Source organism: Dipteris shenzhenensis, chromosome 19 (genome assembly GCF_047967505.1).
Source record: "Dipteris shenzhenensis isolate YYH24624 ecotype China chromosome 19, Dip_SZ_1.0, whole genome shotgun sequence".
In the NCBI taxonomy this organism is placed as follows: domain Eukaryota; kingdom Viridiplantae; phylum Streptophyta; class Polypodiopsida; order Gleicheniales; family Dipteridaceae; genus Dipteris; species Dipteris shenzhenensis.
This window is the reverse complement of record NC_141614.1, coordinates 11752236-11824324: the sequence shown is the minus strand read 5'-3', so window position 1 is coordinate 11824324 and position 72089 is coordinate 11752236. Positions and strand designations below refer to the sequence as shown.

Sequence of the window (72089 nt, the reverse complement as noted above, 5' to 3'; positions counted from 1 at the left end):
AATGCTAATACATGCTCCTGCAACACCATTAACACAGCCAATGGGAGAAATCTGTTCCCTGCAACCCAAGGTGGAGCGAACTTTTTTGTGTGAACATGATAAGCTGAAGCAATTCAACGAAGTAGGGCAATGCATGACCATGCTCTTAGATTAAAGCACTTTTGAGGCAAGCAGCATAGTGTGATCAATGGGAAATTCACGCTCTCATTGAGCCACGTGTCCTATTTTTAAAGCTCAATTTGCTTTTCGATTCATTAAAAATAAGGACTCAATTTCATCAGTTTGTTTTGTTTTGAGAGCCAGTTTTTCCTCTGTGAGGCACCAGACATCTCATGGAGAACGCTTTCTCACCACCTTATGTATTCGGCGCCACCTCAAGTGTGGACTCCTTACTCCGTAATTAATCAAAGAGCAGAGAAGATACCAGGACCCTGAAGGACCTAGGCATGCAGGACTTGCCTTAGGCCCCTAGGCCCTTAGCTCACCACACAAACTCCATTAACTAGTGGGTGCTCAATTTAGCTAAGAGCTGCTATACCCATACTAAGTAGCATACCCATACTAGGCCTCGACTCAATGGTGGTGTTCACCAAGCATTCAGAGTCTCATCCAACTCCTCATGCCATGCAATCAACGTGGTGTGGCCTACTAGCATGGCACGTTTGTGTGGCATTTCTAGCATCACATGGCTTGTTGTCCCACCTTGTAATAATTGCTACCAAGGTGGCATACAAAGGAAGCCTCCTGGTAGTATGGCACTAAAGGGGGGGGGCGGGGAGTCGCTAGTTGTGGTAACACATAAAGAGGTAATATAGGATGGGAGGAGTGTTCTTTACTGTGGGGACCTACATACCCTTTATATACATGAGAGGACGAGGGGACTTATGTGCCCTTTACATACATGCAAGAGGGGGTTAATAAAATTTTAAGATTAAAAATTTTATACGTGCAAGAGGGGGCTAATAAATTACATGAGAAAATATAAAAAGGCAATAATAGGGATATTTTTTATACATGCTTGCTCACACGTGCTATTTGGTGTTTATGAAGAGCGACCCCCCCCCTCTCCCCCCCCAATGTGGCATGCTAAGAGGTAACAACACCTTTCATCATCCCTACACAAGAGGATGCTAGGACGGAGATCGGACCAACATTTATCTCTTCTTCTAGTTGCTTTTAATTCCCTTCAAAGGCTTAGAGGGTTTGAGAGCCTTCACATTAACTGCATAGATTTCATCAATGTATCATTTTTGTGGCACTAGTATAGAGCTATAATGCTTAAAACTCCTAAAATGGAAGGCTAATGTAGAACACCTACAACCTTTTGCTTAGGGCACTAGTAGTGCTCACGAGTGTTGCTATTGCACATGGGGATGTCTCTTATATGGCATCTCCAAGTTTCTCTAAAAAAAAGATCAAACCCAAGCCCCCTCACACTCAGCTGATTTAAAAGAAGCAATGGACTGCTAAGAAACCGAAGGATCAAGAACAACCCCCTCAAAGAGACAAACCCTAGTAAGGGGACTATAATAACAAGAAAAGATATAGTCTTTACCCACAAGTCTACTACTTTGGAGAAATGGACAAGATGGTCTCACCTTTGATATCCTTAAAAGTGTTGATCAAGAGAGAGAACAGTGGATGCAAGAAGCTACGAACAACGAAGAGGACATTGTATTGAGCCAGGGGTGGTGAAAGTAGTTTAAAGAGGACATTAATAAAGAACATGATATGTATTCTGAGGACAAAGATTCTCGAAAAAACTTATCTAGATACTTCCTAGATGCTAAAGGCTTTCTGTTGTTATCCAAAGCAGAAGTTATCCTTCAGAATAAGAGAAGGCAATTAAAGATGGGGACTCTAGTTCGACGGCCAAGTCTTGAAACGAAAAGAATAAAAATAATGATAAATAAACCTATTGACCCAAAATGTTTGTGGTTTAATAGATCCTAGTAGAAACATGGAACTACTCAACTAGCTAAAAGAAAATGCACTCCTCCCCACTTTCTTAGCCCTTCAAGAAGTTAAAGTTAAGAATAGGTGTCGAGCAAAGACTAAGAAGTGTGAATAGAAGAAGGAACTGCTTTTGTACTGGTCCTAAGGAAGGAAAGGGAAGAATAGCAATAGTGAGAAAGTGTGATTTCATGTTCTGTACCCCTTGGGTATGCGGGTGATGCTCAAGTGTGACCTAGAGGGTATGTAGTTTAAAATGGTATTTGGTATGCTCCCACTAGTTGTATCGCAAGGAAGCAAGTTTGGGACACTTTGGCTAGTTTAGATGGTATGATTATGCTCAAAGTAGATTTTAATATGCTAGAGCCAGCTTGAGATAGATGGGACACCAAAGGATTAGTGATCAAAGGCAATGAAATTGTAGGGTGGAATGCACTCAAAGAATTACACCAAATAGTTGAGATTGGTACTCCTAGAATGTTTATTTGGCCCAATAAATAAGTTGGAGATAACAAGAGGGAGTCTAGGTTGCGGATAGGTTTTTAACACAAGGACTCCAATTAGATTTGACCCTGATTTTGACACTTAGACCTTCTCCTCTTTAGCTCTTTATGATCATAAGCCTATGTCACTAGGATGTGACTTTGGGCAAGTGGCTTTGACACAAGATGTGACTTCGGGCAAGGGAAAGCCACTCCCTCTTGATTTAAAGGAGACTAAATGTTTGGAGGCTAGCCTTCAATATTACTAGACTTGTTGCTATTTCCTATTATTTCTCGCCCATTGGTATCGCTATTTCAATGCTCCGAATACAAGTGAATTGGAAGGAACATTTCAACCCATCAACAGCTCTGATCAATAGGCAATCCAAGATACTCAGAGGGTGCTCAAGAGGGCCATAAAAAATGCATTAATGATCAAAGGGCATGCATTTACTAGAAGTTATAGTAAACCCTATGGGAGGCTGCAAACATGCTGAAGACACTCACCATTTTCTTCTTGAAAGTGGATCTCAATAAAGCATACGATTGGCTAGATTGAGGCTTCCTAGTCCAATCCCTTCAAGACATGGGACTTGGCCCTATTTATGTGTCCTTTGATTAATTCCCTCAAGACAACAGCAAGTTCTCCTTTGATCATACGACGTAGAATGGTGCAACTCTTTGTGCTCACATAGGTAATTTTGGACCTTGTTGTATATCTTTACCATATGTTAATACAAAATCATATATATATATATATATATATATATATACATACATGTATGTATGTATGTATGTATGTATGTATGAATGTATGTAGTCAAATCATATTGGGCCGTCACTAGTGGGTTGTCTAATATTGCACTTGCTTCAGCTCAAATCTATAAGTGCTTGGTTGGTGAAAATATTAATCCAAAATTTGGGTCTCTACAAAACTCTAACCTTGTGGGAGTGTGGAAGCATGCATAATTTGGAGACAACCTACTTATCCTATATTGTTTATCTTCTAGAGGAAGGTGATGCGTTAGCTCTTACAATAAGAAAGAGGTTAGAAAGGTTGGATCCTCAGTGCCCATTTTGAAAGAATAAGTATCACAATCCTTTCTTTTTTTTGTGCGGCAAAAATGATATTTTTCAATTAATTATGCTTTATGATAGTACATGTATAATCTCCACAAATCACCTCTAACCTTGGGAGTGTGGAAGCATGCATAATTTGGAGACAACCTACTTATCCTATGTTGTCTATCTTCTAGTGGAAGGTGATTTTTAGCTCTTAAAATAAGAAAGAGGTTAGAAAGGTTGGATCCTCACTGCCCATTTTGAAAGAATAAGTATCACAATCCTTTCTTTTTTTTGTGAGGTTAAAATTATATTTTTCAATTGATTATGCTTTATGATAGTACATGTATAATCTCCACAAATCACTTCCATACAATTTTGTTGCCTTTCATCGTAAAGGTTAAAAATGTGTTGAGAATAATTTTTCTACATGTCATTAATGGTAAGGTCAAGTCTAGTCAATGCCAAAGATGTGTAGTGGATGAAAGGCCAAAAGTGGTAGACGAGATCGCATGTGATAAGTAATAGATGAAGATCCCCATCTTGTGTGATACAAGGATATAAACCTCTCTCTAAGTTCAAGCTCCCTTTGTTGGAATCAAGGTAGCTGCCTTGAGTGGGTGGCCCCTAAGAGAATGAGCTTTTGCCATTAGGAGATAGATGAGATTTTTACATTTATTAGGAAATAAATTGGGAAGTACCTAAGGGTTGCATTCCTTGGAAGCATACGAATGGAATTACAAAAGTGACATGATGGCTTGAAAGCTACATACATACATACATGCATGCACACACGTGCACGCGCAGGGACACATACATACATGTAGGTATTGAGAGAGAGAGAGAGAGAGAGAGAGAGAGAGAGAGAGAGAGAGAAGGGGGGGGGCTCCTAGACAAATTTCTCCTTCTATCGCTTATTATTGCATTCATGGCACTGCGATGTAGATTGCCAACACGTGTTGGTGTCGTGAGGTAGAGGGATTCATCCAATAGGGATACCTATGTGGAAGGGCCCTAAAAGCATGTGCAGAGTAATAAAAGCAATTCAAATGAGTGAGGGGGAAAGGTAGATTCATCCAATGGTGTCCCCTATGTGGAAGGGCCCTAAAAGCATGTGCTTAGTGATAAAAGCAATTCAATTGAGTAAGGGGGAAAGATGGATTGTAACCTCCCAATCGCCTTTGTTTAGATTGAATTATAGAATCACAAGAGGGAGTAGAGGACTAATCTCTTTTGAGATCAAAATTTGCCCATGGTAGAGGATTAATCTTTGCCCTCCATCTTTAATTTGCCAAAAAATAAATTTCTATTGTGGCTGCACTTTTCTAATAAGTTTATCTTAAATGCTTTCCTCCCATCTTCCTTTGAACTTCCATGTTAGGGAAAGATGTTGTGGTTGCACTTTTCTAATTTAACGGTAAAAAGCTATTCTCAGTCAAGTCACAACTTTCCAACATTGAGTGTTCATTCCAAGCCATCATTTGCAAGGATTCTTAGCCCAAGTCTCCCTCAATGTATTCTCTAATTAATGTCTCAAAACTCTATTGCCACCTAGAACCTATAGCCTAAAAATCCACAACCTCAAGTCATTAGAGCTTGAAAACCAACTACCTCAACCTTGATGCCTAGGAATAATAATCCATGCCCCCTTGGTTCAAGTTGGATGGGAAATGGACTCTCAACTTGCAAGCCAATCACATGTCACGACAGGCTCTGCCTCCTCTTGGGTTGGATCTTGCCGAAAAATGGGCTCACAACCTGCAAGCCAGTTAAGTGTGAGGTTTCTTGTGTGAGAACCCTTGTGAGGACAAGAGCCAAGTTCGCTCATTTTTGCAAGTCCTTAGGTCAGATGTGTTCAGCGCACTAGGTCACTTTTGACTTGCAAACCTAAAAATTTCTAAGAACCTGCAATAGACTATGGTGCATAAATTCCAAAATACCCTCCAATTTTGCTTAAGTGTCTACTCCTAAGACCCTCCATGTGAGGGAACAAATGTGGGTCCCTAGGTCACCCTCAAATGGCCACCAATGATGTGCTATCGTAGGTCTCGCCCCGTCTCGCCATTTGAGGGTGACTTGGTTTCCAAGTCCCATCCTTATGTCATACGAGTAGGTCTTATGGAGCAAAAATTCTCGAATGTCCTGATAACTGATTCGAGTAAGAGCCTTTGCTTTTAGTTCAGTTTTGTTTGCATGGCTAAGAGTGCGGCAACCAACCCCATGCATGAGTAAACTAATTTATAGTGGGAGGAGTGTAAAAGAATTTTCCAATTGTGAGAGGCTCTGTAAATATTGGCAAATTGGCCATGGAGAGTGAGGGTCTTTACACACTGGCTACTCAAAGTTGGGTAGTAGGGACGTGAAAGAGGTGGAAGCCATGTTGCAAAATATCATTGGATGTGTAAAAGCAACATGGACAAAACCTTGGGCAGCCAAACTCACTTGTGTAACCCCACCAAAGCCTTGAACCATGGACCCCATGAGCAAAAGACCTATAGGGTCCGGTTCACATGAGCTTGATAGCCAATTTGGTGGTTGCTGGGTTGGTGGTGAGACGAGCTTGATTGCTAGCTCAATGAGAAGCCCTTCTGACATGAAGGGGGAAAACTAGCTTGATGGGTTGAGTGATTGGTCTTGAATCCTATGCACCTGGGTGATGTCCCACCTTGCCAGTGGTGGCAATGTGGCAGTCTTGGCATTGGCCTAAAAAGGGGACAACCATGTCTCATTTCTGGCCTCTCGAGGCCGGAATTGATTTGTGAAACCCTTGCGTGATGTGGATCTTAGGTCCAATATCTTTTTTCCACCTCACTTTTTTGGAGGCAGGGCCTACATCTTTGTGAATTTTGCTTTAAGGTTATAACAAATGTACAGATAGATGTAGGACCCTTTTTCGTCATCCAATCTATACTCTATACTAACCTTTAAGGAAAGGATCCACGCGGTGATCCAAGGGCTATGCCATTGTGGCACCTTTTCCTTCCTTCCTCTCTTGCCACATGGCGCCTTCTCCCTCCTTCCTCTCCTTCCTTCGTGTGCCTCTCCTTCGCATGCCTCTCCTTTCATTACAAGAGACCACAGCTCAAAATCTTTGATCTTAAAGGAAACCATGCACCTCGAAATCTTTCATCTTGGAGGGGCTCTCTTGGATAGGCGATTGCGTTGCACATTCTTTGAGAGCCTGTTGTAAGAGAGTGTGAGGGTTGTCCCAAGAGAGCCTGCTTCAAGAGTGTGGTGTTTGAAGTGCTCTAGGAAGAGAGTTTGCTGCAAGAGATTGTGGTGTTGTTGGGAAGAGATAAGTCTGGAAGAGAGTCTCCTACAAGGGATTTTTGACGCTCTAGGTACCTCTTTGTCTCTGTCTCTCTGCATGTTCGCTCTCTAATGCAACTGGATTGAGGATGTGTTGATTCCTAGGAGTCCCCGACGTCGGGTATATAAATTGCATCGAGGCATTAGTAGCAAGTATGGGAGGCATTTTAAGTGCATATATGTTTCAGTAGCTCTAAATAGAATGCGTTGTTTCATAGCGTGTACCCAAGAGTTTCCCAGTGACTAGTGCATCTTGGATTCCGATAGCGACCTCACAGACGACAACGATATTTGGTTGCCCTCATAGATGCGCAGTAAGAGGACGCACAAGGTCAAAGAGCAATTGAAGGAGGTGAGGTTGGCGAGGTAAGCCAGGGAAGAAGCTATTCTAATTTGAGATGTCCAGAGATGTGAGGCCGGTGAGATTCCCCAGCTGCTCGGGAAGGGAAAATGCGAAGTGATTGCTGCTCGGAAAGAGCTGCAGGATGCAGCCAACGAAAGAGGTCCAGTGAGGTTGTTGGTCCTGAGAGAGCAGTGATAGCATGGTACCGCAACAAGACGCGATAAGCACAACAATTGTAAGATTAAGCACGAAAAGCATGAAGACCAGCGCGACCAATTGCCAGCCCATGAAGACAATGAAGACACATGCGCTTGGGTGAGAAGGCATTGCGAGAAGCTTGCCACGAGAAGAGCATACTACATAGCTAGCTGGTTGCTACGCAGAGGTTTGGAGGAATGTGAGAATAGGGAAAGAGAGAATTGGTAAGCTTCTACTTGCCCAACTTGAGAGCTGTTGCAAATGGGTGAGCTAGCTAGCTGGTTGCAGCTTCTCAGAGGTTTGGAGGAATGTGAGAACAAGGAAAGAGCGCATTGGCAAAGCTTGGGTGGAGTACAGCTTCGATCTCGGAGATGACTGGTATGAGATACCCACCCACGCATTCATAATGGCCACAAAATGAAGACAATCACGACTAAAGACTAAGGCGAGCAAAAGCGCTTTCACTTTTTGAACATATGGAGCATCACGAATGAGGAGCTTTAGCAGGGGTCGTTGGGGGGCGAATGGGTCGGGTAGCAAGGCAAGTGAAGGTGAAGGTGAGGTTTATGGTGGTGATAAAAGCAGGAGTTCAACAAGTTCCACAGCCAGGCAGTGCTCCTCCATCCTCCTACATGGGAGCTCATCCAATCGCACAGATGTTGAGTCCAGCCTTTCTACAGGTTGGTGCGCCAGCTCCCGGTTTAGTTATGGGGATGGCTGAGAAGTTTCAAACGATGAGAACTCAAGGTGCGCCTGAAGGTGGAAAAGTGGTGTGGGAAGCTGAGCAAGGAAGGTGAAGGAAAAGGACCAAGCAACCAAGTGACAGACCGTGTGTCCATTTCAATGCAATCAAGATGAAGAAGCAAAGAAGGCAGAGAGAATTTTGAAGGTGACGGAGACACAGAGTCACAAAGCTAATAAGATGTCTTTTTTGAACTTATATTGTGTACCAGAGAAGGAGACTCAGGAAGGACTCAAGACTGTACATGGACCCAGCTGCCCAGTCGCGAGTTGCAAAATTTAGCGAACGGGGACATAGCTTCCTTCTTTCGCCTCCAATCGTATCGCAATTGCAAGATGGCACATCCTCCATCACCCACGGATCTCCTAAAGTCGATTGGGAGGGGAAAGTCCGCTTCTGCTTCCACTTCCAAGGAGCCTCATGCAGAGCGTATAAACAATCGCTTCCAAGCAAAACGTATTGCTCATAAGCTAGGGAGAGAGGAGGCAAATCCCAAGTCTGGAACTCTCTCTGTCACATCAAAGAGAGAACATTTATCAATATCTATATATTTGGACTGCAATATATACAAGAAGCAACTCCACGCTCACCGACCCAGTCAGGCAAGAGTAGAGAGGGCTATATATTCGTTGGAATTTTAGGGATGTCATTGCCTTCCTCTGTCTTTTTGATTTCACGCTCGCTGCAAGTAGAGTTCATAGGAGAGCTTTGGTGCTGGGTAGGGATCGGGCCAAGAGCTCAATTCTCTCTCAAATGACACATCTATATCTATATCTATATCTATACTATTTTTTAAGGAGAGGTTTCAACATGGCGAGATTTGGAGGCTTGGAAAGTGGAAAATGGAGGTTCGTGGGAGCTTCGGAGGAGCGTGGAGGATGTTCGGGGATGGCCAGTGCGAGAAGAGCAACATTGATATTCCATGTGGTGCTCTGAATGGTCCTGGACTGCGAACTGCAGCAGAATGCGGACGTGGCGTGAGTCTCGTCCGTGGCCACTACGGATTTAGATATAGAGGACAGACAGAGGGCCCGCCGCCATTGAACTACAGACTCTGCAGAGGAAGAGAGAGGGAGATGGACACTAGATAGCATGGCGTGACACAGCCCTCTGCCATGACGGCTGGTGGCACATACTACGTGGCAATTAAGGGGCGAATCACACGGCGCATGAGGTGGCCCTGCTCTTCTACAGTTGTCAGGCGTAGGGACGGAGTGCACATGGCGTGAGGCGAAGAGTGCCACAGGCGCAGAGTGCCATAGAGGTAGTCTATCGCCATGTGGCACTCCGTCCTCGCGCCTCACAAATATAAACAAATATATATATTTGTTTGTTTATAATCTTCGTCTCTCTCTCTTCTCCCCCCTTCTCCTGTGAGAGAGAGAGATCTCAGAGGAGAGAGAGAGAGAGAGAGAGAGGAAGATTATAAACACACACACACACAAACACAAAAACACACACACCACAGTGTGTGTGCATGTTGGGGGTCACATGGTGCAAGATAGTTAAAATGCATGTATTTGAGTTCCTATGTGTGTTTCGTTCACACACAAAGTATGTGTGCCATGCATGATCCCTGCATGATCCCAATCTTTATTGCTTCAAGGAGAGGTTTGCATGTGGCACTCAAAGGGGTCCTCTTCTTAGCAAAGAGGGCTCCATGGGGCAGTAGAGGAGAACTGTAAGCTAGCACTGAGAATTGCCAATGAAGGCTAATGATCTGTGTCGCTACTGCATTTAGGTCCAGGCTACAGGAGCAGATGCCACAAGGGCCTAGCAGAGCAGCAATGCAAGCGACAGTAGCACTACAACGGCAGAAGAACAGATGCGTGGAAACAGATGCGTAGATTTTGAGACCTGAGACAACAGATGCACAGAGACAGTCCAGACTCTCATAATGACGACGAGCGTTAACAAATGCAAAGATGGCTGCTAATGTGGGCGACGAAGCAGCACTTGGAGTCTTGAAAATTGAAATTTCATTTCTTGAAATTAAAGCCAACGGGACCTCTACTGAGTCCATTCCATCGGACCGACAGGCCACTGTTTCAACAACACCAAGCTCCATGTGGCGATGGCTATGGCTGCTGCTCCTCCTTCTTCACTTGATCTCATGTTCTGCTCTGCCTCTCATCAGCATTCCCCTCCATCGCCATCTCCGACCTCATCCTTTTCTCAGAAGCAGAGCTCGAGCAGCTTCCTTGGCTCGCCTCAGCTCCTTCCAGAGCCCCCTCTCCATCGACCCTTCCTCTTCTGGTGAGTATCTCATGAGCTTCACCCTTGGCACCCCCCCCCGCTCCTTCCTTGCCTTCGCTGACACTGGTAGCACCCTCGCTTGGCTTCAGTGCTCCCCTTGCTCCCCCTGCTCCCCCCCCTCTTCCCCCACCTTCCTCCCCAACCTCTCCTCTTCCTTCTCCCCCCTTCCCTGTCTCAATCCCTTTTGCTCCCAGATCTCTGCCCTCAATTTTACCTCCAGCTTTCCGCCTCTTCCCCCTTGCTCCACATCCTGCCGGTTTGAGTATGCCTATGGAGGAAACTCCACAGCCGTCGGAGATCTCGCCACCGAGACTGTCACTCTTAACCGAGTGGGTGGTGGCACTGTTGCTTTCCCTGGTTTCGCATTTGGGTGCGCCCATCACACCAGCGGCAACTTTGACACGTCGGGCTTGGTAGGGCTCGACCGCGGACCTTATTCGTTCATATCACAGCTGGGGAATCACTTCGGCAACGCCTTCTCTTACTGCTTGGTAAGTCAGACGCAGACTACGACGAATGCCAGTATTCTCTACCTTGGCAAGTCTTCATTTCACTTAGAAAGTGGCATAAAGTATACACGTCTCGTGGTAAACAACATCAGGAAAGCTAATTCTTTCTATTATGTGCACCTTCTCGGTATCACTTTGGGAAGCACGAGGCTGAATGTATCCAGGAAAGTATTCGAAATAACGCCAGACGGAAGAGGTGGGGTGATCTTCGACACTAGCACGACAGCTTTAATCCTTGCAGAGCCAGCATTCAAATCTCTCCATGAAGTTCTCAAAGCGCTAGTTTCCTACTCAGAGGTTCGCTTGGGTGGGGATTTAGAAGGATTGATATGCTACAACACCTCAGGATCAAAGAACCCTCAGTTTCCACGCTTCACTCTAAATCTCGAGAACGCAGACCTGAATGTCCCGGCACAGAACATTTTCGTGCAGGTAGATTCGTCTTCCACCTGTGTGGCAATTCTGTCAGGAGGGTTCATCAATCCTGATCTGGGCATGCTGACCATCATTGGGAATTTGGTGCAACAGAATTTTCATTTCATGTATGATCTGCAGCACAACCAGCTGGGCTTTGTGCAGAGGGACTGTGGAAGCTTTGGAAGATAAGGTGCAATCTGCCTACCGGCTTTAAGCTTGGGAATTTGGTGCAATCTACCCACGTCAGTGTTTTCTGCAGCAGCTTAAGCTTTGTTCAAGAGAGCCATTTGTGGGCAAGATGAAGTGCCATCTACAAATCATCAGTCTGAAGTTCAAGTGGGATTCTGAACTCATTGTAATCGGAAGTATGTTGCAGCAGAGTTCTCATTTTATGCCATTTTATGCATGATGAACCAGCTTGGCTTTGTGCACATAGATCTTGAAGGCTTGGCAAGATAGCCCTCCAGAATGCTATTTTGTTGTGACTGGCCAAGGTCATTTAGTTTCCCAGCCTATATGCTGCTGCTTAGGTTTAAATCCGTAAGGGACCTTGTGAACCTTTGGACACCACACCTTATTGAGGGTTGCATGTAGTGCCCATGTGGCACATGCATGGGCCCCCAACTAAACCTAAGTTGGATACCAAGCGTCAAGCCCCTTTCCTCTCATTTGGTGGCTCACTGTGGAGCATTGACCCTTAACTTTCTGACGCAACTATCCCAAAACCATGCCCCCCCGCCCTCCCCCCCTTCTCTCTCTCTCTCTCTCTCTCTTTCTCTCTCTCTCTCTATATATATATATATATATAGATATAATGGACTATTGTAGGGTTATAAGACTCCTCAAATGAGACTATTGGATTATATAAGTATTGAGTCACCCCTCATTCAAGACTTCCAATTCTAGTGGTTCTTTTTCCTATTAAAATGCAATCGCATTAGTGTAGGGTCCCTAAGACATAGCATGAAGAGTGAAAGCACTAGGTTTGTCATTAGGTGATAAGGGCCGCCATTTCGACAAGGCCATGTCGGTAGCAAACTTAGCTAAGCTTAGCCCTGGAGGGCCTAGAGTGTAATGCATTTATAGGGGAAGTTTGGCCTGCCAAGGCCTAATTAGGATCTAAGAGGGTCTCCCCACATCACGGTTGAGGTTGGGGAGGTTGGCCATTTGTGTCCCCCGTGTGTCAGTTGTGGGATGATGATGGAAGAAACCACTGGGTGGAACCTATTTTGTGCGTCTCCACCACATGGCAAAGGTCCGCTCCCCCCCCCCTCTTTTTTTTCCTTTTTTTCATGAAATGAGAAAACTAAAGTGAAATGTTATGGCCAATTGCAAAGTTCCAAGGAAGTTCTAATGCAAATGAATGCTCATCATATTTATCAATGAGAATAGGGAGGGCCCCTCGGTTGAATTTGCACCCATAAATTAATTTGTTTTTGTAAGGGCAACGCGTAATATTTGATTAAGGTAAGGTGGATCCCATGTTTGATTAATTAAGGTGAATTTCACATGAGGGGGTTATATTGGTGGCGCAACCTTCTTCCACAAGCCTCATTGCAATTGGTGCAATGGCACAGGCTTCTTCCAAAAGCCTTTGCATCTAGAAGCTTTTGAGGTACATAAAAGGAGGAGGGGGGAGGTAGTTTGCAATTTGTAGGTAGAGGAGAGGGGCTGTGAAAGCCTCCCAATAACAACGAGGAAGGGGTAGAGATGGAAGGTAGGGGGAAGGGAGAGGAGTGGAAGCAGTGAGAGACAAGAGGGAGAGGGTAGAGGGGTAAGGAGAGGAGGAGAGGGAGAGGGCAGAGGGGTAAGGAGAGGAGTAGAGGGAGAGGGTGCAAAGGAGAATGAGGGTGGAGAGGGGAGAGGAGGCAGTAGTGAAGGGTGGAGAGAGCGGAGGGAGTAGCAAAGAGCAGAGAGACAAGAGCAAGGGGAGGGCAAAGTGTAGTGTGAATAATTAGACAACCTTATAACTTATGTTAATCGAGAATAGGGGGGGGGGGGTGATAGACTAATTAATAGGAATGTGCCTCAATAAGGTATTGTTTCTGAATGACTGGGCCTAGGTATTCACTTTGACCTTCAAGGATTGGAGGTTTTCTTTTAATCAACACTCCCCTAGTATCATCCCTCCCTTTAGGTAGCTAGTTGAAATGGTTTATGATCGAGATATTATGGCTAGAAGAGGACGAGGTAGATAGAGTAGTTGTGTCCTCATCAGGTTGGCTTTGAATAATCACCTTTTTAGGTCCCTTTCCAATTCTAACTTCACCCTTGCAGTTTGCCTCGTTAGGTTGGGATGGATTGGCTTTATCCCTTTGGCCTACTTGTAGAGTTCTTTGATAACGGCTCTAGCTTGGGGCCTAGTTATAATGTTTAAGGACACCAAAGATACTTGGCCGTTTTCAATACTCAGTACATTAATGCTGGTCTTAGGATGTGCGGCCATCCTAGAGGTCCTTTGCATCGGATAATCCTTATAGAGATGATCCAGTCGGAGCTAGAACATGATGGTGCACCCAAATTGGTGGTAGTTTCCACTGGCAGGGTTTGGTCAACCTTATAGGGGCAATACTTTAGAAAGTGAGGTCCTTGGCACTTATAGTAGGCCATCGGTTGATTGGCTAGCATCTTGTGTGGACACTCACCAGCCCTTTGGGGACCTTGACATGTATAGCAATGGATCAGGGGCTTCCAAGTCAAGGTGTCCATATCTCTAGCCTTATGAGAGATGGGGGTAGTTTGATAGACCGAGATATCCTATTTGTCCTGCATAACATAGTGGTTTATATAGCCAGACTGGTGTGGAGGACTTTCTTATTGTAAATAATCACCTATCAAAAGGGTGTGTTCTAGCTCTTCCCTATCACTGGGCGGCTCCTCTATTAACACCTAATTCATAGGAGTGACCCCGCGATGCAAATGATTGAGAACCCAGGAGGTGGGGGTAATGGAAATTTTTGAGCCCTATATTGTCCTTGGTTGGTAGGAGTCGAATAGTCAATTGCCCCTGGTCGGCTGAATTAGATGGTGCAGGCACAGCCAAGGGCACCCTTCGTTGATACATCGACTGGGGAATACCTTCCGATAGCAGCATTGTGAGGTCTCATGGTTTCCCCATCATGCGCAATGAGCACAATAGAGTGTTGGCCTTGCCTTAAGATAGGGGCACTTGTTTTGGTGGGATGGTTTCCCGTGCAAATGCCACACCACACATTGTTGCACCTCAGGAATAGGTGAGGATTACTAGGGTCTTCCCTTGCCAATCATCCCTTGGTCTATTGGCTCAGTTGATTCAGCAGATTGGTAGGTAGCTCTCTCATGTTTATGCCCTTGGCGGGTGGGGTGGCAAGGGGAATTTGTAGCCCCATGAAGGAAAAACACTGGCTTAGGTATGCGCTTTGGCAGTCCAATGCCAAACTAGCTTAAGCTATAATTTGGATTGTAGCCCATCATTCCACTGTTAGACTGGTATATCCAATTGTGATTTTGTCAAAAAGCCTTCAGTTCCTCTCTCTCCCGCCAATTCGTTTGCTAACTAGTCATCTTGCCAATTCTTTTTCTATAGAACCTGTCCATTTTTTTGAGGTTTCCATTCCTTGCTGCTTCCTTCTTCATCCCCCACTTCCTTCTTTTCCCTTGCGTTGGATCACTTGTCATGTGTATAGTTAGTGTGGGTTGTGTGTTGAGGCACGTTTGCCTTGACGATCCCTTGCATTGCCTTCATCGTCATCCACCTTCATGTTCCTCTTCTAGATTTTTTTTCTTAGTCATTCTAGTCGATTTGTGAACGCCACAACGAATAAAGTAAAGAGGTTGTGAATCAAGAGAAGGTTGTCCTTCCCCGTTTTGCTATTGTCTGTCATCTTTACAGCTGGTGTATGATTGCCAAGAAAATTTTGAGCAAACAACAGCTAAGAACCAGCAAGGGGCCAGATACCATCCATCCTTACTATCAGACCTTCGATAGAGCCCTAAAGCCTCTCATGTACTCGAAAGAGTGGATGAGGAAGGGCTGTGTGGTTCATCAGTAGGATGCTCACTCCTAAGGCATAAGATGTTCGAGGAGGACCCTTCTTGGCATCAAGCCATAGAAGGGGACCAAATGTCCTTTTATGGCTTTGAAGAGCCATAGTTGGTGGGCCATGAGATTACATAGCCCCAAGATGTGGGTAGACTAGTTGCATTCCTATCTACTGAGGTCAAAATTTCCATTGCAACCTTGCTACGGGGAAACCCAACTTTTTGGAGGGATCTCTATGATTGGATGATCGAGGAGATGGTGACCCACGAAGATGTGACCCCTGAGGTAGTAGACCCCCAACAGAGGAGCAGAACAGGCTCAAATTTCCAATCAACAAATTGGGTCAGTACTTTGAAAGTGATGACACCAACACAGGGCTTCCCATCTCCTACCAAGACAAGAGAAGGTTCCCTTCATCCAAAGGTCAATATTCTTTTTTTCTTGCAAACAAAGATTGCCGACCACATGGTAGAGGCGTCAAGCTCTTCAAATTGAGCCCACCTTGGATGGAGGAGCCAATATGAGTATAGTCACCAAACAGTGCTAGACCAAGTGGGAATGACCCAAGATGGAGAGTACAAACCTTATGGTCAAGCTAGCTGATGGAGCTATAGCCCAACCGGTGGGAGTACTTAGGGACATCAAAATTAAGACTTTGATCTTAGCTACCAAGTGTGGTTCATGGTGATGGATTTCCATGACTAGCTGAATGGCTACGATATTATACCATTCATGCGCGGTTCATGGTGATGGATTTCCATGACTAGCTGAATGGCTACGATATTATACCATTCATGCGCACTATAGGATTAGTTCATGACTGGAGCTCGAATAGAATATACTTGCATAAAGACAAGGAGGTCATGAGGGTTGACCTCACACTTGGAAATCCTATCTTATGTCTCGTAATTTTTTCACTGCCAAGTTCGACGCTACCTAGCGGAACACTTCAGTGAATGTGTGTTCCAAGAATGAACTAAAGAGGATGCAGGTGAGGACCGGCATGAACATTGGTATGCTCCATTGCTAGAGCTAGATTTTTGACACAATTGGATGCATATCCTTGCTATCTTATGTCCCGTAATTTTTTCACTGCCAAGTTCGACGCTACCTAGCAGAACACTTCAGTGAATGTGTGTTCCAAGAATGAAATGAAAAGGATGCAGGTGAGGACCGGCGTGAACATTGGTATGCTCCATTGCTAGAGCTAGATTTTTTACACAATTGGATGCATATCCTTGCAACTATAGATGTGCATGAAAAGAGAGGGACAGAAATGGCCACTCACAACTCCAAGGTGCCCAAGACTATAGTCCCCTTAAACATGATCAATATATTGAAGGAACCTAAGTAAGGAAAGGGGTAATGAAGGTAAACCTGACCTTCATTGGCTCAGGTACGTCGGTCTTGTCGCTGCCCACCACGAGTTTTCCTCCAATTGGGGAGCTAGATTGAACAGGCTAAAGGTCCTAATAGGGTCTTTGAAAATAGAAGGAGAGTTCCCACAAAAGGCTAAGCCTTCATCAAAAGCTAAGCCCCCATGAGAGCATAAAAGGACTAAACTAAAAGAGTTGCTTCTAAAGAGAAGCAACCTATACAAAAGGACTTGAAGGATGATGAAGAGGACATCAAGTCCCAAAGCATTTTAATTCCTACACGTTCCAAGACCATAATATACTTCTAGAGCAAGCTAAAAGAATGGCAGAAGAAGGAAACCAGCAAGGTTTCGATGATTTGGCCAAGGTTAAAAGGTAGACCTAGCGTTATTGGATGAAGACCCTGACAGTCTACATCACTGATGATCTCACGTCAAGATAAGAAGCCGCCTTGATTTTACTTCTACGAGAGTAGAGTACTGATTTGCTTAGAAATACACAGATATGAAGGGTGTGCCTGCTGAGGTCATGTAGCAAACCATTCGTGTGATGGATGACGTCTAACTAATTAGGCAATGACCCTACCCCATGAATGCCAAATATGCGATGATTATGACAGAAGAATCCAAAAGCTCATTGATGTGGGATTCATATACGAGATTGAGCATATGGACTAGATATCGCCCATGGTCATCATGCTAAAAAATAACGGCAAGATTAGGGTATGTGTTGATCTAAAGAAAGTAAATGCTATCATATGAAAAGAGCACTATCCGACGCCACCATTTACGAAGCATGTACTAGAGAGAGTGGAAGGAAAGGAAGCTTGGAACTTTCTTGATGAATTCCCTAGTTACAACCACATATCCATAGCCATGGCTGATCAACACAAAATAGCATTTGCCATGGAATGGGGAGTCTTGATGGATTCTCTAGTTACAACCATGTATCCATAGCCCCGTCTAACCAACACAAAAGGGCAGTTGCCACAAAATGGGAAGTCTATGCTGTTGGACTCACGAATGCTCTCGCAATATTCCAAAGGTTGATGATCATAGCTTTTAAAGAATATCCAAGGGACTTCTTAGAAGTATTCCTCGATAATCTGTGTACATTTGGCATGGGATGACCACCTCATATATTTATGGCTAGTCTTTGAGAGGTGTCACCTATACAACATCTCCCTCAACCCCCTCAAATGCCAATTTTGGGTTAATCCTAGGGCATGGTGTGTGCAAAAATGGAATCTCTACAGACACACCAAGATCAAGCTCATTTTGTAGCTATAGCGCCCCACAAACGCCAAGGTTGGACAATTATTTACTAGGTATACGTGCTATTATAGAAGATTTATCTATAGCCATGTCAAGATTGCTTGCTCTTTATATAAGCTTCTAATTATGTTTAAGTGGACGGAGGCATGCCAAGCCTCATTTGAGACCCTTAAAATTGTACTAGCTTTAGCTCCTATATTGAGGGCACCAAACTGGGATTTAATATTCCATGTGCATATTGAAGCCTCAAAGTTTGCAAGAGGATGCATATCAGTGCGAGTATAATTGTATTACCTCATATAGTTTGCAAGTCACCAACTTTAATGATGCCGAGATGAATAATACAACCATGGAGAGGGAAGGCCTCGCAATGGTTTGTACTGTGAAGAAGTTTCGCCACTATTTGCTAGCAAACACGTTTGTATTCTTTGTAGACCAGGAGGCACTTCTCTACTTAGTAAATAAACCTTATATGATTGGACGCATACTCAGTGGATTCTTATATTATTGGAGTTTGCTTTCACCATTGTGATTCGCAAGGAAAGAACACATTTTATGGCGGACCATATGTCTCAAATTCCCAACGGAGAGCCAACAAGTGGCATTGATGATGATGTCCTTGATGCACCCCGCTATTCCTCATTGACTTAATACAAGAAAGGGCTGAGGAGGTTGGCCACCTTTTGGACAATGGGTTTCGGCAAGACAAGGCCCTTAACAAGGGTAGGCCCTGATCAAGGATGCAGTTAATAGCCAGACAATTATAAGGACGGCATAATGCACCATTGTGTCCGTGAAGAAGAGTTTATTAAGGTGTTGGAAGAAGCCCATTGGGGCATAGCAGGAGGCCATTTTGTAGGAGAGCACATGGCCCATAAGTTATCGCAAGCTGGGCAATGGTGGTCTAACCTCTTTGCCGATGTGGCCAAATTCGATAAACCATGCGACCCCTGCCACCAAAGAGGTTCCATCCCTCAAAAAAAGGACCATCTGACCCTCACAAGAATTCTTACTAACCAAACCTTTGAGAAGTGGGGCATCAATTTTATCAAGCCTATAAGTGCAACAGTCGAACAGACACAAACCCGATATATAATGGTGGTGATTGACTACTTTACTAAGTGGCTAGAAGCCAAGGCAACCAGAAAAGTTAACATTAGGGCAACAGGTAAGTTCCTATATAAAATCATCATATCATGCTTTAGACTCCCCTTGGAAATAATCAGCGACCTAGGGACTCACTTCGTTAATGAAATTTTACATATCCTTATGATTTTTAATTATTTATAGGAAATAAAATCCCCACTACCCCAGAGAAAATGGCAAGCCATGAGTTCCAATAAAACCCTATACAACACCATGATGCACATGGTAGAGGCCAGTTGTTGTTGACGTGACTGGGAGCATAAGCTCACCGCACCATGGGCATATCGCACCGCATATAAGGTTGCAACTAATTGCACCCTTTTCAATCTTTCTTTCGGGGTAGAAGTGGTAATACCCATGGAGTTCATAATACCTAGCTTAAGGATGGAAGTTCGAGAAAGATTATCTGAAGAGGCCATTCCAAAGAGGCTAATAGAGCTTAAAAAGCTTAACATGACTAGACTTAGAGCTGCATACAGCATGAAGGTTGAGAATTTACGAGGAAACAGTGGTTTGACCACAACCTAAAAAATAAGGAACACCAAATAGAAATTGAAGTATTGTGGTATGGGTTCATACTAGGTTGTGGAAATCACACCACAAGGGACATGTTGAATTGCGACCCTTGATGGAGTCGAGATGGATGGCTAAGTAAAGCTTAAATGCTACTATGGCCCTTTGACCCATCAAATGCTTCAAGCTATTCATAGGGAGAAAGAGCTTAAAAAGAAAGTTTCTTGCATGAAAAGACAAGCTATCAAAGAGGCCCGAGCCCATGATGTTAAACTTAAACAAAAGGGCCTAATGAAAATTTCAAGGCAAGTTTAGAATAGGCAAAGGACTTTGGCAATCTAACAATTGACCCTGCTAAGTTGCCAATTAAGTTTAGGGTAGCAGATGAACAACACATTCCAAAGTAGCCTTGGTGGATTCTAGAGCAAGCCACTTCATCTCACAAAAGGTATGGTAACAATTATAAGACGTACTCCTTAAACCTAGTCTTGGCAGAGCTATTAATGGTCAAGTCATGACCACAATTGGTTACATGGATATTGAAGCAACTTGGAATAACCATAGAATAGGGAGCCATGTTTATGTAATGCCCATAAGCATAATAGAAAAACAGGTCATTTTAGGCAGAGAATGAAGCTTATGCATCAATTGCTTAGATAGACTAGCGAGGGAAAACATGACAACCTTGACAAGTGGTGGAAAAACATCAGTGGTGCCTCTATGGCACAAAGATCAGGATGAGAATCGTATCCCGATAGTTGTAGCAACTCCCTTGATACCTAAGAATGATGCTACTCCTTCTTCATCAAAAGCCCCACTCTAGCCAAAACAACTGCGAGTAAAAAAACTATGGAAGAGGAAGGAATACTAACACCCCCTGCCAACATCACTAAAGGCCAACACCTTGCCGGCTTCCCAAGGATATGCATCGCAAAACACTCATATCTAGGAAAGGAAAAGAACATGCCACGCATGACCCAAGTGGCAACATGCATGTCCCGCTAGGTTCTAAAGGCATTAATTCAGGCCCAAGGATACTACAAGGGCAACCAATGAATATGGCCACCAAAGTGGCACCATACAACAGACTGTTGTTCAAGAAATAGATCAAAATTCCACATGGGCACATGGGAGTCAACTGTATGTCCAATACAAGCAAGGCCATAGCACAAGGCCATAGCACAATCCAGATCATACAACATCAGAGCGAACAGTTACAACAATGGTCTTCATTATTTGCTACCATGGCATCAGATGAGCAGGAAAGAGGAATGGAAAGACAGATGCTCCCATCACTCCAAACCAAGTTGCAAAGTGCCGAGACTGAAATTATTAAGCTCAAAGAAAGCATGGTAGAACAAATGCAACAATAGCTCCTTGCAAAAAATGCTCTAGTAGAAAGTAGAAAGGATGCCCTACATGCCATGGTTTCTCTCCAAAAAAAACAACTATAGCTATCTGATGCCTTGAACCACAAGGAAAAGGTCAAGTTATCCCTCTCCCAAATGCAAGCCACTTGTGATGATATCAAGAAGGAAATGGTGCACTTAAATGAAAGATTACTACATAAAGAGGATCAACTCCATGCCACATTAGACACAAACAATGAGTTGCGGAACAAGGTAAACGTCAAATTCAAGCACTAGAGAAGGAATGCATATCATCAAGAGAGATACTTGTGCACACCAAAGCAGAACTGGATGCTCAAGAGCAAGAGATACTCCAATTCCACGTGCTTAATGATCAATTTCCAAGGCATCCAAAAGCAACTCAACAATTCAATAGTCTAAAGCTTGCATACACCTCCACATTGGGTAAGTATAAAGACAAGTGCATGGAGTGGAAAAATCAAAAGGCAATAATTTCCAAGTTGGAAATTCAACCACTAGGTCAAGCCGATGATGTGGAGGGGTCAACACATGATCTTTTGCTACAAGGCATCACTACATTATACCAAGAGCTTGTTGTAGTCCTCTAGCAAGAGAACCACCTTGAAGGAAGAATACACATACTCTGGAAACACTTGTAGCTCAAAATGTTACATGCACTATTTGGTCTTGATTGGACCAGACTAGTAAGCACAAAGACTCTCCGATATCTATGCCAGCATATGGATTAAGACGAGAAGAATGTGTTCTGTCTCTTAGTGCATGCAAATCTCATACATCTAAAGGCTGATGGGAATACAAATGTCAAGAATAGCCTATCAAAAACATAATTTTTGGAATGCAAAAATGTTTTTCGGAAATACAAATGTTAGGAATATCCTATCAAAAAGTTGGAGGGATGGTGATCAATAGGAAGGATGGATCTCTAGGTTTCATCTACTTTTTATAAACTTGCAGAAGGTAGGGCAAATTTGGTCAATCAAAGCTATAGAATCAAGTAATGACATCAAATCTTTGAATGCAGATATCAAGCATGTAATCCTTGGAGAGTTATAGGAAGGCTAGAAGTGAAATGGGAATGTGTAAATGACCTAACATGAGGTGCTATAAAAAGGGGTGAGACCTAAAAATCCTTAAGATCTTACTTTATATTTTTTCAAAATTAACCTTAAAATTTGCATTCATCTCCTCTATATACTACAATTCTTCAATGAATCCCCTCCATCACATGACTCTCCTATGCATACTCCAATTCTTCAATTTAAGGCCTATATTTCTAGTTGAATACACTTTTCAAGTATGGCCAAATTACACAATGAAATGATATTTTTGGACTAGAACAACAAACTTGATGATAACAATTCTGGGAATTGAAAGTTTCAACGTGTGAACATTTTCCAAATGAAAAAGTGGTAGAATACAATTACAAAGCAAGAAAATAAACTAGAACCTCTTTCATCAACTTTAATACCATTAATACCATATCAACTTCAAGAACTTGCTAAACAATATAACAAATGTGATGAGAAAGCACACTTGTCATTTAATCTCATCAACTTCAATGCTAAAGACATCATAATTCTTATGATCATCAAAGACAAAAAGCCAGTAGTACATACATGGAAAGCTCATGAGAATTGTTTTATTCAAAGAACATGTCCATAACCACTATGCTTGAAAATCAATCGAATTATACAATCAAGCTACTGCAAACAGAGTGTTGGGACAAATTGATGTGATGGGTTAATACCAAGGATTACAAGTTCTATGGTCGTGAGTGTGATCACATGAGTGAGTGTGAACACGTGTGTGTGTGTGTGTGTGTGTGTGTGTGTGTGTGCGTAGATGTGATTGATGATGTGTTAGTTAGTAGGTGTGAATGAGTGAATCTAGGAGTGTGGTGTGTGATTGAGAGATAATTGTGGATCTAGAGATGCTCTCTTGAGCTCATATATGATGTCACTCTTGCAAGTAACTTGTGCCTATATATGGGCATATCTCTCATGAATAAATTCTCTCTGTCATCATCTTGGTATCTCCTTCTTGACTCCATGCTACTCCAACATATGGTATCAGAGCTTGCACGTCCTCTTGAACCTCCTTGAGCCATGTCATCATCTTCCTCTTCATCCTCCATCTCCTTCTTCCATTCTTCCCTCTTCTACCCGTTTTTGATTAAGCTCATTCTCCACCGCTGAAGCATCATTCCTTGAGCCCTCTCATCCAAAAGTCCACCTCACTAGGGCACACATTCTTAGTGAAGGGATTTCTAGAATTCTACTTCTATTGGTCGCACCGTAAGGAATACTTCTCGATGCATCGACTATAAATTCTCCTGCTCTGCATCAAATTTCTCTAATTCTTCTTAGGAGCAGTTGGGCAACATCTCAAGCTACTTGTTGTTCAATTTTAAGCTCAAATGGTTTAGGATTCAAGGAGAATTCGATAAAAGAACAGTTGAAATTATTAATGCAATGCCTGGACAAGCTGACACAAATGCGTGCAATTCCCCTTTAGTAATAAAGCTTCATTTGTATGCTACAAGCCCTTTGAAAGCCGACTCCATCGGTGCAAATTTTGGGCTCCAAGTTTTGTTTGTCTCTGGTTGCAGATTTTGATAGTTTGGTGGTCTTAATGGTTGACCAAGACAACTAAAAATTGGGGATTTTGACCTTGACTAAAAAGTTTTCAGTATATTGACTCTACTTGAGCATTAGAACTCAGTTATGGAACTCATGGGTGTCAATGTTCTTTGCATTTATGAAGATGACTTAGTGGTGTATGCAGCATATCTTATGATGTATGCAACTTCTTTGCATCTATATGGGGATGACATAATGATTGTGTCTGAAAGAATATGTTCTCAAGTTCCACTTGTTTGAGTCTATTTGTCAAACCTTGTAAGGCATTATACACTACCCATGTGGTAAGACCTTGCCTAGAATTGGATACTTTGCTTCACATTGACAAAAAGATTATGCTTTGGTATACCAAGAAGATACACAAAGAAGGAAAGCTTTGCTTCATCAACACCAAGCACAATGAAATGGACAAGCAACTTTATGAGTCTGATACATGAGTCTGATACAATGGTGGCTTGGAAACGATGCCTGAAAAAGACTTCCATTGAGGGGGGGGGGGGTTTTCCCCACATCTTCAACTTAGACTTTTCTATGTTTGAGTCAATAAGGGTTCTCTTCCCCGGGATGTCCCCCTTAAATGATTGTTAGTCTTGTGTGTGAGATTTACCTTGTCAGACCTATGGGAACTTCCCATGCATAGTCATTGTTCAATCGCCCAATTGTAAACCCAGAGACCAAATTTAGAATGAGATCATGTTGGGGTGAGGATGCCCAAATGAGTCTACTGCTAATGCAACTAGAGTGAGTTCCAGGTTGGGATCATGAGTGTTTTCACTAGAGGTGGGCAAGCCATGAAGTTTCCCATGGACTACTGCTAGGGTTGAGGTCATCAATTTGTGGGGGGTTACGTTGGGACAAATTGATGTAATGGGTCAATACCAATGATTAGAATGTCTATGGTTGTGAGTGTGATCACATGAGTGAGTGTGTGAACACACACACAAGTGTGACTAATGACGTGTCACACACACACAAGTGTGACTAATGACGTGTCAGTTATAGCAGGTGTGAATGAGTGAATCTAGGAGTGTGGTGTGTGATTGAGAGATAATTGGGGATCTAGAGATGCCCTCTTGAGCTCACATACGATGTCACTCTTGGATGTAACTTGTGCCTATAAATTGGGCATATCTCTCCTGAATAAATTCTCTCTTTCATCATCTTGGTATCTCCATCGTGACTCCATGCTACTCCAACACAGAGATAAGTCCGGATTACCTAGTCAGACTAAAGGACATAGGAGATCAACTAGCATCCATTGGTCAAAAGATCAAGGCCAAAAGATTAGTACAGATTGCCCTCCCAGTTTTAGTCAAATACTATGATTAGTTTATGACAACAATGGTGACTAGCTATGCATTGCCACCCTTTGAGATCATGTCAAACATGCTTATAGAAGAGGAAGTAAGAAGGGGTGCAATTATTGATACTTAAATCCATGATCAAGCATTTTCCACCAGAGGAAAATGATATCGTCAAGGAAAAGCAAGAGATTTTGGTAGATTCAAAAATCAATCCAAATTAGACTTTTTTTACACGACCTTGCGATTCCCATGTTTATCAATCTTTATAATCTTCATCGGGTTATCATAATGAACATCAAGGTCCTTCATCTCAGATGGGGACATGGAATCCTAGAGGTAGGAAGTAATAAAAGTAATAGTCCTAGAAAAATAGGCAATTGCATTATTCTGGTATCCTACATCATTAGCTTTATGAATTCTAAAAGAAACAAATAGATACAGCTAGGGGTTAGTATAGCAAAGCTAGAAATCATCCTCAAATTCGAGGCATTCAGCATAGATAATCTACGCATTATGCCAATGACAATTATTGGGATAATTCTTAGGATCTATTGTAGCATAAATTTCTTATTTCTTAGCATTGGGATAATTCTAGGATCTATTTCATCATAAAATTCTCATTTATTAGTGCATTACAAAGAAATGAGGTAAGCAGAATCTCAAGTTGAGAATACTTGGTGGTTTACTTAGACATACCATGGTGCTTAAAGATCTGTGCCATGAAAAGCTTAGCCATATGATATAGAGATGACTTGTAGGGTGAGCGGATACCGATAAAGGTCTTGAGACACTTTCCCATCATTGCAAGAATACAGCACATGTTCCGATGCAAATCCATAGCGGAGTTGATGACATGGCATGCATCTCATCAGTCCACTGATGACACATTGAGGATTCCCGTAGATTGTGCAGCTTGGAAGCACATAGACAATGAGTGTGTTGCTTCTGTATTTGTCTCTGAGCATTGTCTATTTGCTAGTCTACACATACACTTGAATGTTGTAAAGTACCCACACTTGATGAAGCATTGATTCCATAGTGTAACACTTCCGCGTGTAATTCCGGGGCTAACTATTAGTCTTCCGCTGCGGGATACCCTCTGTGTGAGAGGTCACTTTTCTAACATTGGTAAGGGGCTGTTTCAGTCATCCTGGAAGTGTGGGCAAAGGTCTCATCATAAATATATCCCCTTTTTCTGAGAATAGCCTTTGGCAATTAACCTTGTCTTGTACCTGTCAATGGCACCATCAGATTTTCTCTTGATCTTGTACACCCACTTTGGAGAATGTTGTTGTGAGTGAAAATACACCTCATAAAATTGAAGTAAATTGGAAACATAACACACCACTACAGTGCAGTGATATAGGTACTCCAAAAAGTATTAGAGATGCATTCTACAATCAGACTATGGCTCAAAATCTCCTCTCTATTTGTCCAATGACAAAGAGTGATATAGAAGTTGTTTTCAACAAGTATTATTGCATAATCAAGAAACTTTGAAAATCCCACCTCCATCATTGCCAAATGTGCTAAGATTTCCTCTTTAGTTCCAATTCAAAGAGATCTTGCTACTCATCATCACAATAAAGATGCATATCTAAGCACAAGGGTTGGATAACTCAATTTCAAGAGCCTAGTATTATTGGCGTACGAGGTCTTCCATAGGTTCATATTCAAAAATATGAAGTGAATCATGTTGCATGGGAAGGAGGCATAAACAATCATTTCCAACGTCATGGTTTAGGAGCTTAGATGTTTCAGACATATGGCGTTATGCTTCTAGCCATTCAATAAGAAAAGCATTATGCTTCCCTAACCTTATTAATGATCATTCTAAGAAGACCCATATATATTTCTTGAAATGAAAATTTAATGCACTCAAAGTATTCAAGGACTTCCAAGCATTAGTTGAAAAATAGATTGGTGAATTCATCACAGTACTCCATTGTTGATAATGGAGGTGAATACAAATCCATGATCAAATGGATTTGAGAAAAGCTTATGGAATGGGAGGAAATCAAGTGGATGTGAAAAAAGATTTCTCGAATGGGTTTCTAGAAGCTAAATTGTCAAAGGTCAAACTTACAGAGTTTGCAAATTAATCAAATAGTTGTATGGATTGAAGCAAGCATGGAATGCCAAAATGCATAATCACTTTATCAATATGTTTTTTCAACCATCAGACTCAGTTATATCAGGAAGACAACACAAGGCATTGCTCTTGCGGTCCTTTATGTGGATGATTTGGTCATCATAGTATCCAATGGAAAATACATTTCAAAATCTAAAACATAAGCACACATCGAACTTTGACATGGGATACATTTGCTATTTTCTCAACATAGAAACGTGGAGAGATACTCATGGTACTATGTTGACACAAGGAAAGAACAATTAGGAAATTCTAAAGCAATTCTAAATAGATAGCACAAAACATTTCTCTTGTGGTTCTTTATGTGGATGATTTGGTCATCATAGGATCCAATGGAAAGCTCATTTCAAATGTAAACATCAGCACACATCAAACTTTGACTTTGGATATAGAAATATGGAGAAATGCCTTAGCTCTACATGCATGATTGTAAGCCTCTCCTTACTACCATGGAATCAAGCATAAAGATTTCAACTTATAATAGGTCACCAAAATGCAGTCCTCAATAATACAAACAACTTATTGGAAGTTTGACTATTTGACTGTTACTAGGCCAAACTTGTCATACTTAGTGTCCTAAGTTCGTATATGAAGAATCCCAAAAAGACTCATGTAGATGTAGCTAGAAGAGTTATCAGGTATCTCTATGGTACATGGGATTATGGAATTTGATATGGTAGATCCGCAGAATAAGACCTTTATGATTTTATTGATGCATGTTGGGCTGTTAGTGTGGATGACAAAAGGTATAGAATCGGTTTATCCTTTTGTCTTAGCTCAATAGCCTTGTCATGGTAAGCAAGAAGTATTCAATAGCAGCTTTAGTATCTACTAAAGTAGAATACAAAGGATCTACCAATGTTGCATGAAGTATGATTCAAGAGGTTGGTCTTAGAACTTGAGATTCAAGTGATCCTACTACACATTATTCCGATAACATGAGAACCATTCAATTGACAAAGAATGCAGTGTTTTCATGTTAGGGAGGATTCTAGGAACATGCATATTGAAGTGTACTATCACTTCAATCCATGAGAATGGTGAGATTGATCTTGTCATCTTCCGACACAAGGACAAGTTGTAGATAGCTCTCCCTGCAGTGATTCAATTTTTTTGAATAATAGCTTAGTATCCTTTAGAACTAGTTACAATGTAAGAGGGGAAGAATGGCTGAGTTGTATAGAGCTATGCATTCTCTTTCTACTACATTGTTTGCACTTTTTTGCACTTTGTTAGAATTTTATTATGTAACACCTTTGCTGCCATGATGCAACTTTCCTAAAGTCCAAAACCGACTTTTGTAAAAGCATCCTCTAGTTATCAAGTGCAATTTAAGAGGTGGCATTGAGAATGGTATAAATTGCATGATATAGATAATGTTCATGGAATAAACCCTAACCCTGCGTGTTGAATATGTACATATTTTAGTTTCTTAGTCTGTCATCTTGTGTGCGCAATCCTCTCTCTCTCTCTCTCTCTTTCTCTCTCTCTCTCTCTCCCAACATTATTGATGAAATGTGTGCCTCTATCTAAAAGATATTTCTAATGGGCATCCATATCAAGTGAGCACTAAGAGATTCATTATGTCATAAGGACACATAACAAATATACATCCATTAGACATGGATAGCCCCACAGCCATATGCCACAAATACAGCAAGACCACTTCCTCCACTTGAGTGAGGATGGTTTCATCCACGCACCAAGACACCTACAGGTCCACTTCTCCTGCAAAGTATGGACAGCCAACGATGGGTCACCTCAAATAGATTTCAGATAGAGGCATGATGCAAGATCCCAACAAGTGACACCACAAAGACCGAAGACTATGTATCCTTTGCGATATGCAAGAGGTACACTGAGAAGCACATACTGATGAGATGCACTAGGTACTACAGAGATTGCACTGCTTGCTTTCTATGGATATTTGGACATGATGTAGCTCATTAAATTCCTTGATCAACGCTGTGCCACACTATTTGTATACATGGTTGCCCAAGTACGATCTAAACTCATGAGCCCCTTTTACTGGACATGGATCCTAACTGTAGGAGATCACATACTGCGTCAGAAGAGAAGAACCTACAAAGAAAGGTTGTCATCATAGTCCGGATCCTCACAGCACCAGGCTGCTTGACAACATCCAAAAAGTCCACCCTTGAGGAGCTAAGGTGATAACAGCAGATCTCAGAGACATCAACACTCCCAAAGGGACCCAGTTGGGCTCACGTGGAGATCAGATATACTCACGGATGACACAAGACAAGGTCACTCCCGATAAATGGAGTGCATTGTATTCCTTTTCCTGGTTTGAGTTTGATTTGCAATTTTGACAAGACTCTTAGGGGATGTACCAGACACCTCGAGAACCCCACTAGAGGTGTTTTTCCACATTGATGTACCCTGATTTGGTCTTGCAGGCCGTTTTTTCCTTCTGTAGACATTAATAAACACATCTCTCTCTCTCTCTATATATATATATATTATTTATTTATTTATCCCCCTCCCCCCCCCCCCCCCCCCGCTTCTTGAGTCAAGAGGAGCAAGGGAGGTTTCTTTTCATTTTAGCATATCAACTGCATTGTCATAGCCTTTCATCATAATGTGATTCCGAATTTGTTAGTCGGTTTTTTTTCATTTGCAATGTCCTCTGTAGTAAGGCTTCTCCCCATGTAGATCTTTCCGGTCTATCTTTCTCCAACGAACTTGAATCTTTGAAATTTTTTACAAGGCCATTCAAAAAACGTTAATGTTTCCGATCGTTTCCTCTTTCTTTATTAGCACAGCCCTGCAGGCAGTGCTTTCCCGACAGTTTTGTCCCTCCACTTATTTAGGCCACATTTGGCCACTTCCTATTCTTGTGGGTTCTCTCTCTCTCTCTCTCTCTCTCTCTCTCTCTCTCTCTCTCTCTCTCTCTCTTCCCAAATCAACTCGTCCCTCTAAGGGCAGTGCTCACGAGTACTTGTACTGGCTTGTTTATTTCTGAAGATATTAACCCTTCACAGAGATAAGTAGATTCAAATTCCTTGAGTAATTCCTTTAGCAATATTTTGTGATGTAAGGATCTACCAGCATTTGGCTATTCATAACCATTCATCCTGATACATGAGCATCTAGCGAGACAGTTCCCTGTATGTCCCACCAGCCTAAATCTTGAAATCGCAAACCCCTTTGCAGCAATCTCATTTTAGAATTACAGCATTGCCATCTATTGCCGAAGAATGTACTATATAAACTCTGGATTTAATTCACTGCACTCACAGATTTACCTTCCATTTTTCTCACAGCTTGCACATGAAAAAAGCTGCATTGTACACTTGCAGATATTAAATGATCTATTTATACTGAGAGCCTTATCTATCCTAAACAGCTTGATGCCAAGAAACTTGAACAAATTCTCCTATACAGCACCCGGAAGCCTGCTGCCTCCATCCTTTCACAATCTAGACAAGATTTGTCAAATTGACCCAAGGAAATACTATTCTACATAAGATTATGTAGATAGAGTATTGGCATCTAATACAATAAATAAACTTTGATTCAGTAGTACATCCACTACCACTCCATATTTGTTCAAAACGTGCACAGGAGCATACATTAGTGCAAATACTCAATGTTTTCTTGACAGAGAAAATTACCCATTACAAAATCCCGATACCAAAAAATCAGATTATAAAGGACTTTTAAACCTGCTGCCTCCACCCTTTCACGAAGTAAAAAGATTTTAAGGTAGTTGGAAAAAAAAACTATTCTGCATTCGATTTGCACCAGAGAGGGCTGCCTGAACCCTGTCGTATACAAAGAAAAGGAACTTTTATATTGTAAAGGAGCACTGATGGTGCCTCCGACTACATAAAAGTCCAGGAAAAGGCCAAAGCCAATTGAGAAACAGAACACGTAAAAAGTCATCTCTTCGATTGACTATCCCTTGGCCAGATAATACCATGCATTTAGAACAGAACTAGAAGGATTATGAAGGATCTTTGCTCAAGTACAGGACGTATCACCCACAGCAAACAGTGGAGCCAAGAAGTCCCCCGATGTTGCATCCAGTCTTTGTTTATCTTTACCCTTTTGATGTCTTGCCAAGACATCCAACTTGAGAGCACCTTTTCGCTTAATTTCCAAAAGCTTATCATAAATTACCCAAGGGAAACTTAGCATATGCCCATGCTCAGACTGTTCATCCAAGACGTAGTCTGGATGGTATGTCACATGATACCATGCTGATGCTTTTGCATACTCTTCATCAGTGTTAACCTCCACATTATCGTTTACACCCTCTTCAGAAATTTTCAACCAGCTTCTAGCTACCCATTTCAAAGCACTGACAGATCGTTGGATTCTTTCTTTGATTTCGCCTGGCCTCTTCTGATACAATCTAGAAATTGTTCCGAAATTACCACTGAAAATCTCTGCCTCACTTTTCACATCATATCGATTCATTAGAGCAAGCAGCTTTTCATCATAGCAGCTTTTCAGTGCTTGTGCTTCTTCCAGGTAGTGCTCAAACCCATACACCTGCAGTTCCTGGTCATAGCATCTAACAGCCTCTCTTTTTGTAAAAAGGGAAGCTCTCTTATCCTTGCCTTCCTCTACAACTGATCTATACAGCTTTCCAAGTACCCTTTCTGATTTATATGTAGGCTTATCTTTCTTTTCCATAAAATCAGGATATTTGGTAGGCCGAAGGTCTGAATGTATAACAGCAGCCACTCCAGTTTTGGGAAAATCAACTGCAATGGAGCAAAGCTTTGCAAGCTCCAAACACTTGCGACTACGAGCCATTTCAGGCTCAGCGTCAGCAAACACAGTATGTGCATTTGATACGACACCTAGACTGTCATTGACCATATATTTTACAAAGTGTTCTTCAATTTCCTGTGCACAAATCATAATTACATTAGTAAACATCTAAAAAACTAGCCCAGTCAGCTGATGTGTCTTAATATACTTGAATTAAGCTTTCAGGCAGAAAACCATTTAGCTTTTGCAGTAAGTTTCAATGCAAATGGACAATAAATTGCCTTTGTTTAACTCAGTAAGAGGGTAGGTAGAAGACATGAAAACACTATAAAGCAAGCTTGAAAATAACAAGTGCGAAGCTACATACATTGCATTGTTACTGTGGAAAGTATTTACCTGAATAGTGACTGGATGATCTTGTGTTTCTTCGGGAGGTGGTTGATAATCCATCGGTGTATCTACTTGAGGAGGAATCAGATCCTCATCCCAGCTCACAAAATAGAGGTCCCCATCAAGATCACTACCAGAACATTCATTTGGATGAGGCCTGAATCATTGCAATGAAATCAATTAAGATTCAGTTCAGTCACGGCTTGCTGTTTTCTTCCTACAAAAATCCCGACCCATGGTCAAGATTTACCAATGAATTCCAAGTACGTAGGTAACTCTAATCTTATTCTGTAATAGCACGCAAGTATTAGTAGATAATCCACCAATCATCAACAATTCCTTGAGTTGTTGGTATGGCAAGGTCTGATAAACCGTATGCAACTTATAGGTGCTGTAGTATGGCATTATGAACCCATCTATATGTAAATGCAACAAAGAATGTTGCTATGAAGTGCCATAATGGGCACTAAATGACGGGAATGAGAGAAGGTCCATGAAGTGCCGTGATGGGCACTTGAAGATGGGCATGGCTGTGAGAAGACTATATCCTTAATGTAGTAGGCTAAAGGGTATATTGGCCATACCTTAAAGGTTGAGCTTACAGACTTTTCTATGCTAAGTAGATAACGAGAATGAAAAGAGCAGTACATAAGATAGCGTGAGCCATGTCAAAGGCATAGTCTATGACAAGACATGAAATGCCATACCCCAAAGAGGGGCTTGTAATGGCCATAGCCCAAGTAAGGCAAGGAAGGATATTACAGCTATAAGCTCAGAAAAGATATTGAGCCAAATCGTAGCCAAAAGTGAGAAGAGAAAATGTTGCACTAATTATTACGTGTGGATGGACTACCAAAGGAAAGTTTCCCTTGAAGAAAAACCCTTAGATCATGAAGTAAGAACTAGACCCCTTCGATTAAAAGAAACTGGATCTTGGGAATTAAGTTGGTTACATTGGAACTAAGTTCACCTAGTTCAATTACGTAATAATCAAGTTTATCTAGTTTGGTTACATTGGAACTATCCATCTTAGTAATCAAATTCATCTAATGTGGTTACATGTTTATCCAATCTTGCTCTTGCGGTTTTTAATCATACTTAATGAAGTGATCTTTTTGAAAAAAAAAACTAGTCAGTTACATGGTAACCAAATTCATCTAGTTCCATTACATGGGGCATTTGTTCACCAAGCAACCTTTGCTGCCTCACTCCCAAATAACTTCCTCCACAAGCTATGCGTGGTTCATCAACAAGAAACTTCATACCCTTGAAGCTTCACTTCAAGCAACCTCCATGGTTCTAAAAAGGGGAGTTCACCTCATCATTTGAACACTAATCTACCTATTGGCACTTTACCCAGATGTTGCTAGTAGAGGCCACACAAAGCAAGTCACCCCTCTTCCTTACTTGTGGGTACCTCTTCCTAGCACTTCTCCTTACATAGGTCACATGCTCCACACAACCTCTTCTTGATGGGCAGACCTTCCTTCCTCATGTTGGACTCCATGTTGAGGTGGTTTGGTGCAATGTGGAGAAAAGTTTCACCTAAAAATTTGATCCTTGTTCTAGGTGGCTGAGGTGCTGTCCTTCGAGACCATAGCTGGGGGAATAGTAGATGGGCTGGACCTTCCTGGAATTGCTGCCAAGGAAAACAGCAAGCCTAGGCTCTGATACCACTGAAAACCGCTCCAATTACTGCCATAAACTTCTGTCAGTGTCCCACAAAACACGAAAGCGATTTACATTGCCAAGAGCACGTGAGGGACAAACCACTTTCCCCAAAGCTTCAGCCAAGTAAGGCAATACCATCCTACTATATAATGGCAAATCAACCACCTCAACCCATACTGGGCATCTATGACGAATGAGACTTTGATAATCCTTGGTAGGCATCCAAGGATCCACATGCACCAAACAGGTGTGGAGATTTAAGCAAAAGCTGTTGCTTATATTGGGCATCAGTAAAAATAACTTCATAAAAGCCTCTATCCGCTTTATGGCAACCCTTGAGCATGATTTTAAGCATTACACCACATCCCCTGCATCAGGTATATATCCTAGATTAAAGAAACCACTGCTCTTTGAGCCAAGCTCATAACCGTTGCATACAAAAACTGTTCCAGGACAAAGACCTGGAACTCTAGGATAGGCTCATCACCCCAGCTTGATTTATTTCTGAAAATGCTTCCTATAATGTATCCAGAAATGGTTGCAGCTCCGGTTTTGTGCATAACTGAGAATTTTCTGCAACCACTTGACGATGCTTGGGATCATTTCTGTTATGCTCTTGAGACTACATTACAGAGGGAAACATGGGGACAAAGACAGGCAAACAGGGCAGGGGCAGGATATTGAGCCCATAGAAGATGGGGGATATGGACAGGAAAGGAGCAAGCTAGAAGAGAGATTATGCGAGGGTTGTAAGAGAGAAGGGAAGGCTGAACAGAGTGGGAAAGAAACCAGAGAATTAGAGAGCTTGAAGGTGGGAAAAGAGGATATGGACAGACGAAAGCAAGGAGCAAGGCAAGGCCTATGAGCTGGAAAGTGAACCAGCAGTGGGAAGATGGCAAATACAATACACACTGGCAGAGCGATGGAAACCCCAACAGAGCCCACACTCACGCACACCCGCTCACACACACCATGGGGAACAAAAGCAGCTCACAAACGGGGGTGGCATAAGAGGGAAAAGAGGGCACAAGACACGCGCAATAGGCAGCAGCACACCTAGGGGGACCTGCACCCAACATGAAAATGCCTCAGGGCATAGAACTCACGAGCAGATGAAGCAGGACCAGGAGCAGCTGTGACAGCTTGGAGTGCCCTGGTGAGGGGTTGGAAGGGCTGAGGGTGCTGGCTAGCCGACCTGCACACAAGAGGGCGAGGGGAAGCACCAACAGTGGGCTTCGGTTTTTGAGTCCCAGCTCCAAGATCGACTTGATTCAGCTTGTGCTTGACTGGTTATGGTTATGATTTTGCAGCACAGATTAGTACTCAGCAAGGGCCCTAGTGCACCCTTTGCTCCAGCCCACTGAGGCTTGTATGAGTCTACTTTTTTTGCACACTTTGTCCCATAGGCCCGCCAGGCCTCCTGCGGACGTTAATACATCTTTCTTTATTTCTTCTCTCTCACCACATTACCATCTCACGCCCCCCGTCCTCCCTCTCTCTCTCTCTCTCTCTCTCTCTCTCTCTCTCAAATGGACAGAAGACACGGCACGACAATGGCTATCCCACATACTGACAAACGCTTTACATCATGGCTTCCCTCCAGATTGGCAAGAGAATTGGGTTCAGCCTCTATTCAAAGGAGGAGACAAAAATTCAGTCACCGATTACAGGACTATAATGGTCAGCTCCACACTAGCTAAACTTTTTAGCACAGTGCTTGAGGCAAAAATCAGCAATTGGGCTGAAGAGGCCAAGAAGAGGGCCATTGGCCAAGCAGGCTTCTGTAAAGAACATAGAACTACAGATCACCTGGTCACATTAAGAGTACTCATGGATGAGAGCAAGCTCAAAGGAGAAACTCTTCTGTGTTGCTTTGTAGATTTCAAGAAGGCATTTGATACAGTCCCGAGAGGTGGCCTATGGAAAAGAATGCAAGACCTCGGAGTCCCTCTGGCACTAAGGGTAGGCATCTCTCGCATATACGAGAAGGTATCATGCAAACTCAGGCAAGAACATGGACTATCAACTGCCTTCCAAAGTAATATGGGGGTGAAACAAGGTTGCCCTCTTTCACCCACACTGTTTGGAATATGCATTGACAAGCTAGAAGAACTGATTAATGAATTTGCAGCAGAAGAAGGGATACAAGGGCCCAAGCTTGGGCTATGGATAATACTATTGCTCCTATATGCAGATGACGTGGTTCTTTTCGCTAATGACCCTGACTCCATGCATCAACTATTACAAGTACTACAGGTCTTTTGCACAGAAAGTGGGCTGCAAGTTAACACTGCCAAAACCAAAATGATGGCAATATGCACCACCCGACCTGAACATCTCCCGGTTATCAGCTTTGAGGGGCAGCCCATTGAATATGTCGATACCTTTAAATATTTGGGAATTGACATACCAGCCGATTACAGATGGTGGCAATGTGCACAAAGAAGGCTGGATACAGGTTGGGGGAAGTACTATCCATTTGAAAACGACTGTAGGCACACTAACACCTGGAACTGGAAGATTCGGAATATGTTGTTTGATGCATATGTGGTTCAAACAGTGTTATATGGAGTAGAAGTATGGGGGGGCAGCATCTCTCTCTCCACATGGAATGAGATTGAAAAAATGCAGAAAGCTTTCCTACGAAGACATCTAGGAGTCAAGGCAACTACCCCTTATTCAGTCCTCTTATTGGAAATAGGCAGGCGGCCAATTGAATTCCATGCACTGATCAGAGTGATGCAGTACCTAGTGGAAGTACAACAAATGCCAAAAGAAAGATTGCCACATAGAGCATGGACTGCCAGTATGAAACTTCAGAAGAATCATAAAAGCAAGATCATCTGCACAGGATGGGGGACAGATATAAGGAAATGGTTCAGCAGATGGAAAGTGGAATCATACCTGACTATGCCCCCTAAAAAGGTCAAGATACAAGAATTCCAATTGTCCCTACTATGCACTCTACAAACCCAATGGTTGACAGCAAAAAAGAGGACCAAGCTAGAATACTATCAAGATCAAATAAATCCTTTATGCTGGTCATCTTTCATGACACCAGATGCCCCTGCTCAGCCATACATTAGTACTCCCATACCTCTTCTCTATCGCAGGAATATTGCTAGATTCTGCACACGGTCACATACCTTGGCAATAGAGACAGGAGCTTAGCTAAATCTGCCGCGACATGTTAGAGTTTGTAGATTCTATGATTCATAGACAGTAGAGACAGAGGCACATATAGCCCTACACTGCCCCCGATATGCACAATTCAGAGACGACTATCAGCAGATACTGGCAGACACCACTCAGATCTCGGCAGTTCTCTCCACTGCCTCTCCGGCAACATTAGGATCTTTTGTCACTCGTCTTTTTTGGTACCGTTAAGAACTTGAAAATTCTTGACCCCTCCACAGCGGAGGAGATTTTTGTACTGAGGATTAGGTCCCATGGGTCACTTTTGGCCCCCCGAGGACGATAATAAAAATCTACTTCTACTTCTCTCTCTCTCTCTCTCTCTCTCTCTCTCTCTCTCTCTCTCTCTCTCACACACACACACACACTTTTTTTTTGTGAAAATATTTTTCTTTAATATCAAAAATATACACACACGTACTTTTTTTTTTTGGGTGAAAATTTTATTGCTTTATATAATAGAATCACTATCCCAAAACGGGATGTGGAATAATACATCACGAGAAGATCTCCTTATAAGACAGATACACATCAGGATCTATGTACTTAATTTGCAAGCAATCATAGAAAGATTGCTGCAGAAAGTGTCTGCAGAAAGAAAAAAGTGAAAAAGTAGGATCACGAAAGACTCTATGGTTTCATCCTTCCATAGAGTCCAGAGGGCCCAATAGCGAACCCAAACGAAAAACAGTTCAAATTCCTATTTAGTGTATCCCAAAGATCCAAAAGAACTTTCCAAAGGTAGCATTTGGAAAGCGAGCTCGCAAATGCACACAGACACACTTTTTTTTTTTTGGGTGAAATATTTGATTGATTATATTATATGAGTAACACATAGACACACACACACGCGCACGCCTGCACACACACACACACACACACTTTTTTTACTTGGGTGAGAACTTTGAGTACTTTATATTACAAGGGAGCTAACCCAGAAAAGCCGGTAAGCTGAAAATGTACATCAAGAGAAAATTTCCAGATAAGACCAATATACATCATGATCTATGCATCGTGCTTGCAGACAAAAGCGATTGCTACAAAGAACAACGGAAAAAAACAAAAGGAGAGAAAACTAGATCACCAAATACTCTACGGTTTCTATGTTTCCAGAGAGTCCAGAGTGCCCAGTAGCAAACCCAGGTAAAAAACATCTCAAAATCTGGCCGTCCGGGATAGATCCCAAACAGCCAGAAAAACTCAGTCGCAGTCTCTGCTGAAGAAAAGTCAAGAAGCTTCGTGTCTCACGGCAATGACAAAAAATATGAGATAGATTCCCTTGGAGCTGAACATTTATGACAAATAGATGGAGCAATACGTATGCATGATAAGAGCTGTCCAGACGGAATAACTCCCAACAGAACACGCCAGAGAAAGACCTGTTGTCGTAGAGGGACCTTGGAGTGCCAAATCTGTTTCAATCTTTTCCTCCACCATTTGACTGGACGATGCAAACGCCAAATTTGATTAGCCCTATCTGATGCCCAGGGTGGAGACAACAGAACTTTATATAAAGATGTGACTGTAATATGAGATAGCTTCAAAGGACGAATGGATGAGTGTAGTGGAATAAGAGTCCAATTCTGAAGCCCGTCTCGAAGTTTTAATGGCGGTACTGGCTGAAAAGATTGAAGCATTCGAGTAATGATCTGCCATACAGGATGGTAATGCATCCCTAAACCATATTTTCGAGCAACCAAAGGGAAAGATAAAAGAGTGCCATCATCCTGAATGACATCTGCCATAGAGGAAATCCCTTTTGAGTTAAGAAAATACGAGCGCCTAGGCTCCTACAAAGCCAAAGGCAGAGAAAAGACCCGTGACCAGTGGATGCTCTCAGCTCTCAAAGAGTTACCCTGTAAAGAGTCCCAACCATGCCAAGCCAGATGCGAGAGAATATGTTTCCAATCCAAAAGCATTTGAGTAACAATAGGGCAACCTTTGACTGTGCCTTCAATACTACCCAAAGATAATCCCATTGAGAGGGTTGCCAATAACCAAAGCAGTACTAGTAAGATGAAGAAGTAAGTAGCGCATCATAGCATCCCAAGGGTGATTACCATGTAGAAACTATAGCATCATTTTCCCTTTATGAGCTAGAATGTGCACATGAATGTTGAGAATATTCAAACCACCATGCATTTTTGGCGAACATAACCTCTGTACAGGGAGTCAGGCGCAAGCTTTTCCTGCCATGCTTTGAACGCCATAAGATTTCCATGATGACAAACATAAAAGATATCCTTTGGTAAAAAAGATCAATGGCAGATAAAATTGAATGTAAGCCACCAAAATAGATTGAACAATTCGGAGGCGGACATGTAAGGGCCAAATCACCGACTTCCAATATTCCAGCTTTTTCTTCAGCTTAACAAGAACCCAATCAATCTATTGACAACGAGAGATTGACCAACCCAGGGGATAACCATGCTAAAGCAGCTCGTTAGGTGGGACAATTTCTCATGTACCAAAGCATACTGTGCCAATCTTTAGGATGCAAAGGCATCAGACGAGATTTCTGAAAATTAACGTGGAGGCCAGCAGCACGGTCATACAATGAGAGAGCCCGCATGAGCGAAGAAAGGTCCCTTTCAGTATTCTGTGGCACAAAAAAGGAATCATTTGCATAAGCCTCAGCAACCAAAGGGCGACTTCTAGGAATATCCAAACCATGTAACATGTCGGTGGCCACCAAATGGTCTATGTATTGAAGCGTAGAATGCGTGGCAATAGCATATAGAATAGCACTAAGAGGACAGCTCTGGCGGACCGAACAACAGAGTGTCCAATTTTCAGAAGTATCCCCAGACAAGATGCATGCAGCTTTGCTGTCACTGTAAAGCCAAAAGATGATATGCTGCAATTTCTGACCAAAGCCTAAAGCTCACATGGTCTGAGCACTAAAATCCCATTGGATGGTGTCAAAAGCCTTTGCAATATCTACTGCAACAAGAGAACATCCTGTTCTGTATACTTGGCATACTCAATCCCAATATAGGCATTTGCAATATTGTCAGTTATGTGCCTAAATGGAATAGACCTATGCTGTGCCGAATGAAGACCGTCGTGCAAATATTCTTTGATACGATCAACCACCATTTTGGTGACAATCTTGTAAATAACACGCATTAGAGTTATAGGTCTCCAATCAGCCAGAGATTCACAGATTGGCTTCTTGGGCAAAAGTTTTACAAGCCCTTTCTTCCAAGAATCCGGCATGTGTTGATGATGCGAAGCACTGTTTATCATCTGCAGCAAAGGAGATTTGAGGAGATCCCAATCCCAGCCGGGAGATTTCCATCTGCCACGTGATTTGACACCATCACTTAACTCTGTTTCATTGAAAGGAGCTTCCAAATCCAAATCCTGTGTGGGTGAGACAATGGGAGTGACATGCTGTAATAATTGCTACCTTGCTGAAATAACCTCCAGTGAAGGGGTATCTGCTTTACCAAATTGACCAGTAAAATGATGAACACAAGCTTCAGCAAGCTGTGCTCGTCACACACACACACAAGCGAACAGAATGCACTCGCTAAACACACACACACATTTTTATTTTATTTTTCTTGGTGAGAACAAAACACAAGCGAACAGAATGCACTCGCTAAACATATTTGGAAGAGTAGTTGCATTGAAAGGAACGTTTGACTAATAAAGATAATGGCTAAAACAACCCACACAAATGCTTCACAAAAGGCCGAGGAAAGAAGTAAGGCATTGCCATGCAACAATTGGTTTGATCTGTAATGCAACGAATCTACGAAGCCAAAAACCAACAAAACAAGATTATCATGAGGACAAATGATACACCTAGCTTAAGAGAGATACTATTGGAGTAGCTCCTTGCAAACGAAATCCTAGAATGGAGAGGATATGGTGTCATTTTCTAAAGAGATCTATCAGCACCTTGGAGGTGAAAGCCATGACAAAGGCTAGCACTAAAGGAGAAGGATAATAAAAAAGTACTACACAAGCTCTTCATCCAAGCTGCAACTCAAGGGTATTTAATTTTAGTCTCTGCCAAACAAGCATAACTAACAGGACAACACACTGCTACAAATAAAAAGAATTGATTGCAATATCAATAGGCCGCAACTTGGGATGAAAACTTCACAAAGTAAAAATGGTAGGCGATCTAATAGCCAATTTTATCTCCATCTTGAAAAGTGGAGACACACAATCAGGTCTTAGACAAGGCTTATGCTCTAGCCATGTTTGTCCTAGATGCAGATACATAGAATGGGCCATTGCCAACTACTTATAGAGCAGGAACCTGTAAATTTTGTTAATCCATTTGTTTTGTCATGTTGACTAGTCTCCAGTGGAAATTAATCTCTCTCTCTCTCTCTCTCTCTCACACACACACCCCCACATTTATTTATTTATTTTGGTGAAAACTTTTTTGGTTTATATTACAAAGTAACTATCCCAAAATGGGATATGTTGAAGTACATAAATCCCAAACTAGATAGCTGGAAAATACATCAAGAGAAAATCCCACTGTAGAACAAATATACATTATACTCTATGTAGTGATTTTGCAAGCAATCAAATAGAGATTGCTGCAAAGAGCGACGAAAGAAAACAAAAGTAGAAAAACTAGGATCACCATAGACTCCGTGGTTTCTAGCTTTCCAAAGAGTCCAAAGTGCCCCATGAAAAGAACAAGTCAAACATACACACACACACACGCGCAAACATATGAGAAATGTCATCTTTGCAATGGACCACATTGTCTAGGGACATTCAAAAAATATTCAAAATCCTTTGTTTTAGCAACCTATAATTGCAAGAGGCTTCACCAAATTTGTACCTTGGACCTCGCTGTGGGAAAACGATGCAATCAACCATATGATGCAGAGCTGAGACATCAACAGCAGTTAACACACGAACATCACCAGGATGGACGCATGGGTTTTTTGTGACAATTACTTTACCCTTTACAATACAAGCAGCTTGAGTTTTTCCATTCACCCCAAGAATGGGAACTGGTCTAAGGCCATCATCAAATATTCTGTGTGGCATTCCTGGTGTTGGAGAAACACTTACAAACACTTCACCATAATCTAATATGGCTGTCTCATCCAAACACCCCATCAACAATCGACACTTGGGAACAAAAATCCGTGTCTTCTTGCGAAGACACATAAGCTGAACAGCTCGGAAAGCATGTATTATTCTCATTAAAAATGGTTCAGAGCTTGGGCTATAACCTGCTGAGAGCATTTCAACCATTACCTTTTGACTCTCTCCCCCACAAAACATCTGTAAAATATCGAGAGCAACCTCACCATTTTCCAACATCTGATCCAATCGTCGCATCACCTCCATCTGCATTTTCTCAAAAACAGAATCCTGCACACCTAATGTTGACAGGAGAGTTATGATCTGCCGATTCAAATAGCCTGGTATAGGATGGCTACAATTAAGTATGTCTAAACCAACTTGTGTTGAGAAGAATTTGTCCATGCTTGGCCGTAAAGAAAGTTTGAAAATACTTTTCGGATCAACTGCTACAACACCTTTGTAGCCACCGTACCTTATTTGATACAGTGATGGTACTCTGCCATACAGCCTTCGTAACTTACACTTCTTTGCCACTTCAGTGGCAAAACTTGCAGAAATCTTTCCAACTCCATCTGAGAAGCAATAAGTGTGTGTCTTGTCCCAAATTTCAGCAATATCTTCTTTTTCATTCGGGTACACATCCAACGATTTGGTTGAGGAACTAAATGATTGTCCCATTCTAGCTGCACACCTTGCAACGTTTCTTATCTCTAAAAAATTTCCCATCCAGTTTCTGATGGTTTTTGACGTGATCATCTGATCAGGTGAAAACATCCACACACTGTTTTCCCGTAACTGACTTGTTGAATAGGCTAGGAACTCATATCTCTTGTCACCTAAAATGATGCCATGGTTCAAGACAGACAATATGCGATCAAACACTTTTGTATGCATGGTCTGCAAGGATAATCCTTGAATACCCCGCCTTTTAGGGACCATGAGTGCAGTTGAAGGAATGTTATCAAAATCCTCCTCTACAAAAGATACTCGGAGGAAATTGTCAATACTGTCTATGAAGTGCCGGGTGACACGATTTGAAACATCAACTTCTGGATCTATGAAATACACTCTGGAAGGAGTTACATAGACTCTGCGAATCTGCACAACCCCATTGTCCAAATGGATTTCACTGAAATCAATCTTGTGCACAGTTTTTTTAAACTGTCGAACTTGATTCTTGAACCATTTCTCAGGCTCATAGCATGTATCTTGCCTTGCCTTTAACTTATTCAATAAGTAGCTGATTTGTTTTATTGACATCTCTAATGAAGGCTGAAGCAACGTAAAGAAATCCTGCCCGAGGCTAGGCCCACTAAGATACCCATGCTGTACAAGAGAGTTTACAAGAAAAATCAGCTCAAAAGGGAGGCCATTTATATAAGGTGAGCATAAGATTGGAACAACCATGTCAGTGGTGCTGTAAGAATTCCCTTCTCTGATAGACAGAGCTTGTTCCTTTAAAGGGAACAAATCTAGTTCAAACTCCGAAAGTTTATAAATCACATTGTCCAGCACCTTGCCATGATTCTTGGGAATTTCAATACAGTAGATGAAAGACTGCCCGATGCTAGCTTGACATGAAAAATCTGTCGTGCGGCTCCACACTACTGCGTCACTCTCCACAAACAAGTCCAATCCATCTTCAGAATAGTGACATGGAAGCTGCTCAAAAACTTGTGGTGCAAGCCATACCTGTGAGATCCAAACAATAAAACATCAGAACTTGTTTTAGAGCAGTCCACTTTCAAACGGAAGTAGTTTTATTCACTAGAGTTTCAATACATGTGCAGCCTATAGAAGCGAGTCCAAGACACCAAATCAAGGTTCGTGACAACATTCTAGAAACCTGGACCATGCACTAGAAGCCACAAACAACAGAATATGCAACATATTTCTAAGCTGGGCTAAGAGCTGATCTCTAGCATCATGATGTCTGGTGAGCTATATTCAAGGGGCAGTGTCCCCCCAGCTGATGACTTCCTCTGAAGATGTTTGATTCTGCTACCCCAGATATAAGGGGGCATCTCCCTGTACAACTTAAATAAGCAAAGTGCTTGGTGAATTTCAGCCTGCTACTTTTCTCCTCAAGCAGACAAGTCTCCCATTCCCAACTCTTGATACAGATATCCAGGTGTACACATAGCAAGGAGAGGTCTTACTCATGGGGCACTTCAATGCCAAGACCAATGTTACATTAGCCATAATCACGGAAGCCAAAATAAAGTATGAACGACAACCGCGAGAGCAAGCTCACATGCAGGAATACATCATTAAGACTCAGAGAAGAAAGGAGATCCTCCCCAAACTCTGAAAAAAGTAACTCTCCTGGCAGTGGCTGCTCTGGAGGATCCTTGCATGCTCGCCTAGATGGCCATCAGAGTGTGCTGTGTCGGTCCAAATACTGGCCATAGCCTGGGATGGGTGAACCTAGGTACCCTACATCGCCTCTGTACACCTGGCTCTCAAAATACGCCAAGCTGCAATGCTAGCCAGAAACTCCCATGATGTGTCTACTGCATGAGCAGGTCTGAAAGGAGTGAAGGGAACATCTTGGAGAGAACAAGACTCCACTGAGTGTCGCCGTACAATGAGAGCTGGATCTAGATCATGTCCCTCCAAGAACACCTGAGGGCCAGTAAGAGATAACCATGCTACTAAACCCCAGGTCATATAGAAAGGTGTTGTATGAAAGATATTGAAAATCCTAGCAACACCTTTCCAGATCATCCTCGCCTGTCTGCACTCCCTAAGGCAATGCTGTACTGACTCAATTGCAATGTGACAACGAGGACAAGTAGGGTCAGCCTCGAACCTGGATCTCCACAAGTTCACAGCAATCCCTACATGAATAGAAAACCAAAAGAAAAGAGTGATCTTTCTATTCTTGAGGGATTTCCAGAGCCTACACCAAAAGTTTTTCCGCACAACTGCGAAAATCTGAAAACTATCCCAATGAGGGGTTCTAGAGGACCTCCAACCTCTACTGCTGAGCTGAAATCTCTCGGCATTTCTGACTGTATAACGAAAGAAGGGGATGCTCTTCTCTCGGTGCCCCTCATCAATCCATTCCCACTCCCCTAGGTCCCACTGCAAGAACCTAATAGGGGAACCACCATATAAGCAGAGTCTCCAATATCCCAATGCAAGGAGAAGGGGATCGGGGTCAAGAAACTATTGTGAGTCCGTGCCCCACTCCATGAAACCTGCAATCTTGATAGACTGAAAGGCAACCTCCAAAAGAATATCATCAGAAGATCTAGCAAGTCTGCCTCCCGACTGAACATCAAAGACTAGGGTATCCTCATGTGCATCCTGTAGGGCAATAATCTATAAAGGAATGCCTGTCCCTGAGAACGCTCCCCACCAAGTAGACTCTGTGATCGGCATGTCATCTGTGTCTATCCACTCTGCCAGAATGGCTGCCTCTATCTGATGTACCCTGACTGCACTCCCTCTGAGGTGGCCAACTGCTAAAAGTCTCTGATCCTCTCGAAATCTTCTAAAGGCCTACCATGCGCCTACTGTAGAAGCAGGTCCCCTCTCCCATCTAGACCACTGCATCTAGTGTGACACTCCAAGTGGCCTGCCATGGTCATGCAATATCGAGTCATTCCACATGATTGGTTGCCTGTGAATTTCTTCACAAGAGGTGGGTGGGACTCTACGAAGAGTGTTTCTGAAGCTGCCCCAAGCTTTCAAAATAGCAGCCATGAGAGGAGAAGGGGAAGATTTGAGATGGGCTGAAGTAAAGATCCATCTGATACTATCCATCCAATCTCCCCCATGATATGGAGTACAAGATTGAATGCTGCATGAGAAGAAATCTTTCCAGGGCTCCTGTCTAGGCATCAATCCATGTACTACGAACTTAAAGCAAGGCCATACACTGCAAGTTCGGGTCAATAATACTTCTCCAATGGGGAGAATGAGGGTCTCCCAAGCCACCCTGGCTACAACTTCTAAGGTACCATCTAAACCGCTCTATAGGAAGTTCCTAATAGGTCTCATGAGCTGAGCGATACAACCTTTAGACCTGCACCAACAAGAGCAAACGAACCAGGCAGTGACCAATAATACCTAGTTCACAATCACAACTCTGTATGCAAGGTCAATTCTGGTAGAGCTCCAAAAGATGAGTTTCCTCTTGATACTCTCCAACACTGGAGCAAACTGCTGTGCTAGAAGAGATGCCCACCCCAACCTGGCATCCCAGATATCTAACAAAAAACACCCCTCTGAATCCAAGTGAACCCTGTGTCATTCCCCTAGTCTTGAGTGTCCTCATCAGTGATCCAAAAGCCATTGGATTTGTTCCAATTAACGTCTGCACTTGCCGCAATGCAAAACAAATCCAATGCCGTCCTGAATGAAGTCAATGTCTGTGGAGTGGCAACCAAAAAAACAGCCATATCATCTGCCAACTCACTGTCTAAGAGTTCACCCTCCTGCCTCAAAGGAAGCATGAGCCCTACAATATCAGCTTGAGCTCTAATGTAATAGCTCATAGCTTCAGCCACAAATAAGAACAGAAAGGGGACTAAAGGGCATCCCTGGCCGACTGATCTGGTAATCTCAAACCTGTCCCCTCTGACTCCACCAATAAGAACCTGGTTGTGGGCTGATCTGTAGAGAGCTGACACCCCTCTGATCAATGCATCTAAGAAACCAAAGCGAGTCTACCCTGTCATAAGCCTTCTCAAAGTCCAAGAGTAGAATGGCCAGCCTCTGGCCATTATGCATGGCCCAGTCAAAGCCTCCCTCCCAAAATGAGAAGATGATGTCAAAAATGCTCCTGCCATGCACAAAGCCCATCTGCATATCATGGATAAGATCTTGTAGAAAGGGCTGCAGACAAAGGCTGATAGCTTTTGCTAAGATTTTATACAAAGTACCCAGCAAAGTAATCAATCTCCACTCAGACACCAAGTTCCTGCAACCCCCTTTCGGAATCAAATCAATGAGGCCTCCGTAAGTGAGTCTGGCATCTCACCCGAGTCCCAAACACCCTGCGCAGGGCTGAAGTAATGTGATCCCCAATCTGATCCCAAAAAGTAATTAAAAGTAAGGGGGTAAGTCCATCTGAACCAAGACACTTGCCCTTGTGAAGGACAGAGAGAGCAGTCCTAAACTCTAAGTAGGTGAAGGGTGCATCAAGTGAGACAGTGATATCCTCAATCACCAACCCAAGTAAGTGCTCACAAATAACCACTCTAGCATCCTATGCGGCCTGAGTGTCAAGATCTGTTGTAAGAAGGGAGGCATAGAAATTAGTGGCAACCTGCAAGACGGCATCCAAATGTGTCTGAAGAACTCCGCCTGAGTCAACAAGCTATGAGACGCTCTCCCTACTATGTCTGAGGCCAAGAGTAGAGAAGAACTGCTTGTTGACCCTACCTCCCATCTCAGGCCAAAATGACTCTCTGGCATGAAAGGCATACTCTGCTCTCTGATCTAAAAGTGACTACTGCTGAGCCCTTGCTGCAGCAAGGCGCTCCTGAATCCAAGCATCTGTAGGCCTCTTCTGCTCCTCCCTCTGGAGGGTAGCTAACTGCTAATGGATACCTATATCACGCCTAATATAGGTATCTCACCCCTCCTGATACAAGCAACTAAAAGATAAAAGTCGCTAATACCATAGAGGGCTGCAGCTAAGTCTGACGAAGAAAGCTGCCCATCATGCATATGAGATACCCAAGTCCTCAACACTATCTCTGTAAGACTCTCCTCTGTATAAAAGGCATCTGGAATCCTAACACTGACAGAGCGGCCCCTCAAATGAGGATCTAAAACCATCAGAATCACTGGAAAATGATCTGAAGTGGATATCCCAGCTGCAATGCTAACAGTACCACCTCTGTCAAGAGCCCAATCGTCCACATAAAATTTGTCACTCCGTGCACGGATAGGCATCTGCAATCTCCTATTCGACCAAGAAAACATGAGAGAATGTGGCTGAATGTGAGAAGCATCATCGTGCCAAGCATTCCTACCACTGTACTGAGAAAGGAAGGCATCCCAAGCTGCTCTCTCTAGGGAGTGGATACCACCTTCCCTACCACCCCTTTTGTCTGAGGGCATTTCAACCATGTTGAAATCGCCCCCTACAATCGAAGCATCTGCAATATGTGACCAAGAGAGCAGTTCCTTCCAAAGACGGACACCATCCCCTCTAGAATTGGGTGCATAAAGGTTTAAAAGACCAACCTTATGCCCACCAATCAAAAGTATAATCCACTGAGCTCTAGAAGGGACTATGATCCCGTGCCCAATCACCAAGGGGAGTATAAATGAAGAAACAGAGATGCAAGTACCTCCCCTGGTACCCAAGGCGGGTGACCAAAAAGTATAGCTTGAGAGAAGCTTACCCGACTTGGCACAATCCCTAACATCCAATTTGTGTTCTTGGATCATAAGAATATCAATGGGTCCCCCAGTGACACCTAGATGAAGTTGGTTACGAATCACCTGCCTACGGTGGCGGTGAGGTACACCCCCGAGTCCCTGAACGTTCCAACTCATAATCCTCATCTGCGAGAGGAGAGGCCGGATGGAAGATCCTACCCGACCTAGTAGTGGAGAAATCCCTCTCCTAAGAAAAGTTCCTCCTATCAAGAGGAGGGAAGTCAACTGGGGATAGCACACCCACACCTGCTAAGGGTGAAACTCTATCCACGGATTCCTGAAAGATGTGCTCCCCGAGCGTAGAGGGTACAAATTTCTCCTTTGCCTCAAACTCAGCCAAGTCTGCCAGAATTGAAAATGAATTCATGCAAGGTGCCTCTCACGCAAGAGTGCGAAGGAGCCCTGCGGAAGGAGGAGTGGAACCCGTAACCCCCTTAGCTCTGTCAGGTGTAGACAGAAGTGCAAGAGAAGGAGGGGGATGCTGCAAGACCTCGGCATGGTGCTGCATGACCTCGGCATGAATCTGTGTGACCTCGGCCATGACTTTGGCATTGTTCTCAAGTAAGGCATGGGTCTTTGCCGAAAGGTTCTCCCTAGGTGAGCGCTCCTGTACATGAACACCTGAAGGGGCAGAAGCAGTCTCATCTGCACATGGAACCGGGAATGTCTCCTGTCTGAAGAAACGGGTTCGCGGCACCATCAATGATAGTTTGAGGTGGAACTGGCTCCCCAACTCTGACAGGCATCCAACAGGGGACGATCGAAACAGGATGTGCTGACTATCCTGTCCACGCTGAAGAAGTACCGGGACGAGAGGCTGATGGTCCTAGCTGCACTGAAGAAGTACCAGGACAAGAGGCTGACAGTCTTGGTTGTGAAGTCGAAGGTCTAGCAGCGCGTGAAGCGATAGGAGTTGGTCGTGAGGAAGGTCTAGGTCGGGTGGAGCTATGAGGTGCACTCGTGGATCTTTTAGGTCTTTTCTTCTTTCTTTTCCTTGGGCAATCTTTGGCAAAGTGCCCAAGGGTCCTGCAAATCCCACACTGATCTTGCCTCCCTACAATCTCGACTCTTTGTTTGAAGGAGCCATCTGGACGTTGAAGCATAATGTGGTCCTCCGAGATGTTAGGGTCAAAGACAATGACCCTAACACGCGATACCCCATCCGACTTGACTACCTCTGCTACTGAGGAAGGCATCCCAGGGAGAGGGGGGATCTCGATAACCATCCCAAAGACAACTCCAATGGAATGCAAAATTTGATGGTACACTTGAGGAAGGCCCGAAAATCTGATGAAGAGTGACGTCGTACGGCTATCCTCCTCGACAGGATCAAACCCCAAGGAGAAAGGGGTCCAAAAAATCCTCCTGTAGCTCAGTGCTAACGGACTAGCCTGAAGCACTATACCTGCTACCTCTGAGGAGTCAAAAACAACCTAGAAGAATCCTTGCCCAAGCAAACGAACATATGTGAGGTGCCCTAAGAGGTTTCCAGGTAGAGCGGAGAGCATCCAAATTTTACAGCAAATGCAAGAGGGGCAATCCACCAGTCACTATTTCCTGAAAGATGGGTATTTAATGAAAGATGATTGCCTATGCATCACCCAGGAGATGAGGAAAAAGATTTTGGGGGAATGCCATGCACCTCCCTATGCTGGACATAGAGGAATTACAGCAACAACTCTAGCACTAGAGAGGTATTTCTTTTGGCCAGGAATGCGGAAAGATATACATCAGTTTGTTACTGAATGCCTTACGTGTCAGAAAATGAAGTATGATAGACGGAAGGCACCTGGCCTACTTATGCCTCTTCCCGTGCCTCAGGCACCATGGGAAAGTATTACAATGGACTTTATTTTTGATTTGCCGAGATCAAAGTCAGGGAATGATGGGATTTAAGCTGTTCATGGCACAAATTTTTAAACATCATGGTATGCCTAAGTCCATTGTTAGTGATCGAGATCCCAGAATGACCAGTCTATTCTGAAGAGCTTTATTTGATAACATGGGGACGAATCTGAATTTTTCTTCTTCTTTCCATCCCCAGACAGATGGTCAAAGTGAAGTAGCAAATTCTACCATTTTGGATATGCTGAAATGCTACGTGGGTGACCAAAGTTCAGACTGGGAAAAGTACCTACCGTTAGTAGAGTTTGCTTACAATAATACAGTACATAGCTCTACAGGGAAAGCCCCTTTTGAAGTCATATATGGGAAGGTGATTTTGCCACCTATATTGAGGACTAAAGATGAAATATTTGCAGCTGATCAGTTTGTCAGAGACCTCCAGACAGCTTAGAGCCAAGTCCGGACAGCAATTGAAAGGTCTCAAGAGAAACATAAAAGAGCTGCAGATAAGCATAGGAGACAGTTAGATCTCAAGGAAGGGGGCTGGGTACTTTTGAGGTTTGAAAAAGCTAGGCTCCGCAAGTTTAAAGGCAAACAGAAAGTGTATGCAAAGTTATCTCCCAGATACTATGGCCCTTTCAGGGTTACAGAAAGAATAAATGAGGTTGCATACAGATTAGCATTGCCAGAGCATTGGAGGATTCACAATGCATTCCATGTGAGTCTTCTAAAGAAATTTCAAGGACCAGAGCCTACAGAACCAGTATCAGAAGATCCACCAGAAGTGGATGAGCTGGAGGAAGTCCTTCAGCCAGAGAAAATTGTGTACCATATTGTACGTAAAGGCCCTCAGGGTAAGGAGTTTTACAGGTATCTTGTAAAATTCAAGAATTATACAGCATTAGATGCCAAGTGGATGGACGAAGACATGCTATCCGATCATCCACAACTTTTGGATGTTTACAAGGAAGCTTTTCAGTTGAGGTCAACTGAATAGAAGCCGAGGGGATGTCACCACAATGTAAATATCCTAAGTCAAAGTACAGTTGACCATTTATTTGATCATAATTAAAGAGTTTTATATGTGTTAATTATGGTCAAAAAGTTATTTTAATGGTCAAAGGATTGACTACGGTCAAAGATACTTGACTCTAGTCAAGTAAACCTGACTACGGTCAGAGAGTGTTGACCTCGGTCAACAAGACTTGGCACGTGCCAAGAGGGTTAACCCCGGTTAACCAAGATGTGCCAACTTCGGTTGGAGAGACTTGGCTATAATTAAGGCGCCTTGACCTTTGGTCAAAGCTCTTAAATTATAATCAAGAGTGTTGACTCCGGTCAACCAGAGAATATATATATATTTATTTGTATATATATTTGTTTAGATGTGCACATGTGTTCAGTGGGAACGCCCACCGTGACTAGGATTAGTCCACAGTGTGTTATTTGCATGCAAAGCGCTAACAATTAATGGGTACCATGGTGGTGCGCTTTAATTAATTGTTGCAGGTACTAGGAAGGATTATTTTTCCTAAGCGTAATGGGAGCCTGACAAGCATCCAGGAGGCGGTTCGTGTGACCGAGAGCTTTGAAGACTCCAGAATGGCCCTTAGTGGCATGTAATAGGATTTAGTCTAGATTTTAGACAAGTGGCATGTTGCCAATTTGAATGGAGCTTGAAGCTCTTGTAAGAAAATGGATTATTCACGTTTTGTAATGTGGAGATTTACGAGATAGCTCTACGCTAAACTTCTGTAACAGATTCTCTTGGATGAATAAAGACCTTCGGGGGGGTCCAGCCCGACAATTTGTCCTGGGCCCTAGTGCATCTTCAGAGAGAGGGAGTGAGGGAGAGCTTTTGAGAGCATAAATCCCGTCGTTTAAGAGTGGTGATAGCTGTCTTTCACCATCCGTCTGGTTTTAGCTTAAATGATAAGGTCCTTATGTGACACATGGCGAACATAAAGGAAAGCCATTTGGCAAGTGCTAGGCAAGAGGGAAGACTCTAGAGAGTGAGATACATTTGAGAGGTAAAAAAAAGAAGACAAGATGAATTACACAAGGTGGACATACTAGATGACGACGAAGCTCGAGTCTGAAGGCTGCGTGGTCAATGCTACAAGGATCCCTCCTTGTATGTAGAGACCTAGTAATCCAGTATTGTTCAAGAGACGTTCGGTGCAGTCACTTGTTGCTTGTGGCGAGTTTCCACCTGAAGGATGCCCCGACGAGTCACAACCATCAGTAGCAAAAGAGCCTTTGTTAAAGACATATGAGCTTCCAAATAATTGCAACACCTTTCTAAGTAGTGACAGCTTAAGGAGATGATTTGTTTGGGAATTGGAGGAGCAGTGTTAAGTCGTAGGACCAAGAAATCATAACGTACGACAGAACATCAAACTGATTCCTGAAGCAATAGAGATTTAGCAATATTATGGAATCGCCTGCATCTTAAGTTCATAGCGCAATATAATGTCTATTGACAATCAAATGGCAATCATATATATTTCTTGACATAGGAGCTTCAGCAAGGAAGGATTCTTCTATTTGGAAGCTCTCATCTTCTCCCTCTTGCTTGATGGATGCTTCAAATCTTCACAAGATCCATAAGGCTGCAAAGCTTGAAAGAAAAGCGAAAGGAAAGCTAAGGCGACCTCCCAACCTTTAGCCTTTTTGAATTCAAAGAAGGGAAACAAAGATCGAGTTGAGGAGATTCAAAGTCGCTGATATAATGCAAAAGAGCGGGATTACAAGGCGAGATTGTGAATTAAAAGAGCTCGAGACTTCGAAGACGAACCCAAGGCCTCGAGCAAATACCAAGGAAGTGGGCATCGCATTTTTCTCTCTTCGATAAAGCATTTTGCGTTATTATTTTTGGCAAATTCTCATTTTAAAAATGGCAAGTCTAGAAAGAGATGAGATGATTAGGGAGAACGAGGAAAGAGTGAGAAAAGGCAAAACGATAGTCGAAGAGGAAGCTCATGAGGAAACTTATGAGGATACTATGGAAATGGAGGATAATGATTACGATGATTATGGAATTCCGTATTTGGAATTCATCAAACTAGAAAATCGAATGCAAAATATAGAAAAAGAATTAGGGTCTATTAATGATGCATTGAAGACCCTAACTGAAGCCATATCCAAGTTATCCGATTCTCAATCGGTAACTCCCATGGTAAATTCACCGACTCCTACAAGTCAAGTTGAGAGATCTACCTCTTGACTTGAAGAAACCTCTAACATTCTTAAGGACTTAAAACCACCAATTTTCAATGGGAAAGAGAAAGAATGAAACAAGGACACGATAAACACATCCTTGCAAAAATGGCAAGACTTCCATCGACTCAAGAACACCCATCTTCAAAACCAAGTCGTGGAAGCGAGTCGTTCTCTTGAAAATAACGCTTATAAATGGTGGATGAGCCTCAGGGAAAATGATAGGATTGTAGCATGGGTAAGAATACTTTAGTCTAGTACATAGCAAACTATAGGGAGGCAGTCCTTAAGTTGAAAAGAATAGACGATTTCCAAAAGATAAGGGGTTTCGTGAAAGGTCTAAAATACACCTATAAGGTTGAGGTGAGAAGAAACTCTCCCAAGACCTTTAAATATGCCCAAATATATGACAACACTACGGGAAAATCAAAAGCTGGAACCTCGGAACAAACTAGTTTTGTTCCTCAATTCAACAAATTTCCCAATCTTAAAAGGAAGAGGCACTCCAAGAAAGAGGCTTCTCAGGCACACCCAAGAAACCTCAAACAAAAAGATATTCTCTCCCGAAGAAAGATGATTACGAGAAGGCCAAGCAGGAAAATATTTGCTTTAACTGTTTGGGTGAAGATCATGCTGCTTGGAAGTGCCCTAGAAATAAACAGGCAGGAGCTAAAGCCCCAAATAAACCTCCACAAAAACAAATTCATGCAATGCAGGTGTTAGCACTTAAAGGTACTGGAAAAAAAGTACATAGAGGTAGAGATTTATCACGTGGACAACACCCACATGTGTTGTCTATCATCAAGAATGTGGCAGCCTGCCTTTTTTTTTTTGTGCAAAAAGGATAATTATATTGTTATCATAAAACTTTGTATATCCAAAAATTTATCCTTGTCAGAATATAACTAAAGTCCAACTAATATCATAAGCTCTTTTGAGGTCAGACAAAATATTAGGACCCAACATCGGAAACTCAATAGTGACGACAAGGAGAAGACGAGCCCCCAAGGTTAGGAGATGAAGGATGGAGACGGAGAACGTAGCGAGCTAGAAAGTGAAAGAATCTTTCATGAGCACCTTCGCTACTCACCCTCCCTCCAACCCGACTTCAGCCGCCGTCAATACGGCCTACATGACGTCGCTAAGGATCCCGAGGTTTTGAACAAAGGTCATATCACGAATTGGATAGGACGCTGGAACCAAGGACCTGCTCCCTCTCTCGATTTTGGAAGACTTTGAGCTTGACGAGGACACCGCCTCCTCTGGCTCTAGTTTAGCTAAAGACCAAGCGCCTCTTGTTCATAGATAGCTACTGCAGTTGAAGACGACGTTCCTCCATCGGTGCGCTATGGAGCTAGGTTTGCTGGGGGCCGGGGAGGCAAAGGAGAAGGACTTGTACGTCCTTCATACTCCCATGCAGATCAAAAGCCACGGGGGCTTCTTTAGCTTCCCCCCTAGAACGCGTCCTTTTGTTGGCTCTTCCCATACAAATGGCTCCTTGGCCTCAAGATACATACACCAAACCGCTTCCTTCGGCTCTCAACGTTCAGAAGAGGAGCCTTTAGCGAGAGAAAGACGAGAGAACTCATTGCTCCAGGAACTGGTGACGCAACACTCACTGTAGATATTAGCTCATGCGAAGGAGGAGCCAACAGAGATGGAGCCGCATCTAACGACAGACACCTCCAAAGCGCAAGCAACGGGCGTGGCAACAGTGGTGAAGTAGGAGCCGATGGAGGAGGTAGTGGTAAAGACAGAGTCAGAGGAACCACAGCAAGAGAAACCACAACAAACAGTGAATGCACATGAGGAAGATCAACAGGCGAAGATAACTCAAACGCTGGGCAGACTAAGAACGTGCAAGGCATACCCTCACCCAACAAGAAGAAAGCAAACGTTTCGTCATCCACGAACGGTCAAGGAGCAGGCGTTGATCCATCATCAACTGCTAGAGGATCACGCCAAACTTTTGATAAGGGTGAACATCTAGTCCTGGTAAGTCCATCATGGCTTTCCTTGATGATAAGCTTCTCATTTATTTTGTGAGATGGCTGAGCACCCACGCATTAGTAGGCTACTTACCAAGTGTCAGACCCCCCATGGCCATCATTGAAACATGGATTAGAACAAATCGGGTGAGTAAGGGTATGAATGTGCTGAATGTTAGATTTTTGAAGAAAGGTTTCTTTGTATTCTTGTTTGAGAGGCCTGAAATGGCAGCTAGATCCCTCCAATGTGGTCTTTGGACCATTAGGAACCAGCCCCTTTATTTGGAATGGTGGACCAAGGATTTCTCACCTGATGCTCCCAGATCAACTAGAATTCCTGTATGGGTAGAGCTCCCTGATCTCCCATTGTATCCGTGTAATCAATCGCCCTTTTTGTGATGTGCATTAGGAGAAGTTCTTGGGGTAGAACATGAGAACTTCATTGATCCTAGAGTAAATCCCCAGGTTTGCATTAAGATAGATATTGCAGAGGAACTTTCCAAGAATTTAGTCATTTTGAACAGAACTCGCAGTACTTTCAGAGAACAGCCATTACTCTACAAAAACTTGCCCAACTCCTGTTTCCTTTGTGGTCTTTCTACCCATGTGGTAAAAAATTGTCCTTTGAAAAGAGGAAACCCCAAAGAGGCTGCCCCACCCAACCAAAAGCAAGCTACTGCTACAGAAAAATGGGTCGCTAAGGCTCCTTCAGTGCCTAATACTACCGGTTAGGATGTTCAGGCCTTCAAGGGCAATGTGGATAAAGGTAAGGAAATTGTACCCTCTCCTTCCTCTTCGAAAAACCCATTTGAACCAAAAATAGCCACGAACCTGAAGATGACATGATCATAGAAGCTGACTGGTCCAAAGAGTTTGAGGATAATGTCAATAGAGAGGATGCCATGGAAGGGGAGGAGATTAGTGATGAAGAAACAAATGAGGATCAAGCCAAAAATACTCCAAAAAGCCAAGAGGACACTAGTCAAGGAAAAGCCTTTACTATGATGCATCACAAAAGGAGATAGTCCCAAGTAAAAGCAACTATCCACTGGAAAGGTGGTACTATTTTAATATATCATAGAGAGTTTCGTTGGATAGGAAGCTCTACTCTACTTCCTATCCCCACTCCTTCCTCTGATATGGAAGATTTTTTAACAACTCTAAATACTAGATGGCCACTGCACGACAGCAGAGAAAAGTGGTATGAAAGATTTGGGAAGCTATGGACCAAGTAGGCTCCTGAAAAGATGTCTTGCCTAGCTTGGCTCATCTTACATAAAGCTGTGTGGACCAATGGAAGAGGTGTCAGATTAGGGAAGGACGATGGTAAATGCATAAGATGCCCTCGTATTCTTTAAGACATTTTTCACTGGTTTGTTGCATGCCACACATGCTAGAAGGGTCTGGAAATTCATATAGATAGAAAATGAAGAGCCAGTTAAGTGGAATCCATTTTATTACAGAATGCCTTCAAAACCAAATAGGAGCTTTGGTTTCAAATAAGAGCTCATGCTTTATGGTACATTTGGATATCTAGAAACAACTTTCAATTTAATGTTGTTGAAATATGTACTGATGCTGTGTTTACTACATGGTGGGATACGAAAAAAGGAGATTAGATTTCCAAATAAGTGCATATAACATTGAACATACCAAGTTGAGTGCAGATCTTGCTGAACACAAAAGCACGTGTACCTTGGAAGAAGAATAGTCAATCCAGGGATGGAACAAACAGGTAAAGAAGCAGGCACAGAATGAATGCGCGAATGCTTCCGGGAATGATGTCGAGTGACAAGCTACCTCACTACCTTCACGCATCAGTAAGCATCACAGCATCATTAAACTGGAAGTTGTTTCGAGATATCCAAATGAACCACAAAGCATAGCCCTGATTTGGAATCAAAGCTCCTACTTGGTCTTAAAGGCATCCCCCAATAAAATAGCTTTCCAGTTAGCTAGTTGTCCAATTTCTATCTGAAAGCATGAGGGCAAGCAACAAAAAGATGGAAAATATCCTCAATAACACCAAGGCATTTTCTGCATTATTGTCCCTATACAGAGATCCCTTGCATTGGATAAGCCAAGCTAGGCTTGACATTTTTTCAAGGACCTTCTTGTTCCAGACCTTCCCAAATCTTTTATACCATTTCTTTCTACGGTCTTGAAGCAGCCACCTTGCATTTAGAGTTCTGAACAGATCCACAATATCAGAAGATGGGGTGGGTATTGGAAGAAGTGAAGTACTTCCCATCCAGCTAGATCCCCTGTGATAAATCAAGAAAGTGCCACCTTTCCAACATGTGTTCCCTCACCAGAGCTCTGACCTGCTCTAATCAATAGCCGACACTGATTGGTTAAAGCAAATTCCCTCCTAATCTCTTGCCAAGTCTTCCATCTGCTCTTTATTTCAAAGCTGCCCCCAAGTTTGCAGTCCTTTTTTGAACATAAGGCTAGCTTAAAAAAACTGTTTATCATTAAGTTGGGCATTTCTGAAGACAATAGAGACCTAGATAGAGTCAATAGCCATAAAGGCTCCCTTGCCAGAAAATTCCAAAAAGGCCTTTATTTCCTCAAAAGATTTCCAAACGGATTGCTGGAGAGGACTCCCCTTTGTTTTATAGGGCTCAGGATTACAAATGGCAGAGGATAGGGTAATTTTTCCATTTAGGAGCCCTAAATGGTCTGACTAGTTTCAGATTTTTTTTAACGAGCTGAGCCCAATCACAATCTCGACTCAAAATGGCCTTGATCACCCATGTGGCAGAAGGTTTTCTGGCAGTTAGAGCTATCTCAATCACTCCTAGGCCACCCTCTTCTTTGGGTTTGATACAATAGGCCCATCTTACCTTGGATATCCTAGAGTTTCCTCCCTAGAGAAAGTATCTATACATCCTAATAAATCTGTCCAGACCAGCTTTGGATGGAGCCCAACAATGTAAATAGAAAATAAATATAGGGTAAATACATTGGTTGAGCACCAACCTTCTGCCTGCAAGATTGGCTTGAAAGCCCCTCCATTTGTCAACCTTCTTTTGAAATCTCTCCATAAACCAGTCCCATCATTGTTTCATAGAAATATCAAATCCCATGGAAATTTCAAGCAATCAGAAAATTGTACCCTTATTAATGATGTGGCATCCCAATTCTTTCAATGTTTCATGTTCATCTCCTTTGAGAGTAGCATACCTAGTCTTCGAGTAATTAATTCTAGAACCAGGGCCTTGCAAAAGATATCCAGACACTTCATAGTGCATTCAACATCATGAGCTGTGTTTGTAGGTATAAGAGTTGTATCATCAGCAAACTATTGACAAACTAGCTGTTTACTAGAAATCAATTATATGCCTCTAAGGTTACCTTCCTTGACCTGGCTTTTAAGTAACCACCCTAGAGTATCAGCTGCAGTTGCAAATAGCAAAGGGACAAGGGGACATCCTTGTTTGATTGATTTCTTCAAGGAAAATGAAGGACTCACGTCACCATTGACCCATATCTTAGCAGAAATGTTAGTGACAGTAGCACCCTCACATAAGAAACAAAACAGGGACCCAGCCCGATGTCCTGCAAGGATTAAATGAGGAAATTCACTCTGATCTGTCATAGGCTTTGTCAAAGTCCACCTTGAGAAACACATATCTTGTTTAGTTTCTTTGCATACTCACATCCCTCCCAAATGTTAATGATGGCCTCAAGAAGATGACATCCTTTAATGAAACCTTTTGATTCTATAGAATCCACTCCATCTTCTTTTGAACCCTGAGCCAAAGCTTTCGCAAAGATCTTGTAACTATAGTTAAGCATAGTCAAGGGCCTCCAGTTTCTAAGCTCATCTTTAGGTCCTTCTTTGGGAATGAGCTTTGTAACTCCTCCATTAATGTGTGATGGAAAAGCTCCATTATTTAAGCTTTCTTGCCACAATAAGAGAAGATAAGGGTCAATCACATCCCAAAATTCTTTGTAGAACTCAATGGTAATCCATCCTCTCCTAGAGTTTTTCATTCTGCATAATAGATACAACTTCCTTCAGTTCTTCCAATGAGAGAGGCCTCTCTAAATAAACCATATCATATTTCTCAATAGAGTTCTCTCTCACCACCTGGCATAATTCTCTAGCCCTTTGTACCTCTTCATCTGGTATCGCAGGAGAAGAAAGCAGGGTTTGGAAGTGACTTTGAATAAGGCTTATGTTATCCTCCTTGGAAGAGACTAAAGTGTTGACAGCCTTCTTCAGTAAAGGGCTTTCTTCATTGGCGCTCTTTCTTCTAATGAGTTTAAAGGTCGTTTTAGTAGGTCTATCCAACTTTCCTGCCCACCATTCTCTGAAATTCTTGGTTTCATTTAGCCTAATTTGTTCTTTCCTGGCTGCCTTTCCTGGCTGCTACAGCTCTTTCCTGGCTGCCTACAGCTCAGCCTGTGCATCTATGTCCCCCAATCTGGCTAGGGCTTCTAATCCCTTAATCTTTTCATGAATGTTGTCCATCCTCTGAACTCTAATTTTGGATCTGTTCTTCCTTACTGTCTTGAGCAATTTCTGAGTGTTCTCTACTGCTACTGTCCAAGAGTCTGCAGCCGATCTGCAATCAAAAAAGGCATTCTCCAAGACTGTCTTTACCATAGATTGAACACTCTTTAGGGAGAAAAGATTTGGGTCAGTTTTAAACCAGGAGGAAGGGAGAAAAGATTTGGGTCAGTTTTAAACCAGGAGAAACATCTTTGTCCAGATCCAAGGTCATAATAAAGAAAGACTGGTTTGTGATCTGACGAAGACAGAGAGGAGAAAGTCTGAGTTCTCATAGAACTCAAGCTACTCAAGAGTCCCTGAGATATGCAAAACCTGTAAAGTCTAGCCTCCCTCCTGAAGTCTCCAACCTGACTATTACACCAAGTGTAATCCCCCTCTAGACAAGCATCCACTAGCTCACAATGATCCTTAAATTCTTCCCAAGCCTGTAGTTCAGAACCTTTTATTACTGTACCCTTTTCCGTCCATCTATCACTCTTCCTTTCCACCATAAAAGGCAAAACAATTGCCATCGGCAATAGCAAGAGATTCCCACATAAGCATAAATGGAGATAACTGAAAACTCTGACTCTTAACAAGGCATTTCTCCCTTCCCTTCCCTTCATCATGTGAAGTATAATACCAGTTTCTTCTTTTATCAATTACTTTAAGCCTACTCTCTAGACTAGGTCCAATTGCCTTGACTTCTTAAAATGCTAGGAAGGTAGGGGAGAGGGAATTAGTTCTTAGCCAGTGAGCTATCTTCTCACCTCTACCAGGATCAGTCAATCCTCTAACATTCAACGTCAAGGAAGTAACAGATTTATCTGACATTCTTTTTTGCCCTTTTTTAGCCCTAGGGTTAGGGCTATTTACCTGTGGGGATGCTGCTTTAGCTTGGGACTGTCTTCTTTTATTGTGCACCACAGTAAAAGCTTTACCTTGACCAATGTCCTCCCTGTTTCCTGGACTAGATTTAGCTTGATCCTCTTCTAAGTCTTCATCACTTATTTCCTCTCCTTCCATGGCATCATTTCTGTTGACATCCTCTTCAAACTCCTTAGACCATCCAGCTTCAAATATGATATCATCCTCAGTCTCCAGGATTTTTTTCCCTCCATCCTCAGCCTCCTCCCTAAGAGGTTGAAAGGAGCTTTTAGAGGTAGATGGGATGGGCACTATCTCCTTCCCTTTGTCTGAAGTATTCTTGGAGATATTACTATTGTTTACTTCATGTCTAAAAGTATCAGCCATTGATGGAGCCTTAGGAACCCATTTCTCTGATACAGTAGGTTGCTTTTGAGCAGGAGCAGCAGCCTCCTTGGGCTTTGTTAGGAAATGGAGTCAATTTGAGTGACTTTTAGTGTGTTTCTATTGAGTTCTAGAGTAGTACTACACTACTTTATATCCTAGAGTGCCACGTGTGCCACGTGTCACTATGGAACTTATCCCATATACACTTGACACTTGTGAGTGTGCCTATCCTATAAAGGCATTGTACTTTCTCATGTCACATAATCAAGCCTCAAGCCTTTATTGATCATGTAAGTACTTTCTGTGAAAAGTTACAGCCCTTGCAAGAAGTGACGAAAATTGTTTCTACGCGTGAATTTTGTTCAAGAGCTCAATGATTTGACAACCCAAGCATGATGCAGCCAGCTCAACGTGGAGCTGTCCATCCTCTTCATCATTGACCTCTGCTCCAGCCCGCCATTTGCTCCTTCTGCCTGACATTCTCTTGGAGCTGCTGCCCGCAAGTTGGTGCCCGTATTCTGCCCGCCATTATGCTCCACGTAGCTCTGCTGCCCACGCAGCTGTGAGCTCTTGACATTACATTGCGGTGACTCCTTCACGTGACTACTCCAAACTTTGGTGAAGACTTCCCGAGCTAAATGTGAGTTCTCCGATACTACTCCGACACACTCCACTACAGTGATCTCTCTGATTAGTGCATTACATCAAGCTTGATGTAGACCACTCTACATCAACAAGCGACTTCTTCAACATTGCTTATTCGATCGGTGCCTGAGGTACTTCGCATTGATTGACTTCCCGATTGGTCGTGGTACCTGAGACTTCTACTTCAACATTGGTGACTCTCCTTCCTGCATTTTGAGAGTCATCATGTAATTGCTCCATGTAGCTAACCATGGACTTCACCGCGACATATTTTGGGGCATTCCTGCCTAGCGCTTCATCGACATCGTCATCCACTCGCAGGGATGTGCACACATGTGCATTAGATACTTGGAGGACATCTCTTTCACAAAGAGATTTTTTTATTTATTACTACATGCTTGATGTATTTTGGGATCCTCTGCCCTGGGTAGTCCCCCTAAAATGATATGTATTGAGTGTTTGGTTTCCATTGAGTCTAAAGGTCCTCTGCCTTGGATAGCCCTCCTAAAAAGATGTATTGGTTTTCCTATTTTGGTGTGTGGCTTCCTAACATGTCCTGTTATGAAGCCAAGGGGGGATGTACTGTGGGAGCCATGTATTGGCTTTGATAGGTTTAGAGGGGGATGTATTGTGGGTGTTGAAAAGGTCACCTCCCCATCTGTAAGCCCCCATATGAGAAGAGCATGGGGGGGGGGGGGGTGAACCTAGGGTTTGAGTGTCTGTCACATGGGCATCTGATTGGATGTCATGTGGACAAGAGCCAGAAGGGATTGAGTGATAAGATGGGGCTGCCACATGGACAGCATCTTGGCTGTCATGTGGGCAGCACATCTAGAGCTGTTGTGGGCAAGAATCAAAGAGATGGGAGGGTACCCGGAGCTAGGATGGATCTACCGCAGCAAAAGACGAAGTAGTAGCCAGCACAAGGAACCTGGAATAAAAAGCGATCACATGGCGCTGACATCTACAGGGTGTACGGCTCTGTACGGAACTGGAAAAGGGCCTGGCAGAGGCGCAGTTATGGCAGGATGTGCAGGCGCCGATGTGGAGCACCAAATAGGGCTGCTAGGGGGCAGTGGCATGCTTTATATAGGGCTGGGCCCTTGCCTAGATTGGAGGGCCAAAGGCCCTAGAAGTGTGGGGCCAAAAGCCCTGGGTTGTGAGCCCTTATAGGGCTGGACCAGCCACAGACTGGTCGGCCAGTCTGGTCAGCCAGTTTGCTGCAGGCTGGTCGGTATTTTTGCCCGCCCTTGGGGCCCTATAAAAGGAGGTCCTTGAGTCCTCACTTCTCATCACTTGGAGCAGCAGTTCAGGGAGCAGCAGGAGCAGCAGATCAGCCACTTGTGGGCCTCTATCCAAAAGGAGACAAGAGAGCTGTAGAGCTGCAGACCTAGCTCAGAGTGCTGCCCACCTAGGCTGGTGCAAAGACAGCAAGGTGGAAGGGATCTGGACGGAAAGTCTATAGAAGCTCGAGGTGGAGCACGCGGGCTCGAGTCTAGAGATAGCCAGCAGATAGGAGAAGTACCTTGTGGTAAGATCAGAGGACCACACCATTGGTGGGACTTTGGATCTATCTCTCTTGTATTGTGTCCATAGTTTTGGACAGAAATATATATTTTGGTGGTTTCTCTATCTAGCCGGTTCATTGTCTATTGATGAGTCTGCACATCTATTGAATGCACATAAGTAAAGAAGTTTGTGATTCCACACCCACACCACACTGTGTGAGCTCCTGGGCATTACTATAAGTCTTCCGCTGTGTGTACCCTCTGTTGGGTTGATTTCTAACATGGTATCAGAGCCCAAGTAGGAGGCTCACAGGTGTGGGAGCCTGAAGGCAGGGACCTTGCTGAAGGACGACCCTAATTTAGAAGCTCTAGGGAATCAACTTCCACGACTGGAGGATTGTGCCCTTGCAAGAAGGAGGGTGACTCAGGTTTAGTAAGGCGCATTTAAAGTTCACTGCCCAGGTTATCTGGAGATGTACTTTTGTTGCAAACCTTGCCAAAGGAAAGACGGGTTGAAACAGACCCTCAAAGCATGGTGCCTGGAAGACTCCAGGTTGTTCACTCATTATGAGGGGGACAACTGGAAGATCATGCCGGCTGGATTGCTCGAGTTCGAAGGCGAGAACGTGACGGAAGACGGTGGTGCCAGGAGGTGCTACCAAAGATGGACCTATGTACCAGGATGGTGTGCGGAAGCAGAACCAAACCTGGTGGAGCAGGAGCCACTGGATGAAAAGCCAGGAAAAGATTTTGACATCGAAAAGTTCCAGAGGAGTTACTAGAGCATCTTCATCGACGTGTTGGCATTGGGCCTGGATGTGTCGGTGAGAGGGGGTGTTGGAAAGGTCACCTCCCCATCTGTAAGCCCCCATATGAGGAGAACATGGGAGGGGTGAACCTAGGGTTTGAGTGTCTGTCACATGGGCATCTGATTGGATGTCATGTGGACAAGAGCCAGAAGGGATTGAGTGATGTCTTGTATTGTGTCCATAGTTTTGGACGGAAATATATATTTTGGTGGTTTCTCTATCTGGCCGGTTCATTGTCTATTGATGAGTCTGCACATCTATTGAATGCACATAAGTAAAGAAGTTTGTGATTCCACACCCACACCACACTGTGTCAGCTCCTGGGGATTACTATAAGTCTTCCGCTGTGTGTACCCTCTGTTGGGTTGATTACTAACAGTGGGAGCCATGTATTGGCTTTGATAGGTCTCGTTATCAAGCCTGGCCCAGTTCCCGGATGTTAGTGTATTCCTAGACCTATGAGCTGGTCATGTAGCCATGCTATAATGTGAGCCTCTGAGCATGTTGAGTCTCAAGCCATGAGAGTGCTTGGATCAAGCTCTGAACACACTCAGACTTTAGCCTCTGAGTTACATAGGATGCACAGTTTGATGACAATCATTGTCATGTTCTGTTCTTGGTTCCATTCCAATAGTCTCTCACCTTGCCTTCATGGGGGGGTGTTGGAATATGAAGCCAAAGTGAGTCTAAAATGAGTGTTCTAGGTGTGTTTTATAGTCTAGCGAGTCCTAGACATGCCACGTGTCATATTGGGAGTTATCCCATATACCCTATGGCTTTCTAGAGTCTAGCATCACACTATATAGTGTTGTACTTGTCTATTGTCTAAGACATCAATCAACATCAAGCTTTATATCATGTGAGTATTTTGGTTATCATTGCCTAGCACTTGTTCTTTCATTTTCCTTTCCATTTTGCTTTTCATTATGCTTTCCATATTTCCATTCCGTTCCTAGCTAGCTACTAGATCTCTTCAATAGGCATCTATAGGCCAATGGCCATTCGTCTACAACCACCTATAGATCTAGGGCAACCACAAGGGCTGTCGTATTATGGAAAGCAAGCAACAGTCTGCACTGCCGAAGCAAAAGAGGATAAAACATGCCAGGAGAAAAAACCAGACTTGCCTTTTTAGTCAAAAGGTTGATGTGTTGATTTTTTTTGTCATCAACATTGACTTTTGGCCGACATGATCGATGCTGACCATTGATCAGTTCACCTAGGTTGACTGGTTGACCTAGGGAGGGTTTCAGCCTATACAAAGGCTCCACTCCCTCGTGCATATATCAACAGCTCCAGCAGCATCTCTCACATTCTCATGTAGTTTTCATGCCCATTACATTGATAACAGTGTCAAAACTCTTCTTCCCTGAGATTATGAGGAGTAACACTAATGTTCAATAGTGGAAGCACGACACCTTGGGGTGTCCTCAACCACAAGTACCTTCTCCATGCTCCTTCCTTCAGCCTCAGTGGGAGATACACCAAGATCCAATGGGGCCAAGATAGTGCATGCTCCGGCAAGTCGACCATGAGCATTGAAATGCTAGAGAACTCAATCGGGATCAAGACATGTTCGCACCCACATATTGATCTATGCCAAAAGCACCCATCACAACATCTTCCATGGCCATGATGCGAGCCAAGTTATAGATGTGAGCTCAATAGACAGAAGCCATGATGTAGGGGCAAGTGGAGCATTCGAAAATTCTCATCACAAGGGTCATACAGCTACATGCCTTGCCATCGAAGAGCATCATGACCTACAAGCTAGAGAATATGTAGATAGAAAATGAAACGGGCCGCTCAGAGGCCCGACGAAGAGCAGGAATATGCTATTGCAACGCCAAGTAGGAAAGGAATAAAATGTTGCTTTTGTCTGTGATTCAAACTAAAGTAGTAGAGAGAAGGAGAACTATTCAAGCATCACTAAAGCCTTTGTCGCCTCAAAAAATCAACTTTGAAAGGTATGATGAAAAGACTAATCCATTAGTGCTTGTGTTAATTCCAGAGCTACTTTTTCTTGTACACACAGATAACAATAAGAAGTGCATCAAAGCTTCCATGCACTTATCAATTGAAGCAATCACTTGATCGCACAGTGGCCATTACAATGTACATCTAGAGGCAGTCAAATACAATTGGTCTATTGCTGTCTGGTTTGCCACCAATGGAGTGCCTAAAAGGACATCTACTGGTCCTAGAGTGGTGACAATAATGTGCACTTGTCCACCATTTCACAAGTGCAGATTATTGCTTGCTATAATGAACAAAAGGTACGTTCAGCTTGAGTCCTATCTCAATCCTCTCAGCAATAGATCGGCCTTATCTGCTACATGATTGTTGACAAAATCCTTCGATCTCCCTCCATCAAAGAGGACTGCACTCTTGTGTCGTCAAATCTGGACATACCAAAGAACAACATCCTTGACTGGTTTGACTTGGAGTGCCTAACTGATCGAAGGGACGTGTCGTGTTAGGAGCTATATATCTAGTGAATCCAGGAACATGCCCAAAGTCATCCTTTGAAAACACAACACATAGTGCAGTGGCAATCTCATGATAGTCACTCACAAGGTTGAAAGCCATAAACTCCATCACAGGGACTAGCTACTATGACAACCCCACCAGCACCATCAGTGCCCAACCATTTCGGTGTTTACCATAGTATAAACAGATGCTCTCACACATACATATCCACACACCCACACATACTTGAGCATCCATTGATACAATACTGAGTACTGTCAGCGGTCCGAAGGTGAAGGCCAGATTCATGACGAAGGCTAGCTCTAGGTTAATCCAAAAGCAGTCCACATTCTCTTCATTCAAGCTGTAACTGCTTTGTGAAGACTACATAATATCATTTTATTCTCTCCCAAGTGAGAAATTCTGAGCAAAGCTGCTTAGACAATGCCCTGCTGCCCTCCTTTTTGTTGAGATTCTGTAACCATCGTGACCTGGAGACTATAGCTAAAGCTAAAGATCCTGCGAGTGGTGCGGCAATGCTATCAGGCAGGTATAGGTGAGGACAATGCCTTTTGTCATGGCGATGGTAATAGAGATGCTTCTTGTCTACCTTTGTATTTTCTCTACATTATAAAAACACCATACTTTCCATCTGCTACCATTGTTGCGCATGACGGAGCTACAGAGACACTTCCTGTCTTTTCTCTATATTATGAAAACCACCAGACTTTCCATCTGCTACCATTGTAGTTTTAGAAATGGTCTTGGACTTAGATATGAAGTCATCATACTTCTTACTAAGTCGGGCTTTGGGTCCTTGACCCTTTCTCATGAGCTCAAAATTATGAGGGAGCCCATACGCTATGTCATAGTCCTTGGGCTTGAAGCGTCGGATGTACTACTGAATACCAAGTTTGAGTCTGTGAAAAAAGAGTATGGCCACTTGCATAACAATCTTGTTCAGTCCCTCCGAACAGCTCAAAGAAATGTGTCTTCAAACGATCCAACACTACGGTGGCAAGAGTCAGGCATGGATGTCCTTGATATACTCCTCCCAATCATATTTGGCTACCTCCAGATCTACATTGTAAGGGTATTGCGCCACTTATTCCACCAAGTGACTGCTTCACCTGGTAAGTGCACAACCAAAAAATAGCTCTTAAGCTAATTAAGCCAAGACATAGACACTAATGGATCAATATTTCCATCATGAAACACAGGCTTGGTCAGTCCTTGAACTGGCCTGGCTGTCCTTGCTATTTTGGTCTGCATTAGAGACGGCCACAACGTTCGATCCCTTTTCTCCTTTGCTTCCTGCGTAGCACAATTTTGCTGTTCCTTTGCATCCTTATCAGCCCAGTTCTGCTCTCTGTCTACATGGTCCTGACCTTCTTTGGCATCCAGTCTGGGTGCTCGTTGGTGATGTCGGTATCCTAGAGCTGTAAAACCCATGCAGTGAGGGTCTCTAGTGTTGAACTTGTCTCTGCATCATGGCTTCTACCTGTTGAACTGGCGCATCATAGCCATCATGGTAGATGGTGTAATAAATGCTTCTAGAACAGGTCCATCTATGGGTGTCGATCCTGACTCGAGTTCTTTGGCGTTCCAGTGCTCATGGTGAACCTCCTGGAGCATTTCGTCACCATGTATTATCTTGGTCCCACTTGTTCTTATGGATCTCCCACCAATGCTAAAGAAAGGAAAGGGATTAAGGAAAGACTTCATGTGGTTGGACACCTAAGGTGGTGTGCTTCCATTCTCATTCCCCATTGCTACTTAATCTCAAAAAAGAAGACGCTCTGATACCTTGTAGGAGGAATGAGGACTACATCTTTCCCTCACTAGCACGCCCTTGCATCTACTGAGAGCAGAACCATGAGTACTAGCTAGAATAATTACCTACTGTATTAATTGTGAGGTTGGCAATCACCAAGTGAGACTTAAGGAGAGACTTGATGTGGTCGGACACCTAAGGTGTTATGCTTCCACTCTCAATCCCCACTGCTATGCAATCTCAGAGAAGAAGACAATCTGATACCATGTAACAAGAATGAGGACTACATCTGTCCCTCACTAGCGTGCCCATCCATCTACTCAATGCGAAAGCATGATTGCTACTAGGATAAACTATCTATTATATTACTTCTGACTTGGCAATCACCAAGTGCTCAAACAACACAATTGTATCTACTCCTCAATGAAGAGTAGTGAGCTACCTACATTCCATACCATAGGAGCTCACAGTCACAATACAAATGACTCCAAAGCTCTACACATGGGACAGAATGTTACCCGAGATTCTTGAACGATGAGCCCTCTGCTTCAGTTATAAGACAAGCTCCGCTATAAAGCATGTAGCCCCAAAAGCAAGGGTTTAAGCTGATAAAAAGTCTGCTACTTGCAAAATAGCCATGCTTTTCGTAAAGTAAGCCTACTTTGTAAGAAAAGACCCCATCTATGCTAGCTCTAGTCTAAGCCTCGGGGTTGACTCCTAATTAGACTATGCTCGTATATCTAAATCGATGAGAAGGGTGGATACGGCCTCAACCCTCTAAGCCTAACTATTACCTGGTTAGACCAAGGGTCCTTAGCCTTTTAAGCATTAACCGCCCTGGGTTATACATTTAAAAGCTAGGTCAATATATAACCCTCACGTTCATACTGCAATTACCCTGTGTTCAAGCTTGAACGTAGGTAATAATCTCATGTTCAAATTGAGAACTTTAGTGAAGGCTACTACTTAACACAATTTAGCAATTAGCCTAACTAATAGCTTCTTATCACCATGACATCATATGAATTCACCTATCATGGTGTATCAGTTAACATCTCCACGAGACCGCATGGAAATACTTTAATTTCTTGACTTTGTGAACCCAAAAGTTAAAACCCGATATCTATGAATAGCTTTATAATTACACCCCATTGTTTTGCTACTGCATCCGCCTTGTGCTGTGCATGGTAGATTGCTGTTCAGGTGACGATTGTTGTTCAGCTGAAAGACACTCTTGATGAGTGAAATAATGCAGTCTGCAAGGCCTGCGTCCCTTGACCTCAACTGGAGATGTGGTCATGCCCTAGAGAAACCCAATTTCTGTGGAAAATCAAGTCATCCATATGTTGACGAAAGCGTCGAGTTTTCATTCGTTCACAACCATAATCTACAATATATTCTGCTTGAAAGAAAGATGCCAAAGTGGTTGATTTAAAGTGAACGAATAGACTGACCTTTTGGTCTGCCAATGATAGACTTGCTCTAATGTGGGTCACATTCATAAATGGCCATTTGAGTACCTCAGCACTCCATTTGATCACTTTGCATAGCATTAGTATGCACCACGTTCATTCAGTATATGCAGAGTTCTTGCATGCATACCTTTTAACAATTTTAATAGCTTGAGGAATGCACTCGTTGAAGTCAAATGAAAGCAGCAACAGTGACGTTATCGACTTAGCAAATCGAAAGCGACTTATGAAAGACCTTAAGCAAGAGAGCTTTGCCGTTCAGTCTTCCTTTGAGCCTGCAGGTATTGATTTGATATAGATCTCTGAAGCTCCATTCTACCTTGTATCTCTTTCCCCTTGAAATCAAAAGTATTCGGAACCTTCTGCTGCGGTGATCTACTTCAATTCCCACATTATTGCATGCCCAAAGCTCATACAAAATGTCTCCATGCACAAGACACCCCATATGAAGCGTCGCCTCCCCGATTCCCGTTCTTTCATCTGAAATCTCTGTTCTAATCTCCCTCTTTTTTTTCCTTTTAAACAAAAGCTTTGAACCTCTGAGCCACACTTGACCATTGCGGGCAAACTCACATGCCCGTTCTGCAGCTTCCTCTGTCTTGAACTCGACAATGGCAGACCCAGTTGATTGCTCACTGTTTCTTGTGGTAAAAAATCGGCACTCAGAAACTGTTCCGGTTCCTACAGCACTCTCCAGATATTCGAAGAGATCATCGCGAGTAGCCACTTGAGGGATTTGAAAAACAAGGACACAGCGGCCATTTTCACTACTGCGCCTGGTTTTTACGGGCAAAGTGCTGCAGAGAGGCAGAAGATGTCACCCATGTACTCAATTTTGAAATCTGAAATCAAAGCAGCACACAGAAAGCTCGCAAATTGAAGTCGAAGCAGTACGTCAGAAGCTCGTAGCTATGGGTTCACAGAGCATGTACCTGACATGATTGGCACTGCCTTGGGTGAGCAATTTGGTTAACGAGGAGTAAGCCGTTATGTCGTTTTTTTGTTGGGGCTGCATGGCGGAAGAGGAAGCTCAGCAAGCTGGGGAACATCTGGACATCTGTATCCCCAATTTAGTGCAGCTTCTGTACGTTGGTCTGGAGCGTGCCATGCGCCAGCCAGAAGCTCGCGAAGAGCTCGTCCTGCAGCTCAATGGATGCGGCATTTGGGGAGCTTGGTCCTGCTGAGGCCGAGCTGCGAGCTGCGAGCTTCCAAGCCCTAGTGCAAGGATTTCTTGCTCTGACGCAGCAAACAGTTGCGTTCAATGCTCAAGAAATAGATTTCACAAGATGCTTTCTTGAGACAAAGGGAAAATTGCTCTGAGAGGCTATGGGAGCAATACACAGAAAAGATGTGAGCGAGAGAAAAGCAGAGCAGCTTGAGGGCTCAGCAGCGGCACACAGCAAAGCCCTACAAAAGAGAGATGAAGCTTCACATGAATCGCGTACTACACGTACAAAGAGAAGAAGCTACGTGCATGCATCATCCATGCATGCATGCATGCATAGATCATGAGATTGTCATCAGATAGTCACAAGAGAGACCTTGGGGATCCCATCACCTTCCTCACGGCTCGGAGTGTTGATCTCGACCGTTGGATCAAGCGCCTCTAACATCACGACAATGTTGGGCTACGCATCGCCCTGACGTGTCAAGAACTTCGAGAGGCGTCCACATCAAGGTTACAAGCACGATGAATGATATTTTAATCATTCATAAGGCCTATTCGGGATCCACAAAAGCGAGAAGAAGGCGAATTTGGATGTGCGGAAAGGGGATTAAGGTTGTAGATTGAAAGCACTGAGAGAGAAAAAGATGGTCATTCACAAGAGAGGAAGCTTCAATGGCGTACTACACATACCAAGAGAAGAAGCTACGTGCATGCATGGATCATGGATGCATGGATGATAAGATAGTCATGAGATAAAGAGGACTTGGTGACCAGGGTCTATGTCCCATCAAAATCCTTAGGGCTTAGAGTCTCAATATGGGTAGTTGGATCAAGTGCCTCTAAACTTAAGAGAATGGTGTGTCAAGAACTTCAAGA

At 43.1% G+C, this 72089-nt stretch overlaps 2 protein-coding genes across 4 annotated transcripts; one reads left to right on the top strand and one right to left on the bottom strand.

Annotated features, from left to right (window-relative positions):
• Nucleotides 1-10014: 10014 nt before the first annotated feature.
• LOC147890079 (aspartic proteinase nepenthesin-1-like) lies at nt 10015-11986 on the top strand. The gene is made up of 2 exons (XM_087390203.1): nt 10015-11286; nt 11383-11986. Exons 1-2 carry the CDS (start codon nt 10015-10017, stop codon nt 11458-11460), a joined length of 1350 nt encoding a protein of 449 aa, XP_087246329.1. The 3' UTR covers nt 11461-11986.
• An 18774-nt stretch (nt 11987-30760) lies between these two features.
• Nucleotides 30761-71455, bottom strand: LOC147890078 (putative RNA-dependent RNA polymerase 1). 3 transcript variants are annotated; one of them, XM_087390808.1, is made up of 5 exons: nt 70978-71455; nt 70281-70842; nt 41906-43851; nt 32230-32380; nt 30761-31968 (listed from the first exon to the last, which is right to left on the bottom strand). In XM_087390808.1, exons 1-5 carry the CDS (start codon nt 71058-71060, stop codon nt 31075-31077), a joined length of 3636 nt encoding a protein of 1211 aa, XP_087246934.1. In that variant the 5' UTR covers nt 71061-71455; the 3' UTR covers nt 30761-31074. The 3 variants fall into 3 exon arrangements, with proteins under 3 accessions (XP_087246934.1, XP_087246935.1, XP_087246937.1); XM_087390809.1 differs by having other exon boundaries at nt 70365-70842; XM_087390811.1 differs by lacking the exons at nt 70281-70842; nt 70978-71455 and adding an exon at nt 70028-70250.
• Between the last annotated feature and the right edge of the window lie 634 nt (nt 71456-72089).

Coding starts and splice junctions, on each gene's coding strand:
- LOC147890079 (XM_087390203.1), top strand. CDS start 10,015: ATGGCTGCTAATGTGGGCGACGAAGCAGCACTTGGAGTCTTGAAAATT. Junction 11,287..11,382: donor CACAGAACATTTTCGTGCAG/GTAGATTCGTCT, acceptor TTGGTGCAACAG/AATTTTCATTTCATGTATGA.
- LOC147890078 (XM_087390808.1), bottom strand. CDS start 71,060: ATGCAGCCCCAACAAAAAAACGACATAACGGCTTACTCCTCGTTAACC. Junction 70,843..70,977: donor GGCAGTGCCAATCATGTCAG/GTACATGCTCTG, acceptor GCCTCTCTGCAG/CACTTTGCCCGTAAAAACCA. Junction 31,969..32,229: donor ATCATCCAGTCACTATTCAG/GTAAATACTTTC, acceptor ATTTGTGCACAG/GAAATTGAAGAACACTTTGT.